The sequence below is a fragment of the Pseudorca crassidens genome, chromosome 4, assembly GCF_039906515.1.
Source record: "Pseudorca crassidens isolate mPseCra1 chromosome 4, mPseCra1.hap1, whole genome shotgun sequence".
Lineage (NCBI taxonomy): Eukaryota > Metazoa > Chordata > Mammalia > Artiodactyla > Delphinidae > Pseudorca > Pseudorca crassidens.
This window is the reverse complement of record NC_090299.1, coordinates 94672160-94744248: the sequence shown is the minus strand read 5'-3', so window position 1 is coordinate 94744248 and position 72089 is coordinate 94672160.

Sequence of the window (72089 nt, the reverse complement as noted above, 5' to 3'; positions counted from 1 at the left end):
CACTTAGAATCATCGTACCTGAATCCACTCATTATGCTGCTACGGGCCTGATGACATAGATTTCATTGCTGAGTGATATTGCATTGTACGTAAGTACCACAACTTCTTTATCAATTTTTCACTTTCTGTGATTTTGAACTTATACTGTAAACGAGGTTCTTGTAAACAGAGCCTTCCCAAACGTTGGGGTGGCTGTGTCTTTTTGATTTTAATTTCCCTAAGCTATAGGACCATAAGTGGAAGTGCCCTAGGCTCTGTTGCTTTGTTTTTTAGATGTTTCAGGAAACACCATACACTTCTCCAGAGTGGCTGTTGGCAATTTACATCCCGCCCATCAGCATAACAAGGCTCCCAGTTCTCCATGGCCTGTCCTGCCTTTCTGGATTTTACACTTTTTTCAGATGGCCCTTTTGACCAGGGGACAGTGAGACTTCATTGTAGTGCAGATTTCCTTTGCAAGCTTGCTTGGTTGGCCAAAAAGGGCGTATGCGTTTTTTCCTGAATATATTCAGGAAAAAACGCATACGCCCTTTTTGGCCAAGTGCATCATTGTGGACGTTCTGCCTCTTTTCCTATGCTTTACATGCAATTCCAGTCTACCTCCTGAAATCGGTTTCCTGCAATTCTGCCCCGCATTCAAGTCCTCTTGGCAGCCTTACTTCAATATATTTTTGGACGATAGCTGTCATTTATAACTCTGCAGGTTTGTGAATGACAGTGCCCCTGAGCTCCTTTCTTCAACTCGCTTTCTTGTGAGCTGGCCGCAACACCGCAGCATTGCTTCAGGCCCTAGTTTGGTTCCGGCATGGCACGCTGAGCCTTCGTTTAATTCCTCTTCCTGGTGGGAAATGAGAGTTAAATTTGCCCGTCCAGACACCTCCAGCTAGTCTCTCATTGGTTCTCCCTATTCCTGTTCATTTTCCGCAGAAATTGCAAACTGGGCCAAACAGGAGGTTAAAGGCACTGACTCTCCAAGTGGGGAGAGTGTTAGTAAAGCGTCTGGAATGTTGCACCCGAGTACCAGGGGATGAAAACTGACACAATTGAACACGTTTCCCGATCACATGGTGGATCATACTCTGGGTTCCACATGCATGTTTCATCTGAAGGAAGAATCCCTTAAACCTGGAGAGTTGAGACCCATGGAATGGGTACCATGCAATATGACTTCAAAGGGTCTGCATTTGCTCACCGAACCTCACCAATCCTATCACTGCTGCGTTTATGCCGCTGTACACACGCTTGATTCTCTTTTGGAGACATAGAAATCCATAGGTTTTAAGATTCTTACTAGTCAGGTATATTCTTAGGCGTTTAATATGGGGTGTAGAGTCCACTTCGTTGAGCAAGGAGTAGCTCTTGTCTATTAAATATTTGGCTTATGGAACGGTATCTGTGCTAATTTCAATCTCTGGTTTTATGCAGCACCCCAACTCACCTTTCCCCTTAAGCAAGCATAAGTCGGTTTTCTACATTTGAGACCCTGTTCTGTTTTGTAATTCAGTTCCTGTGTAGCCAAGTTTACATTCCTTGTAGTAGTGATATCTTATGATGTTTCTTTTTCTGTGTGACTTATTTCACTTAGAATCATCGTACCTGAATCCACTCATTATGCTGCTACGGGCCTGATGACATAGATTTCATTGCTGAGTGATATTGCATTGTACGTAAGTACCACAACTTCTTTATCAATTTTTCACTTTCTGTGATTTTGAACTTATACTGTAAACGAGGTTCTTGTAAACAGAGCCTTCCCAAACGTTGGGGTGGCTGTGTCTTTTTGATTTTAATTTCCCTAAGCTATAGGACCATAAGTGGAAGTGCCCTAGGCTCTGTTGCTTTGTTTTGTAGATGTTTCAGGAAACACCATACACTTCTCCAGAGTGGCTGTTGGCAATTTACATCCCGCCCATCAGCATAACAAGGCTCCCAGTTCTCCATGGCCTGTCCTGCCTTTGTGGATTTTACACTTTTTTCAGATGGCCCTTTTGACCGGGGGGCAGTGAGACTTCATTGTAGTGCAGATTTCCTTTGCAAGCTTGCTTGGTTGGCCAAAAAGGGCGTATGCGTTTTTTCCTGAATATATTCAGGAAAAAACGCATACGCCCTTTTTGGCCAAGTGCATCATTGTGGACGTTCTGCCTCTTTTCCTATGCTTTACATGCTATTCCAGTCTACCTCCTGAAATCGGTTTCCTGCAATTCTGCCCCGCTTTCAAGTCCTCTTGGCAGCCTTACTTCAATATATTTTTGGACGATAGCTGTCATTTATAACTCTGCAGGTTTGTGAATGACAGTGCCCCTGAGCTCCTTTCTTCAACTCGCTTTCTTGTGAGCTGGCCGCAACACCGCAGGATTGCTTCAGGCCCTAGTGTGGTTCCGGCATGGCACGCTGAGCCTTTGTTTAATTCCTCTTCCTGGTGGGAAATGAGAGTTAAATTTGCCCGTCCAGACACCTCCAGCTAGTCTTTCATTGGTTCTCCCTATTCCTGTTCATTTTCCACAGAAATTGCAAACTGGGCCAAATAGGAGGTTAAAGGCACTGACTCTCCAAGTGGGGAGAGTGTTAGTAAAGCGTCTGGAATGTTGCACCCGAGTACCAGGGGACGAAAACTGAGACATATTTGAACACGTTTCCCGATCACATGGTGGATCATACTCTGGGTTCCACATGAATGTTTTAGCTGAAGTAAGAATCCCTTAAACCTGGAGAGTTGAGACCCCTGCAATGGGTACCATGCAATATGACTTCAAAGGGTCTGCATTTGCTCACCGAACCTAACCAATCCTATCATTGCTGCATTTATGCCACTGTACACACGCTTGATTCTCTTTATGAGACATATAAATCCATAGGTTTTAAGATTCTTACTAGTCAGGTATATTCTTAGGCGTTTAATATGGGGTGTTGAGTCCACTTCGTTGAGCAAGGAGTAGCTCTTGTCTATTACATGTTTGGCTTATGGAACGGTATCTGTGCTAATTTCAATCTCTGGTTTTATGCAGCACCCCAACTCACCTTTCCCCTTAAGCAAGCATAAGTCGGTTTTCTACATTTGAGACCCTGTTCTGTTTTGTAATTCAGTTCCTGTGTAGCCAAGTTTACATTCCATGTGGTAGAGATATCTTATGATGTTTCTTTTTCTGTGTGACTTATTTCACTTAGAATCATCGTACCTGAATCCACTCATTATGCTGCTATGGGCCTGATGACATAGATTTCATTGCTGAGTGATATTGCATTGTACGTATGTACCACAACTTCTTTATCCATTTTTCACTTTCTGTGATTTTGAACTTGTACTGTAAATGAGGTTCTTGTAAACAGAGCCTTCCCAAACTTTGGGGTGGCTGTGTCTTTTTGATTTTAATTTCCCTAAGCTATAGGACCATAAGTGGAAGAGCCCTAGGCTCTGTTGCTTTGTTTTTTAGATGTTTCAGGAAACACCATACACTTCTCCAGAGTGGCTGTTGGCAATTTACATCCCGCCCATCAGCATAACAAGGCTCCCAGTGCTCCATGGCCTGTCCTGCCTTTCTGGATTTTACACATTTTTCAGATGGCCCTTTTGACCGGGGGGCAGTGAGACTTCATTGTAGTGCAGATTTCCTTTGCAAGCTTGCTTGGTTGGCCAAAAAGGGCGTATGCGTTTTTTCCTGAATATATTCAGGAAAAAACGCATACGCCCTTTTTGGCCAAGTGCATCATTGTGGACGTTCTGCCTCTTTTCCTATGCTTTACATGCAATTCCAGTCTACCTCCTGAAATCGGTTTCCTGCAATTCTGCCCCGCTTTCAAGTCCTCTTGGCAGCCTTACTTCAATATATTTTTGGACGATAGCTGTCATTTATAACTCTGCAGGTTTGTGAATTACAGTGCCCCTGAGCTCCTTCCTTCAACTCGTTTTCTTGTGAGCTGGCCGCAACACCGCAGCATTTCTTCAGGCCCTAGTGTGGTTCCAGAATGGCACGCTGAGCCTTTGGTTAATTCCTCTTCCTGGTGGGCAATGAGAGTTAAATTTGCCCGTCCAGACACCTCCAGCTAGTCTCTCATTGGTTCTCCCTATTCCTGTTCATTTTCCGCAAAAATTGCAAACTGGGCCAAACAGGAGGTTAAAGGCACTGACTCTCCAAGTGGGGAGAGTGTTAGTAAAGCGTCTGGAATGTTGCACCCGAGTACCGGGGGACGAAAACTGAGTCACATTTGAACACGTTTCCCGATCACACGGTGGATCATACTCTGGGTTCCACATGCATGTTTTAGCTGAAGGAAGAATCCCTTAAACCTGGAGAGTTGAGACCCATGGAATGGGTACCATGCAATATGACTTCAAAGGGTCTGCATTTGCTCACCGAACCTCAACAATCCTAACACTGCTGCGTTTATGCCGCTGTACACACGCTTGATTCTCTTTCGGAGACATATAAATCCATAGGTTTTAAGATTCTTACTAGTCAGGTATATTCTTATGCGTTTAATATGGGGTGTTGAGTCCACTTCGTTGAGCAATGAGTAGCTCTTGTCTATTACATATTTGGCTTATGGAACGGTATCCGTTCTAATTTCAATCTCTGGTTTTATGCAGCACCCCAACTCACCTTTCCCCTTAAGCAAGCATAAGTTGGTTTTCTACATTTGAGACCCTGTTCTGTTTTGTAATTCAGTTCCTGTGTAGCCAAGTTTACATTCCGTGTAGTAGTGATATCTTATGATGTTTCTTTTTCTGTGTGACTTATTTCACTTAGAATCATCGTACCTGAATCCACTCATTATGCTGCTACGGGCCTGATGACATAGATTTCATTGCTGAGTGATATTGCATTGTACGTAAGTACCACAACTTCTTTACCCATTTTTCGCTTTCTGTGATATTGAACTTGTACCGTAAACGAGGTTCTTGTAAACAGAGCCGTCCCAAACTTTGGGGTGGCTGTGTCTTTTTGATTTTAATTTCCCTAAGCTATAGGACCATAAGTGGAAGTGCCCTAGGCTCTGTTGCTTTGTTTTTTAGATGTTTCAGGAAACACCATACACTTCTCCAGAGTGGCTGTTGGCAATTTACATCCCGCCCATCAGCATAACAAGGCTCCCAGTGCTCCATGGCCTGTCCTGCCTTTCTGGATTTTACACATTTTTCAGATGGCCCTTTTGACCGGGGGGCAGTGAGACTTCATTGTAGTGCAGATTTCCTTTGCAAGCTTGCTTGGTTGGCCAAAAAGGGCGTATGCGTTTTTTCCTGAATATATTCAGGAAAAAACGCATACGCCCTTTTTGGCCAAGTGCATCATTGTGGACGTTCTGCCTCTTTTCCTATGCTTTACATGCAATTCCAGTCTACCTCCTGAAATCGGTTTCCTGCAATTCTGCCCCGCTTTCAAGTCCTCTTGGCAGCCTTACTTCAATATATTTTTGGATGATAGCTGTCATTTATAACTCTGCATGTCTGTGAATGACAGTGCCCCTGAGCTCCTTTCTTCAACTCGCGTTCTTGTGAGCTGGCCGCAACACCGTAGGATTGCTTCAGGCCCTAGTGTGGTTCCGGCATGGCACGCTGAGCCTTTGGTTAATTCCTCTTCCTGGTGGGTAATGAGAGTTAAATTTGACCGTCCAGACACCTCCAGCTAGTCTCTCTTGTTTCTCCCTATTTCTGTTCATTTTCCGTAGAAATTGCAAACTGGGTCAAACAGGAGGTTAAAGGCACAGACTCTCCAAGTGGGGAGAGTGTTAGTAAAGCGTCTGGAATGTTGCATCCGAGTACCAGGGGACGAAAACTGAGACACCTTTGAACACGTTTTCCAATCACATGGTGTATCATACTCTGGGTTTCACATGCATGTTTTAGCTGAAGGAAGAATCCCTTAAACCTGGAGAGTTGAGACCCATGGAATGGGTACCATGCAATATGAGTTCAAAGGGTCTGCATTTGCTCACCGAACCTCACCAATCCTATCACTGGTGCGTTTATGCCGCTGTACACACTCTTGATTCTCTTTCGGAGACATATAAATCCATAGGTTTTAAGATTCTTACTAGTCAGGTATATTCGTAGGCGTTTAATATGGGGTGTTGAGTCCACTTCATTGAACAAGGAGTAGCTCTTGTCTATTACATATTTGGCTTATGGAACGGTATCTGTGCTTATTTCAATCTCTGGTTTTATGCAGCACCCCAACTCACATTTCCCCTTAAGCAAGCATAAGTTGGTTTTCTACATTTGAGACCCTGTTCTGTTTTGTAATTCAGTTCCTGTGTAGCCAAGTTTACATTCCGTGTAGTAGTGATATCTTATGATGTTTGTTTTTCTGTGTGACTTATTTCACTTAGAATCATCGTACCTGAATCCACTCATTATGCTGCTATGGGCCTGATGACATAGATTTCATTGCTGAGTGATATTGCATTGTACGTATGTACCACAACGTCTTTATCCATTTTTCACTTTCTGTGATTTTGAACTTGTACTGTAAACGAGGTTCTTGTAAACAGAGCCGTCCCAAACTTTGGGGTGGCTGTGTCTTTTTGATTTTAATTTCCCTAAGCTATAGGACCATAAGTGGAAGTGCCCTAGGCTCTGTTGCTTTGTTTTTTAGATGTTTCAGGAAACACCATACACTTCTCCAGAGTGGCTGTTGGCAATTTACATCCCGCCCATCAGCATAACAAGGCTCCCAGTTCTCCATGGCCTGTCCTGCCTTTCTGGATTTTACACTTTTTTCAGATGGCCCTTTTGACCAGGGGACAGTGAGACTTCATTGTAGTGCAGATTTCCTTTGCAAGCTTGCTTGGTTGGCCAAAAAGGGCGTATGCGTTTTTTCCTGAATATATTCAGGAAAAAACGCATACGCCCTTTTTGGCCAAGTGCATCATTGTGGACGTTCTGCCTCTTTTCCTATGCTTTACATGCAATTCCAGTCTACCTCCTGAAATCGGTTTCCTGCAATTCTGCCCCGCATTCAAGTCCTCTTGGCAGCCTTACTTCAATATATTTTTGGACGATAGCTGTCATTTATAACTCTGCAGGTTTGTGAATGACAGTGCCCCTGAGCTCCTTTCTTCAACTCGCTTTCTTGTGAGCTGGCCGCAACACCGCAGCATTGCTTCAGGCCCTAGTTTGGTTCCGGCATGGCACGCTGAGCCTTCGTTTAATTCCTCTTCCTGGTGGGAAATGAGAGTTAAATTTGCCCGTCCAGACACCTCCAGCTAGTCTCTCATTGGTTCTCCCTATTCCTGTTCATTTTCCGCAGAAATTGCAAACTGGGCCAAACAGGAGGTTAAAGGCACTGACTCTCCAAGTGGGGAGAGTGTTAGTAAAGCGTCTGGAATGTTGCACCCGAGTACCAGGGGATGAAAACTGACACAATTGAACACGTTTCCCGATCACATGGTGGATCATACTCTGGGTTCCACATGCATGTTTCATCTGAAGGAAGAATCCCTTAAACCTGGAGAGTTGAGACCCATGGAATGGGTACCATGCAATATGACTTCAAAGGGTCTGCATTTGCTCACCGAACCTCACCAATCCTATCACTGCTGCGTTTATGCCGCTGTACACACGCTTGATTCTCTTTTGGAGACATAGAAATCCATAGGTTTTAAGATTCTTACTAGTCAGGTATATTCTTAGGCGTTTAATATGGGGTGTAGAGTCCACTTCGTTGAGCAAGGAGTAGCTCTTGTCTATTAAATATTTGGCTTATGGAACGGTATCTGTGCTAATTTCAATCTCTGGTTTTATGCAGCACCCCAACTCACCTTTCCCCTTAAGCAAGCATAAGTCGGTTTTCTACATTTGAGACCCTGTTCTGTTTTGTAATTCAGTTCCTGTGTAGCCAAGTTTACATTCCTTGTAGTAGTGATATCTTATGATGTTTCTTTTTCTGTGTGACTTATTTCACTTAGAATCATCGTACCTGAATCCACTCATTATGCTGCTACGGGCCTGATGACATAGATTTCATTGCTGAGTGATATTGCATTGTACGTAAGTACCACAACTTCTTTATCAATTTTTCACTTTCTGTGATTTTGAACTTATACTGTAAACGAGGTTCTTGTAAACAGAGCCTTCCCAAACGTTGGGGTGGCTGTGTCTTTTTGATTTTAATTTCCCTAAGCTATAGGACCATAAGTGGAAGTGCCCTAGGCTCTGTTGCTTTGTTTTGTAGATGTTTCAGGAAACACCATACACTTCTCCAGAGTGGCTGTTGGCAATTTACATCCCGCCCATCAGCATAACAAGGCTCCCAGTTCTCCATGGCCTGTCCTGCCTTTGTGGATTTTACACTTTTTTCAGATGGCCCTTTTGACCGGGGGGCAGTGAGACTTCATTGTAGTGCAGATTTCCTTTGCAAGCTTGCTTGGTTGGCCAAAAAGGGCGTATGCGTTTTTTCCTGAATATATTCAGGAAAAAACGCATACGCCCTTTTTGGCCAAGTGCATCATTGTGGACGTTCTGCCTCTTTTCCTATGCTTTACATGCTATTCCAGTCTACCTCCTGAAATCGGTTTCCTGCAATTCTGCCCCGCTTTCAAGTCCTCTTGGCAGCCTTACTTCAATATATTTTTGGACGATAGCTGTCATTTATAACTCTGCAGGTTTGTGAATGACAGTGCCCCTGAGCTCCTTTCTTCAACTCGCTTTCTTGTGAGCTGGCCGCAACACCGCAGGATTGCTTCAGGCCCTAGTGTGGTTCCGGCATGGCACGCTGAGCCTTTGTTTAATTCCTCTTCCTGGTGGGAAATGAGAGTTAAATTTGCCCGTCCAGACACCTCCAGCTAGTCTTTCATTGGTTCTCCCTATTCCTGTTCATTTTCCACAGAAATTGCAAACTGGGCCAAATAGGAGGTTAAAGGCACTGACTCTCCAAGTGGGGAGAGTGTTAGTAAAGCGTCTGGAATGTTGCACCCGAGTACCAGGGGACGAAAACTGAGACATATTTGAACACGTTTCCCGATCACATGGTGGATCATACTCTGGGTTCCACATGAATGTTTTAGCTGAAGTAAGAATCCCTTAAACCTGGAGAGTTGAGACCCCTGCAATGGGTACCATGCAATATGACTTCAAAGGGTCTGCATTTGCTCACCGAACCTAACCAATCCTATCATTGCTGCATTTATGCCACTGTACACACGCTTGATTCTCTTTATGAGACATATAAATCCATAGGTTTTAAGATTCTTACTAGTCAGGTATATTCTTAGGCGTTTAATATGGGGTGTTGAGTCCACTTCGTTGAGCAAGGAGTAGCTCTTGTCTATTACATGTTTGGCTTATGGAACGGTATCTGTGCTAATTTCAATCTCTGGTTTTATGCAGCACCCCAACTCACCTTTCCCCTTAAGCAAGCATAAGTCGGTTTTCTACATTTGAGACCCTGTTCTGTTTTGTAATTCAGTTCCTGTGTAGCCAAGTTTACATTCCATGTGGTAGAGATATCTTATGATGTTTCTTTTTCTGTGTGACTTATTTCACTTAGAATCATCGTACCTGAATCCACTCATTATGCTGCTATGGGCCTGATGACATAGATTTCATTGCTGAGTGATATTGCATTGTACGTATGTACCACAACTTCTTTATCCATTTTTCACTTTCTGTGATTTTGAACTTGTACTGTAAATGAGGTTCTTGTAAACAGAGCCTTCCCAAACTTTGGGGTGGCTGTGTCTTTTTGATTTTAATTTCCCTAAGCTATAGGACCATAAGTGGAAGAGCCCTAGGCTCTGTTGCTTTGTTTTTTAGATGTTTCAGGAAACACCATACACTTCTCCAGAGTGGCTGTTGGCAATTTACATCCCGCCCATCAGCATAACAAGGCTCCCAGTGCTCCATGGCCTGTCCTGCCTTTCTGGATTTTACACATTTTTCAGATGGCCCTTTTGACCGGGGGGCAGTGAGACTTCATTGTAGTGCAGATTTCCTTTGCAAGCTTGCTTGGTTGGCCAAAAAGGGTGTATGCGTTTTTTCCTGAATATATTCAGGAAAAAACGCATACGCCCTTTTTGGCCAAGTGCATCATTGTGGACGTTCTGCCTCTTTTCCTATGCTTTACATGCAATTCCAGTCTACCTCCTGAAATCGGTTTCCTGCAATTCTGCCCCGCTTTCAAGTCCTCTTGGCAGCCTTACTTCAATATATTTTTGGACGATAGCTGTCATTTATAACTCTGCATGTCTGTGAATGACAGTGCCCCTGAGCTCCTTTCTTCAACTCGCGTTCTTGTGAGCTGGCCGCAACACCGTAGGATTGCTTCAGGCCCTAGTGTGGTTCCGGCATGGCACGCTGAGCCTTTGGTTAATTCCTCTTCCTGGTGGGTAATGAGAGTTAAATTTGACCGTCCAGACACCTCCAGCTAGTCTCTCTTGTTTCTCCCTATTTCTGTTCATTTTCCGTAGAAATTGCAAACTGGGTCAAACAGGAGGTTAAAGGCACAGACTCTCCAAGTGGGGAGAGTGTTAGTAAAGCGTCTGGAATGTTGCATCCGAGTACCAGGGGACGAAAACTGAGACACCTTTGAACACGTTTTCCAATCACATGGTGTATCATACTCTGGGTTTCACATGCATGTTTTAGCTGAAGGAAGAATCCCTTAAACCTGGAGAGTTGAGACCCATGGAATGGGTACCATGCAATATGAGTTCAAAGGGTCTGCATTTGCTCACCGAACCTCACCAATCCTATCACTGGTGCGTTTATGCCGCTGTACACACTCTTGATTCTCTTTCGGAGACATATAAATCCATAGGTTTTAAGATTCTTACTAGTCAGGTATATTCGTAGGCGTTTAATATGGGGTGTTGAGTCCACTTCATTGAACAAGGAGTAGCTCTTGTCTATTACATATTTGGCTTATGGAACGGTATCTGTGCTTATTTCAATCTCTGGTTTTATGCAGCACCCCAACTCACATTTCCCCTTAAGCAAGCATAAGTTGGTTTTCTACATTTGAGACCCTGTTCTGTTTTGTAATTCAGTTCCTGTGTAGCCAAGTTTACATTCCGTGTAGTAGTGATATCTTATGATGTTTGTTTTTCTGTGTGACTTATTTCACTTAGAATCATCGTACCTGAATCCACTCATTATGCTGCTATGGGCCTGATGACATAGATTTCATTGCTGAGTGATATTGCATTGTACGTATGGACCACAACGTCTTTATCCATTTTTCACTTTCTGTGATTTTGAACTTGTACTGTAAACAAGGTTCTTGTAAACAGAGCCGTCCCAAACTTTGGGGTGGCTGTGTCTTTTTGATTTTAATTTCCCTAAGCTATAGGACCATAAGTGGAAGTGCCCTAGGCTCTGTTGCTTTGTTTTTTAGATGTTTCAGGAAACACCATACACTTCTCCAGAGTGGCTGTTGGCAATTTACATCCCGCCCATCAGCTTAACAAGGCCCGCAGTTCTCCATGGCCTGTCCTGCCTTTCTGGATTTTACACTTTTTTCAGGTGGCCCTTTTGACCGGGGGACTGTGAGACTTCATTGTAGTGCAGATTTCCTTTGCAAGCTTGCTTGGTTGGCCAAAAAGGGCGTATGCGTTTTTTCCTGAATATATTCAGGAAAAAACGCATACGCCCTTTTTGGCCAAGTGCATCATTGTGGACGTTCTGCCTCTTTTCCTATGCTTTACATGCAATTCCAGTCTACCTCCTGAAATCGGTTTCCTGCAATTCTGCCCCGCATTCAAGTCCTCTTGGCAGCCTTACTTCAATATATTTTTGGACGATAGCTGTCATTTATAACTCTGCAGGTTTGTGAATGACAGTGCCCCTGAGCTCCTTTCTTCAACTCGCTTTCTTGTGAGCTGGCCGCAACACCGCAGCATTGCTTCAGGCCCTAGTTTGGTTCCGGCATGGCACGCTGAGCCTTCGTTTAATTCCTCTTCCTGGTGGGAAATGAGAGTTAAATTTGCCCGTCCAGACACCTCCAGCTAGTCTCTCATTGGTTCTCCCTATTCCTGTTCATTTTCCGCAGAAATTGCAAACTGGGCCAAACAGGAGGTTAAAGGCACTGACTCTCCAAGTGGGGAGAGTGTTAGTAAAGCGTCTGGAATGTTGCACCCGAGTACCAGGGGATGAAAACTGACACAATTGAACACGTTTCCCGATCACATGGTGGATCATACTCTGGGTTCCACATGCATGTTTCATCTGAAGGAAGAATCCCTTAAACCTGGAGAGTTGAGACCCATGGAATGGGTACCATGCAATATGACTTCAAAGGGTCTGCATTTGCTCACCGAACCTCACCAATCCTATCACTGCTGCGTTTATGCCGCTGTACACACGCTTGATTCTCTTTCTGAGACATATAAATCCATAGGTTTTAAGATTCTTACTAGTCAGGTATATTCTTAGGCGTTTAATATGGGGTGTTGAGTCCACTTCGTTGAGCAAGGAGTAGCTCTTGTCTATTACATATTTGGCTTATGGAACGGTATCTGTGCTAATTTCAATCTCTGGTTTTATGCAGCACCCCAACTCACCTTTCCCCTTAAGCAAGCATAAGTCGGTTTTCTACATTTGAGACCCTGTTCTGTTTTGTAATTCAGTTCCTGTGTAGCCAAGTTTACATTCCATGTGGTAGAGATATCTTATGATGTTTCTTTTTCTGTGTGACTTATTTCACTTAGAATCATCGTACCTGAATCCACTCATTATGCTGCTATGGGCCTGATGACATAGATTTCATTGCTGAGTGATATTGCATTGTACGTAAGTACCACAACTTCTTTATCCATTTTGCGCTTTCTGTGATATTGAACTTGTACCGTAAACGAGGTTCTTGTAAACAGAGCTGTCCCAAAGATTGGGGTGGTTGTGTCTTTTTGATTTTAATTTCCCTAAGCTATAGGACCATAAGTGGAAGTGCCCTAGGCTCTGTTGCTTTGTTTTTTAGATGTTTCAGGAAACACCATACACTTCTCCAGAGTGACTGTTGGCAATTTACATCCCGCCCATCAGCATAACAAGGCTCCCAGTTCTCCATGGCCTGTCCTGCCTTTCTGGATTTTACACTTTTTTCAGATGGCCCTTTTGACCGGGGGGCAGTGAGACTTCATTGTAGTGCAGATTTCCTTTGCAAGCTTGCTTGGTTGGCCAAAAAGGGCGTATGCGTTTATTCCTGAATATATTCAGGAATAAACGCATACGCCCTTTTTGGCCAAGTGCATCATTGTGGACGTTCTGCCTCTTTTCCTATGCTTTACATGCAATTCCAGTCTACCTCCTGAAATCGGTTTCCTGCAATTCTGCCCCGCTTTCAAGTCCTCTTGGCAGCCTTACTTCAATATATTTTTGGACGATAGCTGTCATTTATAACTCTGCAGTTTTGTGAATTACAGTGCCCCTGAGCTCCTTTCTTCAACTTGCTTTCTTGTGAGCTGGCCGCAACACCGCAGCATCGCTTCAGGCCCTAGTGTTGTTCCGGCATGGCACGCTGTGCCTTTGGTTAATTCCTCTTCCTGGTGGGAAATGAGAGTTAAATTTGCCCGTCCAGACACCTCCAGCTAGTCTCTCATTGGTTCTCCCTATTCCTGTTCATTTTCCGCAGAAATTGCAAACTGGGCCAAACAGGAGGTTAAAGTCACTGACTCTCCAAGTGGGGAGAGTGTTAGTAAAGCGTCTGGAATGTTGCACCCGAGTACCACGGGACGAAAACTGACACATTTGAACACGTTTCCCGATCACACGGTGGATCATACTCTGGGTTCCACATGCATGTTTTAGCTGAAGGAAGAATCCCTTAAACCTGGAGAGTTGAGACCCATGGAATGGGTACCATGCAATATGACTTCAAAGGGTCTGCATTTGCTCACCGAACCTCATCAATCCTATCACTGCTGCGTTTATGCCGCTATACACACGCTTGATTCTCTTTCGGAGATATATAAATCCATAGGTTTTAAGATTCTTACTAGTCAGGTATATTCTTAGGCGTTTAATATGGGGTGTTGAGTCCACTTCGTTGAGCAAGGTGTAGCTCTTTTCTATTACATATTTGGCTTATGGAACGATATCTGTGCTAATTTCAATGTCTGGTTTTATGCAGCACCCCAACTCTCCTTTCCCCTTAAGGAAGCATAAGTTGGTTTTCTACATTTGAGACCCTGTTCTGTTTTGTAATTCAGTTAGTGTGTAACAAAGTTTACATTCCGTGTAGTAGTGATATCTTATGATGTTTCTTTTTCTGTGTGACTTATTTCACTTAGAATCATCGTACCTGAATCCACTCATTATGCTGCTATGGGCCTGATGACATAGATTTCATTGCTGAGTGATATTGCATTGTAGGTAAGTACCAAAACTTCTTTATCCATTTTTCACTTTCTGTGATATTGAACTTGTACCGTAAATGAGGTTCCTGTAAACAGAACCGTCCCATACTTTGGGGTGGCTGTGTCTTTTTGATTTTAATTTCCCTAAGCTATAGGACCATAAGTGGAAGTGCCCTAGGCTCTGTTGTTTTGTTTTTTAGATGTTTCAGGAAACACCATACACTTCTCCAGAGTGGCTGTTGGCAATTTACATCCCGCCCATCAGCATAACAAGGCTCCCAGTTCTCCATGGCCTGTCCTGCTTTGCAGGATTTTATACTTTTTTCAGATGGCCCTTTTGCCCGCGGGGTAGTGAGACTTCATTGTAGTGCAGATTTCCTTTGCAAGCTTGCTTGGTTGGCCAAAAAGGGCGTATGCGTTTTTTCCTGAATATATTCAGGAAAAAACACATACGCCCTTTTTGGCCAAGTGCATCATTGTGGACGTTCTGCCTCTTTTCCTATGCTTTACATGCAATTCCAGTCTACCTCCTGAAATCGGTTTCCTGCAATTCTGCCCCGCTTTCAAGTCCTCTTGGCAGCCTTACTTCAATATATTTTTGGACGATAGCTGTCATTTATAACTCTGCAGGTTTGTGAATTACAGTGCCCCTTAGCTCCTTTCTTCAACTCGTTTTCTTGTGAGCTGGCCGCTACACCGCAGCATTGCTTCAGGCCCTAGTGTGGTTCCAGAATGGCACGCTGAGCCTTTGGTTAATTCCTCTTCCTGGTGGGCAATGAGAGTTAAATTTGCCCGTCCAGACACCTCCAGCTAGTCTCTCTTGGTTCTCCCTATTTCTGTTTATTTTCCGCAGAAATTGCAAACTGGGCCAAACAGGAGGTTAAAGGCACTGACTCTCCAAGTGGGGAGAGTGTTAGTAAAGCGTCTGGAATGTTGCACCCGAGTACCGGGAGATGAAAACTGACACAATTAAACACGTTTCCCGATCACACGGTGGATCATACTCTGGGTTCCACATGCATGTTTTAGCTGAAGGAAGAATCCCTTAAACCTGGAGAGTTGAGACCCATTGAATGGGTACCATGCAATATGACTTCAAAGGGTCTGCATTTGCTCACCGAACCTCACCAATCCTATAACTGCTGCGTTTTTGACACTGTACACACGCTTGATTCTCTTTCGGAGACATATAAATCCATAGGTTTTAAGATTCTTTCTAGTCAGGTATATTCTTACGAGTTTAATATGGGGTGTAGAGTCCACTTCGTTGAGCAAGGAGTAGCTCTTGTCTATTAAATATTTGGCTTATGGAACGGTATCTGTTCTAATTTCAATCTCTGGTTTTATGCAGCACCCCAACTCACCTTTCGCCTTAAGCAAGCATAAGTTGGTTTTCTACATTTGAGACCCTGTTCTGTTTTGTAATTCAGTTCCTGTGTAGCCAAGTTTACATTCCTTGTATTAGTGATATCTTATGATGTTTGTTTTTCTGTGTGACTTATTTCACTTAGAATCATCGTACCTGAATCCACTCATTATGCTGCTACGGGCCTGATGACATAGATTTCATTGCTGAGTGATATTGCATTGTACGTAAGTACCACAACTTCTTTATCCATTTTTCGCTTTCTGTGATATTGAACTTGGACCATAAATGAGGTTCTTGTAAACAGAGCTGTCCCTAACTTTGGGGTGGCTGAGTCTTTTTGATTTTAATTTCCCTAAGCTATAGGACCATAAGTGGAAGTGCCCTAGGCTCTGTTGCTTTGTTTTTTAGATGTTTCAGGAAACACCATACACTTCTCCAGAGTGGCTGTTGGCAATTTACATCCCGCCCATCAGCATAACAAGGCTCCCAGTTCTCCATGGCCTGTCCTGCCTTTCTGGATTTTACACTTTTTTCAGATGGCCCTTTCGACCGGGGGGCAGTGAGACTTCATTGTAGTGCAGATTTCCTTTGCAAGCTTGCTTGGTTGGCAAAAAAGTGCGTATGCGTTTTTTCCTGAATATATTAAGGAAAAAACGCATACGCCCTTTTTGGCCAAGTGCATCATTGTGGACGTTCTGCCTCTTTTCCTATGCTTTACATGCAATTCCAGTCTACCTCCTGAAATCGGTTTCCTGCAATTCTGCCCCGCTTTCAAGTCCTCTTGGCAGCCTTACTTCAATATATTTTTGGACGATAGCTATCATTTATAACTCTGCAGGTATGTGAATGACAGTGCCCCTGAGCTCCTTTCTTCAACTCGCTTTCTTGTGAGCTGGCCGCAACACCGCAGGATTGCTTCAGGCCCTAGTGTGGTTCCGGCATGGCACGCTGAGCCTTTGTTTAATTCCTCTTCCTGGTGGGAAATGAGAGTTAAATTTGCCCGTCCAGACACCTGCATCTATTCTCTCATTGGTTCTCCCTATTCCTGTTCATTTTCCGCAGAAATTGCAAACTGGGCGAAACAGGAGGTTAAAGGCACTGACTCTCCAAGTGGGGAGAGTGTTAGTAAAGCGTCTGGAATGTTGCACCCGAGTACCAGGGGATGAAAATTGAGACACATTTGAACACGTTTCCCGATCACATGGTGGATCATACTCTGGGTTCCACATGCATGTTTTAGCTGAAGGAAGAATCCCTTAAACCTGGAGAGTTGAGACCCCTGCAATGGGTACCATGCAATATGACTTCAAAGGGTCTGCATTTGCTCACCGAACCTCACCAATCCTATCACTGCTGCATTTATGCCACTGTACACACGCTTGATTCTCTTTCTGAGACATATAAATCCATAGGTTTTAAGATTCTTACTAGTCAGGTATATTCTTAGGCGTTTAATATGGGGTGTAGAGTCCACTTCGTTGAGCAAGGAGTAGCTCTTGTCTATTACATATTTGGCTTATGGAACGGTATCTGTGCTAATTTCAATCTCTGGTTTTATGCAGCACCCCAACTCACCTTTCCCCTTAAGCAAGCATAAGTCGGTTTTCTACATTTGAGACACTGTTCTGTTTTGTAATTCAGTTCCTGTGTAGCCAAGTTTACATTCCATGTGGTAGAGATATCTTATGATGTTTCTTTTTCTGTGTGACTTATTTCACTTAGAATCATCGTACCTGAATCCACTCATTATGCTGCTATGGGCCTGATGACATAGATTTCATTGCTGAGTGATATTGCATTGTACGTAAGTACCACAACTTCTTTATCCATTTTTCACTTTCTGTGATTTTGAACTTATACTGTAAATGAGGTTCTTGTAAACAGAGCCTTCCCAAACTTTGGGGTGGCTGTGTCTTTTTGATTTTAATTTCCCTAAGCTATAGGACCATAAGTGGAAGTGCCCTAGGCTCTGTTGCTTTGTTTTGTAGATGTTTCAGGAAACACCATACACTTCTCCAGAGTGGCTGTTGGCAATTTACATCCCACCCATCAGCATAACAAGGCTCCCAGTTCTCCATGGCCTGTCCTGCCTTTCTGGATTTTACACTTTTTTCAGATGGCCCTTTTGACCGGGGGCAGTGAGACTTCATTGTAGTGCAGATTTCCTTTGCAAGCTTGCTTGGTTGGCCAAAAAGGGCGTATGCGTTTTTTCCTGAATATATTCAGGAAAAAACGCATACGCCCTTTTTGGCCAAGTGCATCATTGTGGACGTTCTGCCTCTTTTCCTATGCTTTACATGCAATTCCAGTCTACCTCCTGAAATCGGTTTCCTGCAATTCTGCCCCGCTTTCAAGTCCTCTTGGCAGCCTTACTTCAATATATTTTTGGACGATAGCTGTCATTTATAACTCTGCAGGTATGTGAATGACAGTGCCCCTGAGCTCCTTTCTTCAACTCGCTTTCTTGTGAGCTGGCCGCAACACCGCAGGATTGCTTCAGGCCCTAGTGTGGTTCCGGCATGGCACACTGAGCCTTTGTTTAATTCCTCTTCCTGGTGGAAAATGAGAGTTAAATTTTCCGGTCCAGACACCTCCAGCTAGTCTCTCATTGGTTCTCCCTATTCCTGTTCATTTTCCGCAGAAATTGCAAACTGGCAAAACAGGAGGTTAAAGGCACTGACTCTCCAAGTGGGGAGAGTGTTAGTAAAGCGTCTGGAATGTTGCACCCGAGTACCAGGGGACGAAAACTGAGACACATTTGAACACGTTTCCCGATCACATGGTGGATCATACTCTGGATTCCACATGCATGTTTTAGCTGAAGGAAGAATCCCTTAAACCTGGAGAGTTGAGACCCCTGCAATGGGTACCATGCAATATGACTTCAAAGGGTCTGCATTTGCTCACCGAACCTCACCAATCCTATCACTGCTGCATTTATGCCACTGTACACACGCTTGATTCTCTTTCTGAGACATATAAATCCATAGGTTTTAAGATTCTTACTAGTCAGGTATATTCTTAGGCGTTTAATATGGGGTGTAGAGTCCACTTCGTTGAACAAGGAGTAGCTCTTGTCTATTACATATTTGGCTTATGGAACCGTATCTGTGCTAATTTCAATCTTTGGTTTTATGCAGCACCCCAACTCACCTTTACTCTTAAGCAAGCATAACTCGGTTTTCTACATTTGAGACCCTGTTCTGTTTTGTAGTTCAGTTCCTGTGTAGCCAAGTTTAAATTCCATGTGGTAGAGATATCTTATGATGTTTCTTTCTCTGTGTGAGTTATTTCACTTAGAATCATCGTACCTCAATCCACTCATTATGCTGCTACGGGCCTGATGACATAGATTTCATTGCTGAGTGATATTGCATTGTACGTAAGTACCACAACTTCTTTATCCATTTTGCGCTTTCTGTGATATTGAACTTGTACCGTAAACGAGGTTCTTGTAAACAGAGCTGTCCCAAAGATTGGGGTGGTTGTGTCTTTTTGATTTTAATTTCCCTAAGCTATAGGACCATAAGTGGAAGTGCCCTAGGCTCTGTTGCTTTGTTTTTTAGATGTTTCAGGAAACACCATACACTTATCCAGAGTGGCTGTTGGCAATTTACATCCCGCCCATCAGCATAACAAGGCTCCCAGTTCTCCATGGCCTGTCCTGCCTTTGTGGATTTTACACTTTTTTCAGATGGCCCTTTTGACCGGGGGGCAGTGAGACTTCATTGTAGTGCAGATTTCCTTTGCAAGCTTGCTTGGTTGGCCAAAAAGGGCGTATGCGTTTATTCCTGAATATATTCAGGAAAAAACACATACGCCCTTTTTGGCCAAGTGCATCATTGTGGACGTTCTGCCTCTTTTCCTTTGCTTTACATGCAATTCCAGTCTACCTCCTGAAATCGGTTTCCTGCAATTCTGCCCCGCTTTCAAGTACTCTTGGCAGCCTTACTTCAATATATTTTTGGACGATAGCTGTCATTTATAACTCTGCAGGTATGTGAATGACAGTGCCCCTGAGCTCCTTTCTTCAACTCGTTTTCTTGTGAGCTGGCCGCAACACCGCAGCATTGCTTCAGGCCCTAGTGTGGTTCCAGAATGGCACGCTGAGCCTTTGGTTAATTCCTCTTCCTGGTGGGCAATGAGAGTTAAATTTGCCCGTCCAGACACCTCCAGCTAGTCTCTCATTGGTTCTCCCTATTCCTGTTCATTTTCCGCAGAAATTGCAAACTGGGCCAAACAGGAGGTTAAAGGCACTGACTCTCCAAGTGGGGAGAGTGTTAGTAAAGCGTCTGGAATGTTGCACCCGAGTACCGGGGGACGAAAACTGAGTCACATTTGAACACGTTTCCCGATCACACGGTGGATCATACTCTGGGTTCCACATGCATGTTTTAGCTGAAGGAAGAATCCCTTAAACCTGGAGAGTTGAGACCCCTGCAATGGGTACCATGCAATATGACTTGAAAGGGTCTGCATTTGCTCACCGAACCTCACCAATCGTAGCACTGCTGCATTTATGCCACTGTACACACGCTTGATTCTCTTTCGTAGACATATAAATCCATAGGTTTTAAGATTCTTACTAGTCAGGTATATTCTTAGGCGTTTAATATGGGGTGTAGAGTCCACATCGTTGAGCAAGGAGTAGCTCTTGTCTATTACATATTTGGCTTATGGAACGGTATCTGTGCTAATTTCAATCTTTGGTTTTATGCAGCACCCCAACTCACCTTTACTCTTAAGCAAGCATAAGTCGGTTTTCTACATTTGAGACCCTGTTCTGTTTTGTAATTCAGTTCCTGTGTAGCCAAGTTTACATTCCATGTGGTAGAGATATCTTATGATGTTTCTTTCTCTGTGTGACTTATTTCACTTACAATCATCGTACCTGAATCCACTCATTATGCTGCTACGGGCCTGATGACATAGATTTCATTGCTGAGTGATATTGCATTGTACGTAAGTAGCACAACTTCTTTATCCATTTTGCGCTTTCTGTGATATTGAACTTGTACCGTAAACGAGGTTCTTGTAAACAGAGCTGTCCCAAACATTGGGGTGGCTGTGTCTTTTTGATTTTAATTTCCCTAAGCTATAGGACCATAAGTGGAAGTGCCCTAGGCTCTGTTGCTTTGTTTTTTAGATGTTTCAGGAAACACCATACACTTCTCCAGAGTGACTGTTGGCAATTTACATCCCACCCATCAGCATAACAAGGCTCCCAGTTCTCCATGGCCTGTCCTGCCTTTCTGGATTTTACACATTTTTCAGATGGCCCTTTTGACCGGGGGGCAGTGAGACTTCATTGTAGTGCAGATTTCCTTTGCAAGCTTGCTTGGTTGGCCAAAAAGGGCGTATGCGTTTATTCCTGAATATATTCAGGAAAAAACGCATACGCCCTTTTTGGCCAAGTGCATCATTGTGGACGTTCTGCCTCTTTTCCTATGCTTTACATGCAATTCCAGTCTACCTCCTGAAATCGGTTTCCTGCAATTCTGCCCCGCTTTCAAGTCCTCTTGGCAGCCTTACTTCAATATATTTTTGGACGATAGCTGTCATTTATAACTCTGCAGGTATGTGAATGACAGTGCCCCTGAGCTCCTTTCTTCAACTCGCTTTCTTGTGAGCTGGCCGCAACACCGCTGCATTGCTTCAGGCCCTAGTGTGGTTTCGGCATGGCACACTGAGCCTTTGGTTAATTCCTCTTCCTGGTGGGAAATGAGAGTTAAATTTGCCCGTCCAGACACCTCCAGCTAGTCTCTCATTGGTTCTCCCTATTCCTGTTCATTTTCCGCAGAAATTGCAAACTGGGCCAAACAGGAGGTTAAAGGCACTGACTCTCCAAGTGGGGAGAGTGTTAGTAAAGCATCTGGAATGTTGCACCCGAGTACCAGGGGACGAAAACTGACACAATTGAACACGTTTCCCGAGCACACGGTGGATCATACTCTGGGTTACACATGCATGTTTTAGCTGAAGGAAGAATCCCTTAAACCTGGAGAGTTGAGACCCATGGAATGGGTACCATGCAATATGACTTCAAAGGGTCTGCATTTGTCCACCGAACCTCACCAATCCTATCACTGCTGCGTTTATGCCGCTGTACACACGCTTGATTCTCTTTCGGAGACATATAAATTCATAGGTTTTAAGATTCTTCCTAGTCAGGTATATTCTTAGGCGTTTATTATGGGGTGTAGAGTCCACTTCGTTGAGTAAGGAGTAGCTCTTGTCTATTACATATTTGGCTTATGGAACGGTATCTGTGCTAATTTCAATCTCTGGTTTTATGCAGCACCCCAACTCACCTTTCGCCTTAAGCAAGCATAAGTTGGTTTTCTACATTTGAGACCCTGTTCTGTTTTGTAATTCAGTTCCTGTGTAGCCAAGTTTACATTCCGTGTAGTAGTGATATCTTATGATGTTTGTTTTTCTGTGTGACTTATTTCACTTAGAATCATCGTACCTGAATCCACTCATTATGCTGCTATGGGCCTGATGACATAGATTTCATTGCTGCGTGATATTGCATTGTACGTAATTACCACAACTTCTTTATCCATTTTTCACTTTCTGTGATACTGAACTTGTACCGTAAACGAGGTTCTTGTAAACAGAGCCGTCCCAAACTTTGGGGTGGCTGTGTCTTTTTGATTTTAATTTCCCTAAGCTATAGGACCATAAGTGGAAGTGCCCTAGGCTCTGTTGCTTTGCTTTTTAGATGTTTCAGGAAACACCATACACTTCTCCAGAGTGGCTGTTCGCAATTTACATCCCGCACATCAGCATAACAAGGTTCCCAATTCTCCATGGCCTGTCCTGCCTTTCTGGATTTTACACTTTTTTCAGATGGCCCTTTTGACCGGGGGCAGTGAGACTTCATTGTAGTGCAGATTTCATTTGCAAGCTTGCTTGGTTGGCCAAAAAGTGCGTATGCGTTTTTTCCTGAATATATTCAGGAAAAAACGCATACGCCCTTTTTGGCCAAGTGCATCATTGTGGACGTTCTGCCTCATTTCCTATTCTTTACATGCAATTCCAGTCTACCTCCTGAAATCGGTTTCCTGCAATTCTGCCGCACTTTCAAGTCCTCTTGGCAGCCTTACTTCAATATATTTTTGGACGATAGCTGTCATTTATAACTCTGCAGGTATGTGAATGACAGTGCCCCTGAGCTCCTTTCTTCAACTCGTTTTCTTGTGAGCTGGCCGCAACACCGCAGCATTGCTTCAGGCCCTAGTGTGGTTCCGGCATGGCACGCTGAGCCTTTGGTTAATTCCTCTTCCTGGTGGGCAATGAGAGTTAAATTTGCCCGTCCAGACACCTCCAGCTAGTCTCTCATTGGTTCTCCCTATTCCTGTTCATTTTCCGCAGAAATTGCAAACTGGGCCAAACAGGAGGTTAAAGGCACTGACTCTCCAAGTGGGGAGAGTGTTAGTAAAGCGTCTGGAATGTTGCACCCGAGTACCGGGGGACGAAAACTGAGTCACATTTGAACACGTTTCCCGATCACATGGTGGATCATACTCTGGGTTCCACATGCATGTTTTAGCTGAAGGAAGAATCCCTTAAACCTGGAGAGTTGAGACCCATGGAATGGGTACCATGCAATATGACTTCAAAGGGTCTGCATTTGCTCACCGAACCTCACCAATCCTAACACTGCTTCGTTTATGCTGCTGTACACATGGTTGCTTCTCTTTTGGAGACATATAAATCCATAGGTTTTAAGATTCTTACTAGTCAGGTATATTCTTATGCGTTTAATATGGGGTGTTGAGTCCACTTCGTTGAGCAAGGAGTAGCTCTTGTCTATTACATATTTGGCTTATGGAACGGTATCTGTGCTAATTTCAATCTCTGGTTTTATGCAGCACCCCAACTCACCTTTCCCCTTAAGCAAGCATAAGATGGTTTTCTACATTTGAGACCCTGTTCTGTTTTGTAATTCAGTTCCTGTGTAGCCAAGTTTACATTCCGTGTAGTACTGATATCTTATGATGTTTCTTTTTCTGTGTGACTTATTTCACTTAGAATCATCGTACCTGAATCCACTCATTATGCTGCTATGGGCCTGATGACATAGATTTCATTGCTGAGTGATATTGCATTGTACGTAAGTACCACAACTTCTTGATCCATTTTTCGCTTTCTGTGATATTGAACTTGTACCGTAAACGAGGTTCTTGTAAACAGAGCTGTCCCAAAGATTGGGGTGGTTGTGTCTTTTTGATTTTAATTTCCCTAAGCTATAGGAACATAAGTGGAAGTGCCCTAGGCTCTGTTGCTTTGTTTTTTAGATGTTTCAGGAAACACCATACACTTCTCCAGAGTGGCTGTTGGCAATTTACATCCCGCCCATCAGCATAACAAGGCTCCCAGTTCTCCATGGCCTGTCCTGCCTTTCTGGATTTTACACTTTTTTCAGATGACCCTTTTGACCGGGGGGCAGTGAGACTTCATTGTAGTGCAGATTTCCTTTGCAAGCTTGCTTGGTTGGCCAAAAAGGGCGTAGGCTTTTTTTCTTGAGGAAAAATCGCATATGCCCTTTTTGGCCAAGTGCATCATTGTGGACGTTCTGCCTCTTTTCCTATGCTTTACATGCAATTCCAGTCTACCTCCTGAAATCGGTTTCCTGCAATTCTGCCCCGCTTTCAAGTCCTCTTGGCAGCCTTACTTCAATATATTTTTGGACGATAGCTGTCATTTATAACTCTGCAGTTTTGTGAATTACAGTGCCCCTGAGCTCCTTTCTTCAACTTGCTTTCTTGTGAGCTGGCCGCAACACCGCAGCATCGCTTCAGGCCCTAGTGTTGTTCCGGCATGGCACGCTGAGCCTTTGGTTAATTCCTCTTCCTGGTGGGAAATGAGAGTTAAATTTGCCCGTCCAGACACCTCCAGCTAGTCTCTCATTGGTTCTCCCTATTCCTGTTCATTTTCCGCAGAAATTGCAAACTGGGCCAAACAGGAGGTTAAAGGCACTGACTCTCCAAGTGGGGAGAGTGTTAGTAAAGCGTCTGGAATGTGGCACCCGAGTACCAGGGGACGAAAACTGACACATTTGAACACGTTTCCCGATCACACGGTGGATCATACTCTGGGTTCCACATGCATGTTTTAGCTGAAGGAAGAATCCCTTAAACCTGGAGAGTTGAGACCCCTGCAATGGGTACCATGCAATATGACTTCAAAGGGTCTGCATTTGCTCACCGAACCTCATCAATCCTATCACTGCTGCGTTTATGCCGCTATACACACGCTTGATTCTCTTTCGGAGATATATAAATCCATAGGTTTTAAGATTCTTACTAGTCAGGTATATTCTTAGGCGTTTAATATGGGGTGTTGAGTCCACTTCATTGAGCAATGAGTAGCTCTTGTCTATTACATATTTGGCTTATGGAACGGTATCCGTTCTAATTTCAATCTCTGGTTTTATGCAGCACCCCAACTCACCTTTCCCCTTAAGCAAGCATAAGTTGGTTTTCTACATTTGAGACCCTGTTCTGTTTTGTAATTCAGTTCCTGTGTAGCCAAGTTTACATTCCATGTGGTAGAGATATCTTATGATGTTTCTTTTTCTGTGTGACTTATTTCACTTAGAATCATCGTACCTGAATCCACTCATTATGCTGCTATGGGCCTGATGACATAGATTTCATTGCTGAGTGATATTGCATTGTACGTAAGTACCACAACTTCTTTATCCATTTTTCACTTTCTGTGATTTTGAACTTGTACTGTAAACGAGGTTCTTGTAAACAGAGCCTTCCCAAACTTTGGGGTGGCTGTGTCTTTTTGATTTTAATTTCCCTAAGCTATAGGACCATAAGTGGAAGAGCCCTAGGCTCTGTTGCTTTGTTTTTTAGATGTTTCAGGAAACACCATACACTTCTCCAGAGTGGCTGTTGGCAATTTACATGCCGCCCATCACCATAACAAGGCTCCCAGTTCTCCATGGCCTGTCCTGCCTTTCTGGATTTTACACTTTTTTCAGATGACCCTTTTGACCGGGGGGCAGTGAGACTTCACTGTAGTGCAGATTTCCTTTGCAAGCTTGCTTGGTTGGCCAAAAAGGGCGTATGCGTTTTTTCCTGAATATATTCAGGAAAAAATGCATACGCCCTTTTTGGCCAAGTGCATCATTGTGGACGTTCTGCCTCTTTTCCTTTGCTTTACATGCAATTCCAGTCTACCTCCTGAAATCGGTTTCCTGCAATTCTGCCCAGCGTTCAAGTCCTCTTGGCAGCCTTACTTCAATATATTTTTGGACGATAGCTGTCATTTATAACTCTGCAGGTTTGTGAATGACAGTGCCCCTGAGCTCCTTTCTTCAACTCGCTTTCTTGTGAGCTGGCCGCAACACCGCAGCATTGTTTCAGGCCCTAGTGTGGTTCCGGCATGACACGCTGAGCCTTTGTTTAATTCCTCTTCCTGGTGGGAAATGAGAGTTAAATTTGCCCGTCCAGACACCTCCAGCTAGTCTCTTATTGGTTCTCCCTATTCCTGTTCATTTTCCGCAGAAAGTGCAAACTGGGCCAAACAGGAGGTTAAAGGCACTGACTCTCCAAGTGGGGAGAGTGTTAGTAAAGCGTCTGGAATGTTGCACCCGAGTACCAGGGGACGAAAACTGAGACACATTTGAACACGTTGCCCGATCACATGGTGGATCATACTCTGGGTTCCACATGCATGTTTTAGCTGAAGGAAGAATCCCTTAAACCTGGAGAGTTGAGACCCCTGCAATGGGTACCATGCAATATGACTTCAAAGGGTCTGCATTTGCTCACCGAACCTCACCAATCCTATCACTGCTGCATTTATGCCACTGTACACACGCTTGATTCTCTTTCGGAGACATATAAATCCATAGGTTTTAAGATTCTTACTAGTCAGGTATATTCTTAGGCGTTTAATATGGGGTGTAGAGTCCACTTCGTTGAGCAAGGAGTAGCTCTTGTCTATTACATATTTGGCTTATGGAATGGTATCTGTGCTAATTTCAATGTCTGGTTTTATGCAGCACCCCAACTCACCTTTCCCCTTAAGCAAGCATAAGTCGGTTTTCTACATTTGAGACCCTGTTCTGTTTTGTAATTCAGTTCCTGTGTAGCCAAGTTTACATTCCATGTGGTAGAGATATCTTATGATGTTTCTTTTTCTGTGTGACTTATTTCACTTAGAATCATCGTACCTGAATCCACTCATTATGCTGCTATGGGCCTGATGACATAGATTTCATTGCTGAGTGATATTGCATTGTACGTAAGTACCACAACTTCTTTATCCATTTTTCACTTTCTGTGATTTTGAACTTATACTGTAAACGAGGTTCTTGTAAACAGAGCCTTCCCAAACTTTGGGGTGGCTGTGTCTTTTTGATTTTAATTTCCCTAAGCTATAGGACCATAAGTGGAAGTGCCCTAGGCTCTGTTGCTTTGTTTTGTAGATGTTTCAGGAAACACCATACACTTCTCCAGAGTGGCTGTTGGCAATTTACATCCCGCCCATCAGCATAACAAGGCTCCCAGTTCTCCATGGCCTGTCCTGCCTTTCTGGATTTTACACTTTTTTCAGATGGCCCTTTTGACCGGGGGGCAGTGAGACTTCATTGTAGTGCAGATTTCCTTTGCAAGCTTGCTTGGTTGGCCAAAAAGGGCGTATGCGTTTTTTCCTGAATATATTCAGGAAAAAACCCATACGCCCTTTTTGGCCAAGTGCATCATTGTGGACGTTCTGCCTCTTTTCCTATGCTTTACATGCAATTCCAGTCTACCTCCTGAAATCGGTTTCCTGCAATTCTGCCCCGCTTTCAAGTCCTCTTGGCAGCCTTACTTCAATATATTTTTGGACGATAGCTGTCATTTATAACTCTGCAGGTATGTGAATGATAGTGCCCCTGAGCTCCTTTCTTCAACTCGCTTTCTTGTGAGCTGGCCGCAACACCGCAGGATTGCTTCAGGCCCTAGTGTGGTTCCGGCATGGCACGCTGAGCCTTTGTTTAATTCCTCTTCCTGGTGGGAAATGAGAGTTAAATTTGCCCGTCCAGACACCTCCAGCTAGTCTCTCATTGGTTCTCCCTATTCCTGTTCATTTTCCGCAGAAATTGCAAAATGGGCCAAATAGGAGGTTAAAGGCACTGACTCTCCAAGTGGGGAGAGTGTTAGTAAAGCGTCTGGAATGTTGCACCCGAGTACCAGGGGACGAAAACTGAGACATATTTGAACACGTTTCCCGATCACATGGTGGATCATACTCTGGGTTCCACATGCATGTTTTAGCTGAAGGAAGAATCCCTTAAACCTGGAGAGTTGAGACCCCTGCAATGGGTACCATGCAATATGACTTCAAAGGGTCTGCATTTGCTCACCGAACCTCACCAATCCTATCACTGCTGCGTTTATGCCGCTGTACACACGCTTGATTCTCTTTCGGAGACATATAAATCCATAGGTTTTAAGATTCTTACTAGTCAGGTATATTCTTAGGCGTTTAATATGGGGTGTTGAGTCCACTTCGTTGAGCAAGGAGTAGCTCTTGTCTATTACATATTTGGCTTATGGAACGGTATCTGTGCTAATTTCAATCTCTGGTTTTATGCAGCACCCCAACTCACCTTTCCCCTTAAGCAAGCATAAGATGGTTTTCTACATTTGAGACCCTGTTCTGTTTTGTAATTCAGTTCCTGTGTAGCCAAGTTTACATTCCGTGTAGTACTGATAACTTATGATGTTTCTTTTTCTGTGTGACTTATTTCACTTAGAATCATCGTACCTGAATCCACTCATTATGCTGCTATGGGCCTGATGACATAGATTTCATTGCTGAGTGATATTGCATTGTACGTAAGTACCACAACTTCTTGATCCATTTTTCGCTTTCTGTGATATTGAACTTGTACCGTAAACGAGGTTCTTGTAAACAGAGCTGTCCCAAAGATTGGGGTGGTTGTGTCTTTTTGATTTTAATTTCCCTAAGCTATAGGAACATAAGTGGAAGTGCCCTAGGCTCTGTTGCTTTGTTTTTTAGATGTTTCAGGAAACACCATACACTTCTCCAGAGTGGCTGTTGGCAATTTACATCCCGCCCATCAGCATAACAAGGCTCCCAGTTCTCCATGGCCTGTCCTGCCTTTCTGGATTTTACACGTTTTTCAGATGACCCTTTTGACCGGGGGGCAGTGAGACTTCATTGTAGTGCAGATTTCCTTTGCAAGCTTGCTTGGTTGGCCAAAAAGGGCGTAGGCTTTTTTTCTTGAGGAAAAATCGCATATGCCCTTTTTGGCCAAGTGCATCATTGTGGACGTTCTGCCTCTTTTCCTATGCTTTACATGCAATTCCAGTCTACCTCCTGAAATCGGTTTCCTGCAATTCTGCCCCGCTTTCAAGTCCTCTTGGCAGCCTTACTTCAATATATTTTTGGACGATAGCTGTCATTTATAACTCTGCAGTTTTTTGAATTACAGTGCCCCTGAGCTCCTTTCTTCAACTTGCTTTCTTGTGAGCTGGCCGCAACACCGCAGCATCGCTTCAGGCCCTAGTGTTGTTCCGGCATGGCACGCTGAGCCTTTGGTTAATTCCTCTTCCTGGTGGGAAATGAGAGTTAAATTTGCCCGTCCAGACACCTCCAGCTAGTCTCTCATTGGTTCTCCCTATTCCTGTTCATTTTCCGCAGAAATTGCAAACTGGGCCAAACAGGAGGTTAAAGGCACTGACTCTCCAAGTGGGGAGAGTGTTAGTAAAGCGTCTGGAATGTGGCACCCGAGTACCAGGGGACGAAAACTGACACATTTGAACACGTTTCCCGATCACACGGTGGATCATACTCTGGGTTCCACATGCATGTTTTAGCTGAAGGAAGAATCCCTTAAACCTGGAGAGTTGAGACCCCTGCAATGGGTACCATGCAATATGACTTGAAAGGGTCTGCATTTGCTCACCGAACCTCACCAATCCTAGCACTGCTGCATTTATGCCACTGTACACACGCTTGATTCTCTTTCGTAGACATATAAATCCATAGGTTTTAAGATTCTTACTAGTCAGGTATATTCTTAGGCGTTTAATATGGGGTGTAGAGTCCACATCGTTGAGCAAGGAGTAGCTCTTGTCTATTACATATTTGGCTTATGGAACCGTATCTGTGCTAATTTCAATCTTTGGTTTTATGCAGCACCCCAACTCACCTTTACTCTTAAGCAAGCATAAGTCGGTTTTCTACATTTGAGACCCTGTTCTGTTTTGTAATTCAGTTCCTGTGTAGCCAAGTTTACATTCCATGTGGTAGAGATATCTTATGATGTTTCTTTCTCTGTGTGACTTATTTCACTTACAATCATCGTACCTGAATCCACTCATTATGCTGCTACGGGCCTGATGACATAGATTTCATTGCTGAGTGATATTGCATTGTACGTAAGTAGCACAACTTCTTTATCCATTTTGCGCTTTCTGTGATATTGAACTTGTACCGTAAACGAGGTTCTTGTAAACAGAGCTGTCCCAAACATTGGGGTGGCTGTGTCTTTTTGATTTTAATTTCCCTAAGCTATAGGACCATAAGTGGAAGTGCCCTAGGCTCTGTTGCTTTGTTTTTTAGATGTTTCAGGAAACACCATACACTTCTCCAGAGTGACTGTTGGCAATTTACATCCCACCCATCAGCATAACAAGGCTCCCAGTTCTCCATGGCCTGTCCTGCCTTTCTGGATTTTACACATTTTTCAGATGGCCCTTTTGACCGGGGGGCAGTGAGACTTCATTGTAGTGCAGATTTCCTTTGCAAGCTTGCTTGGTTGGCCAAAAAGGGCGTATGCGTTTATTCCTGAATATATTCAGGAAAAAACGCATACGCCCTTTTTGGCCAAGTGCATCATTGTGGACGTTCTGCCTCTTTTCCTATGCTTTACATGCAATTCCAGTCTACCTCCTGAAATCGGTTTCCTGCAATTCTGCCCCGCTTTCAAGTCCTCTTGGCAGCCTTACTTCAATATATTTTTGGACGATAGCTGTCATTTATAACTCTGCAGGTATGTGAATGACAGTGCCCCTGAGCTCCTTTCTTCAACTCGCTTTCTTGTGAGCTGGCCGCAACACCGCTGCATTGCTTCAGGCCCTAGTGTGGTTTCGGCATGGCACACTGAGCCTTTGGTTAATTCCTCTTCCTGGTGGGAAATGAGAGTTAAATTTGCCCGTCCAGACACCTCCAGCTAGTCTCTCATTGGTTCTCCCTATTCCTGTTCATTTTCCGCAGAAATTGCAAACTGGGCCAAACAGGAGGTTAAAGGCACTGACTCTCCAAGTGGGGAGAGTGTTAGTAAAGCATCTGGAATGTTGCACCCGAGTACCAGGGGACGAAAACTGACACAATTGAACACGTTTCCCGAGCACACGGTGGATCATACTCTGGGTTACACATGCATGTTTTAGCTGAAGGAAGAATCCCTTAAACCTGGAGAGTTGAGACCCATGGAATGGGTACCATGCAATATGACTTCAAAGGGTCTGCATTTGTCCACCGAACCTCACCAATCCTATCACTGCTGCGTTTATGCCGCTGTACACACGCTTGATTCTCTTTCGGAGACATATAAATTCATAGGTTTTAAGATTCTTCCTAGTCAGGTATATTCTTAGGCGTTTATTATGGGGTGTAGAGTCCACTTCGTTGAGTAAGGAGTAGCTCTTGTCTATTACATATTTGGCTTATGGAACGGTATCTGTGCTAATTTCAATCTCTGGTTTTATGCAGCACCCCAACTCACCTTTCGCCTTAAGCAAGCATAAGTTGGTTTTCTACATTTGAGACCCTGTTCTGTTTTGTAATTCAGTTCCTGTGTAGCCAAGTTTACATTCCGTGTAGTAGTGATATCTTATGATGTTTGTTTTTCTGTGTGACTTATTTCACTTAGAATCATCGTACCTGAATCCACTCATTATGCTGCTATGGGCCTGATGACATAGATTTCATTGCTGCGTGATATTGCATTGTACGTAATTACCACAACTTCTTTATCCATTTTTCACTTTCTGTGATACTGAACTTGTACCGTAAACGAGGTTCTTGTAAACAGAGCCGTCCCAAACTTTGGGGTGGCTGTGTCTTTTTGATTTTAATTTCCCTAAGCTATAGGACCATAAGTGGAAGTGCCCTAGGCTCTGTTGCTTTGCTTTTTAGATGTTTCAGGAAACACCATACACTTCTCCAGAGTGGCTGTTCGCAATTTACATCCCGCACATCAGCATAACAAGGTTCCCAATTCTCCATGGCCTGTCCTGCCTTTCTGGATTTTACACTTTTTTCAGATGGCCCTTTTGACCGGGGGCAGTGAGACTTCATTGTAGTGCAGATTTCATTTGCAAGCTTGCTTGGTTGGCCAAAAAGTGCGTATGCGTTTTTTCCTGAATATATTCAGGAAAAAACGCATACGCCCTTTTTGGCCAAGTGCATCATTGTGGACGTTCTGCCTCATTTCCTATTCTTTACATGCAATTCCAGTCTACCTCCTGAAATCGGTTTCCTGCAATTCTGCCGCACTTTCAAGTCCTCTTGGCAGCCTTACTTCAATATATTTTTGGACGATAGCTGTCATTTATAACTCTGCAGGTATGTGAATGACAGTGCCCCTGAGCTCCTTTCTTCAACTCGTTTTCTTGTGAGCTGGCCGCAACACCGCAGCATTGCTTCAGGCCCTAGTGTGGTTCCGGCATGGCACGCTGAGCCTTTGGTTAATTCCTCTTCCTGGTGGGCAATGAGAGTTAAATTTGCCCGTCCAGACACCTCCAGCTAGTCTCTCATTGGTTCTCCCTATTCCTGTTCATTTTCCGCAGAAATTGCAAACTGGGCCAAACAGGAGGTTAAAGGCACTGACTCTCCAAGTGGGGAGAGTGTTAGTAAAGCGTCTGGAATGTTGCACCCGAGTACCGGGGGACGAAAACTGAGTCACATTTGAACACGTTTCCCGATCACATGGTGGATCATACTCTGGGTTCCACATGCATGTTTTAGCTGAAGGAAGAATCCCTTAAACCTGGAGAGTTGAGACCCATGGAATGGGTACCATGCAATATGACTTCAAAGGGTCTGCATTTGCTCACCGAACCTCACCAATCCTAACACTGCTTCGTTTATGCTGCTGTACACATGGTTGCTTCTCTTTTGGAGACATATAAATCCATAGGTTTTAAGATTCTTACTAGTCAGGTATATTCTTATGCGTTTAATATGGGGTGTTGAGTCCACTTCGTTGAGCAAGGAGTAGCTCTTGTCTATTACATATTTGGCTTATGGAACGGTATCTGTGCTAATTTCAATCTCTGGTTTTATGCAGCACCCCAACTCACCTTTCCCCTTAAGCAAGCATAAGATGGTTTTCTACATTTGAGACCCTGTTCTGTTTTGTAATTCAGTTCCTGTGTAGCCAAGTTTACATTCCGTGTAGTACTGATATCTTATGATGTTTCTTTTTCTGTGTGACTTATTTCACTTAGAATCATCGTACCTGAATCCACTCATTATGCTGCTATGGGCCTGATGACATAGATTTCATTGCTGAGTGATATTGCATTGTACGTAAGTACCACAACTTCTTGATCCATTTTTCGCTTTCTGTGATATTGAACTTGTACCGTAAACGAGGTTCTTGTAAACAGAGCTGTCCCAAAGATTGGGGTGGTTGTGTCTTTTTGATTTTAATTTCCCTAAGCTATAGGAACATAAGTGGAAGTGCCCTAGGCTCTGTTGCTTTGTTTTTTAGATGTTTCAGGAAACACCATACACTTCTCCAGAGTGGCTGTTGGCAATTTACATCCCGCCCATCAGCATAACAAGGCTCCCAGTTCTCCATGGCCTGTCCTGCCTTTCTGGATTTTACACTTTTTTCAGATGACCCTTTTGACCGGGGGGCAGTGAGACTTCATTGTAGTGCAGATTTCCTTTGCAAGCTTGCTTGGTTGGCCAAAAAGGGCGTAGGCTTTTTTTCTTGAGGAAAAATCGCATATGCCCTTTTTGGCCAAGTGCATCATTGTGGACGTTCTGCCTCTTTTCCTATGCTTTACATGCAATTCCAGTCTACCTCCTGAAATCGGTTTCCTGCAATTCTGCCCCGCTTTCAAGTCCTCTTGGCAGCCTTACTTCAATATATTTTTGGACGATAGCTGTCATTTATAACTCTGCAGTTTTGTGAATTACAGTGCCCCTGAGCTCCTTTCTTCAACTTGCTTTCTTGTGAGCTGGCCGCAACACCGCAGCATCGCTTCAGGCCCTAGTGTTGTTCCGGCATGGCACGCTGAGCCTTTGGTTAATTCCTCTTCCTGGTGGGAAATGAGAGTTAAATTTGCCCGTCCAGACACCTCCAGCTAGTCTCTCATTGGTTCTCCCTATTCCTGTTCATTTTCCGCAGAAATTGCAAACTGGGCCAAACAGGAGGTTAAAGGCACTGACTCTCCAAGTGGGGAGAGTGTTAGTAAAGCGTCTGGAATGTGGCACCCGAGTACCAGGGGACGAAAACTGACACATTTGAACACGTTTCCCGATCACACGGTGGATCATACTCTGGGTTCCACATGCATGTTTTAGCTGAAGGAAGAATCCCTTAAACCTGGAGAGTTGAGACCCCTGCAATGGGTACCATGCAATATGACTTCAAAGGGTCTGCATTTGCTCACCGAACCTCATCAATCCTATCACTGCTGCGTTTATGCCGCTATACACACGCTTGATTCTCTTTCGGAGATATATAAATCCATAGGTTTTAAGATTCTTACTAGTCAGGTATATTCTTAGGCGTTTAATATGGGGTGTTGAGTCCACTTCATTGAGCAATGAGTAGCTCTTGTCTATTACATATTTGGCTTATGGAACGGTATCCGTTCTAATTTCAATCTCTGGTTTTATGCAGCACCCCAACTCACCTTTCCCCTTAAGCAAGCATAAGTTGGTTTTCTACATTTGAGACCCTGTTCTGTTTTGTAATTCAGTTCCTGTGTAGCCAAGTTTACATTCCATGTGGTAGAGATATCTTATGATGTTTCTTTTTCTGTGTGACTTATTTCACTTAGAATCATCGTACCTGAATCCACTCATTATGCTGCTATGGGCCTGATGACATAGATTTCATTGCTGAGTGATATTGCATTGTACGTAAGTACCACAACTTCTTTATCCATTTTTCACTTTCTGTGATTTTGAACTTGTACTGTAAACGAGGTTCTTGTAAACAGAGCCTTCCCAAACTTTGGGGTGGCTGTGTCTTTTTGATTTTAATTTCCCTAAGCTATAGGACCATAAGTGGAAGAGCCCTAGGCTCTGTTGCTTTGTTTTTTAGATGTTTCAGGAAACACCATACACTTCTCCAGAGTGGCTGTTGGCAATTTACATGCCGCCCATCACCATAACAAGGCTCCCAGTTCTCCATGGCCTGTCCTGCCTTTCTGGATTTTACACTTTTTTCAGATGACCGTTTTGACCGGGGGGCAGTGAGACTTCACTGTAGTGCAGATTTCCTTTGCAAGCTTGCTTGGTTGGCCAAAAAGGGCGTATGCGTTTTTTCCTGAATATATTCAGGAAAAAATGCATACGCCCTTTTTGGCCAAGTGCATCATTGTGGACGTTCTGCCTCTTTTCCTTTGCTTTACATGCAATTCCAGTCTACCTCCTGAAATCGGTTTCCTGCAATTCTGCCCAGCGTTCAAGTCCTCTTGGCAGCCTTACTTCAATATATTTTTGGACGATAGCTGTCATTTATAACTCTGCAGGTTTGTGAATGACAGTGCCCCTGAGCTCCTTTCTTCAACTCGCTTTCTTGTGAGCTGGCCGCAACACCGCAGCATTGTTTCAGGCCCTAGTGTGGTTCCGGCATGACACGCTGAGCCTTTGTTTAATTCCTCTTCCTGGTGGGAAATGAGAGTTAAATTTGCCCGTCCAGACACCTCCAGCTAGTCTCTTATTGGTTCTCCCTATTCCTGTTCATTTTCCGCAGAAAGTGCAAACTGGGCCAAACAGGAGGTTAAAGGCACTGACTCTCCAAGTGGGGAGAGTGTTAGTAAAGCGTCTGGAATGTTGCACCCGAGTACCAGGGGACGAAAACTGAGACACATTTGAACACGTTGCCCGATCACATGGTGGATCATACTCTGGGTTCCACATGCATGTTTTAGCTGAAGGAAGAATCCCTTAAACCTGGAGAGTTGAGACCCCTGCAATGGGTACCATGCAATATGACTTCAAAGGGTCTGCATTTGCTCACCGAACCTCACCAATCCTATCACTGCTGCATTTATGCCACTGTACACACGCTTGATTCTCTTTCGGAGACATATAAATCCATAGGTTTTAAGATTCTTACTAGTCAGGTATATTCTTAGGCGTTTAATATGGGGTGTAGAGTCCACTTCGTTGAGCAAGGAGTAGCTCTTGTCTATTACATATTTGGCTTATGGAATGGTATCTGTGCTAATTTCAATGTCTGGTTTTATGCAGCACCCCAACTCACCTTTCCCCTTAAGCAAGCATAAGTCGGTTTTCTACATTTGAGACCCTGTTCTGTTTTGTAATTCAGTTCCTGTGTAGCCAAGTTTACATTCCATGTGGTAGAGATATCTTATGATGTTTCTTTTTCTGTGTGACTTATTTCACTTAGAATCATCGTACCTGAATCCACTCATTATGCTGCTATGGGCCTGATGACATAGATTTCATTGCTGAGTGATATTGCATTGTACGTAAGTACCACAACTTCTTTATCCATTTTTCACTTTCTGTGATTTTGAACTTATACTGTAAACGAGGTTCTTGTAAACAGAGCCTTCCCAAACTTTGGGGTGGCTGTGTCTTTTTGATTTTAATTTCCCTAAGCTATAGGACCATAAGTGGAAGTGCCCTAGGCTCTGTTGCTTTGTTTTGTAGATGTTTCAGGAAACACCATACACTTCTCCAGAGTGGCTGTTGGCAATTTACATCCCACCCATCAGCATAACAAGGCTCCCAGTTCTCCATGGCCTGTCCTGCCTTTCTGGATTTTACACTTTTTTCAGATGGCCCTTTTGACCGGGGGGCAGTGAGACTTCATTGTAGTGCAGATTTCCTTTGCAAGCTTGCTTGGTTGGCCAAAAAGGGCGTATGCGTTTTTTCCTGAATATATTCAGGAAAAAACCCATACGCCCTTTTTGGCCAAGTGCATCATTGTGGACGTTCTGCCTCTTTTCCTATGCTTTACATGCAATTCCAGTCTACCTCCTGAAATCGGTTTCCTGCAATTCTGCCCCGCTTTCAAGTCCTCTTGGCAGCCTTACTTCAATATATTTTTGGACGATAGCTGTCATTTATAACTCTGCAGGTATGTGAATGATAGTGCCCCTGAGCTCCTTTCTTCAACTCGCTTTCTTGTGAGCTGGCCGCAACACCGCAGGATTGCTTCAGGCCCTAGTGTGGTTCCGGCATGGCACGCTGAGCCTTTGTTTAATTCCTCTTCCTGGTGGGAAATGAGAGTTAAATTTGCCCGTCCAGACACCTCCAGCTAGTCTCTCATTGGTTCTCCCTATTCCTGTTCATTTTCCGCAGAAATTGCAAAATGGGCCAAATAGGAGGTTAAAGGCACTGACTCTCCAAGTGGGGAGAGTGTTAGTAAAGCGTCTGGAATGTTGCACCCGAGTACCAGGGGACGAAAACTGAGACATATTTGAACACGTTTCCCGATCACATGGTGGATCATACTCTGGGTTCCACATGCATGTTTTAGCTGAAGGAAGAATCCCTTAAACCTGGAGAGTTGAGACCCCTGCAATGGGTACCATGCAATATGACTTCAAAGGGTCTGCATTTGCTCACCGAACCTCACCAATCCTATCACTGCTGCGTTTATGCCGCTGTACACACGCTTGATTCTCTTTCGGAGACATATAAATCCATAGGTTTTAAGATTCTTACTAGTCAGGTATATTCTTAGGCGTTTAATATGGGGTGTTGAGTCCACTTCGTTGAGCAAGGAGTAGCTCTTGTCTATTACATATTTGGCTTATGGAACGGTATCTGTGCTAATTTCAATGTCTGGTTTTATGCAGCACCCCAACTCACCTTTCCCCTTAAGCAAGCATAAGATGGTTTTCTACATTTGAGACCCTGTTCTGTTTTGTAATTCAGTTCCTGTGTAGCCAAGTTTACATTCCGTGTAGTACTGATATCTTATGATGTTTCTTTTTCTGTGTGACTTATTTCACTTAGAATCATCGTACCTGAATCCACTCTTTATGCTGCTATGGGCCTGATGACATAGATTTCATTGCTGAGTGATATTGCATTGTACGTAAGTACCACAACTTCTTGATCCATTTTTCGCTTTCTGTGATATTGAACTTGTACCGTAAACGAGGTTCTTGTAAACAGAGCTGTCCCAAAGATTGGGGTGGTTGTGTCTTTTTGATTTTAATTTCCCTAAGCTATAGGAACATAAGTGGAAGTGCCCTAGGCTCTGTTGCTTTGTTTTTTAGATGTTTCAGGAAACACCATACACTTCTCCAGAGTGGCTGTTGGCAATTTACATCCCGCCCATCAGCATAACAAGGCTCCCAGTTCTCCATGGCCTGTCCTGCCTTTCTGGATTTTACACTTTTTTCAGATGACCCTTTTGACCGGGGGGCAGTGAGACTTCATTGTAGTGCAGATTTCCTTTGCAAGCTTGCTTGGTTGGCCAAAAAGGGCGTAGGCTTTTTTTCTTGAGGAAAAATCGCATATGCCCTTTTTGGCCAAGTGCATCATTGTGGACGTTCTGCCTCTTTTCCTATGCTTTACATGCAATTCCAGTCTACCTCCTGAAATCGGTTTCCTGCAATTCTGCCCCGCTTTCAAGTCCTCTTGGCAGCCTTACTTCAATATATTTTTGGACGATAGCTGTCATTTATAACTCTGCAGTTTTTTGAATTACAGTGCCCCTGAGCTCCTTTCTTCAACTTGCTTTCTTGTGAGCTGGCCGCAACACCGCAGCATCGCTTCAGGCCCTAGTGTTGTTCCGGCATGGCACGCTGAGCCTTTGGTTAATTCCTCTTCCTGGTGGGAAATGAGAGTTAAATTTGCCCGTCCAGACACCTCCAGCTAGTCTCTCATTGGTTCTCCCTATTCCTGTTCATTTTCCGCAGAAATTGCAAACTGGGCCAAACAGGAGGTTAAAGGCACTGACTCTCCAAGTGGGGAGAGTGTTAGTAAAGCGTCTGGAATGTGGCACCCGAGTACCAGGGGACGAAAACTGACACATTTGAACACGTTTCCCGATCACACGGTGGATCATACTCTGGGTTCCACATGCATGTTTTAGCTGAAGGAAGAATCCCTTAAACCTGGAGAGTTGAGACCCCTGCAATGGGTACCATGCAATATGACTTCAAAGGGTCTGCATTTGCTCACCGAACCTCATCAATCCTATCACTGCTGCGTTTATGCCGCTATACACACGCTTGATTCTCTTTCGGAGATATATAAATCCATAGGTTTTAAGATTCTTACTAGTCAGGTATATTCTTAGGCGTTTAATATGGGGTGTTGAGTCCACTTCATTGAGCAATGAGTAGCTCTTGTCTATTACATATTTGGCTTATGGAACGGTATCCGTTCTAATTTCAATCTCTGGTTTTATGCAGCACCCCAACTCTCCTTTCCCCTTAAGCAAGCATAAGTTGGTTTTCTACATTTGAGACCCTGTTCTGTTTTGTAATTCAGTTCCTGTGTAGCCAAGTTTACATTCCATGTGGTAGAGATATCTTATGATGTTTCTTTTTCTGTGTGACTTATTTCACTTAGAATCATCGTACCTGAATCCACTCATTATGCTGCTATGGGCCTGATGACATAGATTTCATTGCTGAGTGATATTGCATTGTACGTAAGTACCACAACTTCTTTATCCATTTTTCACTTTCTGTGATTTTGAACTTGTACTGTAAACGAGGTTCTTGTAAACAGAGCCTTCCCAAACTTTGGGGTGGCTGTGTCTTTTTGATTTTAATTTCCCTAAGCTATAGGACCATAAGTGGAAGAGCCCTAGGCTCTGTTGCTTTGTTTTTTAGATGTTTCAGGAAACACCATACACTTCTCCAGAGTGGCTGTTGGCAATTTACATGCCGCCCATCACCATAACAAGGCTCCCAGTTCTCCATGGCCTGTCCTGCCTTTCTGGATTTTACACTTTTTTCAGATGACCCTTTTGACCGGGGGGCAGTGAGACTTCACTGTAGTGCAGATTTCCTTTGCAAGCTTGCTTGGTTGGCCAAAAAGGGCGTATGCGTTTTTTCCTGAATATATTCAGGAAAAAATGCATACGCCCTTTTTGGCCAAGTGCATCATTGTGGACGTTCTGCCTCTTTTCCTTTGCTTTACATGCAATTCCAGTCTACCTCCTGAAATCGGTTTCCTGCAATTCTGCCCAGCGTTCAAGTCCTCTTGGCAGCCTTACTTCAATATATTTTTGGACGATAGCTGTCATTTATAACTCTGCAGGTTTGTGAATGACAGTGCCCCTGAGCTCCTTTCTTCAACTCGCTTTCTTGTGAGCTGGCCGCAACACCGCAGCATTGTTTCAGGCCCTAGTGTGGTTCCGGCATGACACGCTGAGCCTTTGTTTAATTCCTCTTCCTGGTGGGAAATGAGAGTTAAATTTGCCCGTCCAGACACCTCCAGCTAGTCTCTTATTGGTTCTCCCTATTCCTGTTCATTTTCCGCAGAAAGTGCAAACTGGGCCAAACAGGAGGTTAAAGGCACTGACTCTCCAAGTGGGGAGAGTGTTAGTAAAGCGTCTGGAATGTTGCACCCGAGTACCACGGGACGAAAACTGAGACACATTTGAACACGTTGCCCGATCACATGGTGGATCATACTCTGGGTTCCACATGCATGTTTTAGCTGAAGGAAGAATCCCTTAAACCTGGAGAGTTGAGACCCCTGCAATGGGTACCATGCAATATGACTTCAAAGGGTCTGCATTTGCTCACCGAACCTCACCAATCCTATCACTGCTGCATTTATGCCACTGTACACACGCTTGATTCTCTTTCGGAGACATATAAATCCATAGGTTTTAAGATTCTTACTAGTCAGGTATATTCTTAGGCGTTTAATATGGGGTGTAGAGTCCACTTCGTTGAGCAAGGAGTAGCTCTTGTCTATTACATATTTGGCTTATGGAATGGTATCTGTGCTAATTTCAATGTCTGGTTTTATGCAGCACCCCAACTCACCTTTCCCCTTAAGCAAGCATAAGTCGGTTTTCTACATTTGAGACCCTGTTCTGTTTTGTAATTCAGTTCCTGTGTAGCCAAGTTTACATTCCATGTGGTAGAGATATCTTATGATGTTTCTTTTTCTGTGTGACTTATTTCACTTAGAATCATCGTACCTGAATCCACTCATTATGCTGCTATGGGCCTGATGACATAGATTTCATTGCTGAGTGATATTGCATTGTACGTAAGTACCACAACTTCTTTATCCATTTTTCACTTTCTGTGATTTTGAACTTATACTGTAAACGAGGTTCTTGTAAACAGAGCCTTCCCAAACTTTGGGGTGGCTGTGTCTTTTTGATTTTAATTTCCCTAAGCTATAGGACCATAAGTGGAAGTGCCCTAGGCTCTGTTGCTTTGTTTTGTAGATGTTTCAGGAAACACCATACACTTCTCCAGAGTGGCTGTTGGCAATTTACATCCCGCCCATCAGCATAACAAGGCTCCCAGTTCTCCATGGCCTGTCCTGCCTTTCTGGATTTTACACTTTTTTCAGATGGCCCTTTTGACCGGGGGGCAGTGAGACTTCATTGTAGTGCAGATTTCCTTTGCAAGCTTGCTTGGTTGGCCAAAAAGGGCGTATGCGTTTTTTCCTGAATATATTCAGGAAAAAACCCATACGCCCTTTTTGGCCAAGTGCATCATTGTGGACGTTCTGCCTCTTTTCCTATGCTTTACATGCAATTCCAGTCTACCTCCTGAAATCGGTTTCCTGCAATTCTGCCCCGCTTTCAAGTCCTCTTGGCAGCCTTACTTCAATATATTTTTGGACGATAGCTGTCATTTATAACTCTGCAGGTATGTGAATGATAGTGCCCCTGAGCTCCTTTCTTCAACTCGCTTTCTTGTGAGCTGGCCGCAACACCGCAGGATTGCTTCAGGCCCTAGTGTGGTTCCGGCATGGCACGCTGAGCCTTTGTTTAATTCCTCTTCCTGGTGGGAAATGAGAGTTAAATTTGCCCGTCCAGACACCTCCAGCTAGTCTCTCATTGGTTCTCCCTATTCCTGTTCATTTTCCGCAGAAATTGCAAACTGGGCCAAAGAGGAGGTTAAAGGCACTGACTCTCCAAGTGGGGAGAGTGTTAGTAAAGCGTCTGGAATGTTGCACCCGAGTACCAGGGGACGAAAACTGAGACATATTTGAACACGTTTCCCGATCACATGGTGGATCATACTCTGGGTTCCACATGCATGTTTTAGCTGAAGGAAGAATCCCTTAAACCTGGAGAGTTGAGACCCCTGCAATGGGTACCATGCAATATGACTTCAAAGGGTCTGCATTTGCTCACCGAACCTCACCAATCCTATCACTGCTGCGTTTATGCCGCTGTACACACGCTTGATTCTCTTTCGGAGACATATAAATCCATAGGTTTTAAGATTCTTACTAGTCAGGTATATTCTTAGGCGTTTAATATGGGGTGTTGAGTCCACTTCGTTGAGCAAGGAGTAGCTCTTGTCTATTACATATTTGGCTTATGGAACGGTATCTGTGCTAATTTCAATCTCTGGTTTTATGCAGCACCCCAACTCACCTTTCCCCTTAAGCAAGCATAAGTCGGTTTTCTACATTTGAGACCCTGTTCTGTTTTGTAATTCAGTTCCTGTGTAGCCAAGTTTACATTCCATGTGGTAGAGATATCTTATGATATTTCTTTTTCTGTGTGACTTATTTCACTTAGAATCATCGTACCTGAATCCACTCATTATGCTGCTATGGGCCTGATGACATAGATTTCATTGCTGAGTGATATTGCATTGTACGTAAGTACCACAACTTCTTTATCCATTTTTCACTTTCTGTGATTTTGAACTTGTACTGTAAACGAGGTTCTTGTAAACAGAGCCTTCCCAAACTTTGGGGTGGCTGTGTCTTTTTGATTTTAATTTCCCTAAGCTATAGGACCATAAGTGGAAGAGCCCTAGGCTCTGTTGCTTTGTTTTTTAGATGTTTCAGGAAACACCATACACTTCTCCAGAGTGGCTGTTGGCAATTTACATCCCGCCCATCAGCATAACAAGGCTCCCAGTGCTCCATGGCCTGTCCTGCCTTTCTGGATTTTACACTTTTTTCAGATGGCCCTTTTGACCGGGGGGCAGTGAGACTTCATTGTAGTGCAGATTTCCTTTGCAAGCTTGCTTGGTTGGCCAAAAAGGGCGTATGCGTTTTTTCCTGAATATATTCAGGAAAAAACCCATACGCCCTTTTTGGCCAAGTGCATCATTGTGGACGTTCTGCCTCTTTTCCTTTGCTTTACATGCAATTCCAGTCTACCTCCTGAAATCGGTTTCCTGCAATTCTGCCCAGCGTTCAAGTCCTCTTGGCAGCCTTACTTCAATATATTTTTGGACGATAGCTGTCATTTATAACTCTGCAGGTTTGTGAATGACAGTGCCCCTGAGCTCCTTTCTTCAACTCGCTTTCTTGTGAGCTGGCCGCAACACCGCAGCATTGCTTCAGGCCCTAGTGTGGTTCCGGCATGACATGCTGAGCCTTTGGTTAATTCCTCTTCCTGGTGGGAAATGAGAGTTAAATTTGCCCGTCCAGACACCTCCAGCTAGTCTCTCATTTGTTCTCCCTATTCCTGTTCATTTTCCGCAGAAATTGCAAACTGGGCCAAACAAGAAGTTAAAGGCACTGACTCTCCAAGTGGGGAGAGTGTTAGTAAAGCGTCTGGAATGTTGCACCCGAGTACCGGGGGATGAAAACTGACACAATTAAACACGTTTCCCGATCACACGGTGGATCATACTCTGGGTTCCACATGCATGTTTTAGCTGAAGGAAGAATCCCTTAAACCTGGAGAGTTGAGACCCCTGCAATGGGTACCATGCAATATGACTTCAAAGGGTCTGCATTTGCTCACCGAACCTCACCAATCCTATCATTGCTGCATTTATGCCACTGTACACACGCTTGATTCTCTTTCGGAGACATATAAATCCATAGGTTTTAAGATTCTTACTAGTCAGGTATATTCTTAGGCGTTTAATATGGGGTGTAGAGTCCACTTCGTTGAGCAAGGAGTAGCTCTTGTCTATTACATATTTGGCTTATGGAACGGTATCTGTGCTAATTTCAATCTCTGGTTTTATGCAGCACCCCAACTCACCTTTCCCCTTAAGCAAGCATAAGTCGGTTTTCTACATTTGAGACCCTGTTCTGTTTTGTAATTCAGTTCCTGTGTAGCCAAGTTTACATTCCATGTGGTAGAGATATCTTATGATGTTTCTTTTTCTGTGTGACTTATTTCACTTAGAATCATCGTACCTGAATCCACTCATTATGCTGCTATGGGCCTGATGACATAGATTTCATTGCTGAGTGATATTGCATTGTACGTAAGTACCACAACTTCTTTATCCATTTTTCACTTTCTGTGATTTTGAACTTGTACTGTAAACGAGGTTCTTGTAAACAGAGCCTTCCCAAACTTTGGGGTGGCTGTGTCTTTTTGATTTTAATTTCCCTAAGCTATAGGACCATAAGTGGAAGAGCCCTAGGCTCTGTTGCTTTGTTTTTTAGATGTTTCAGGAAACACCATACACTTCTCCAGAGTGGCTGTTGGCAATTTACATGCCGCCCATCACCATAACAAGGCTCCCAGTTCTCCATGGCCTGTCCTGCCTTTCTGGATTTTACACTTTTTTCAGATGACCCTTTTGACCGTGGGGCAGTGAGACTTCACTGTAGTGCAGATTTCCTTTGCAAGCTTGCTTGGTTGGCCAAAAAGGGCGTATGCGTTTTTTCCTGAATATATTCAGGAAAAAATGCATACGCCCTTTTTGGCCAAGTGCATCATTGTGGACGTTCTGCCTCTTTTCCTTTGCTTTACATGCAATTCCAGTCTACCTCCTGAAATCGGTTTCCTGCAATTCTGCCCAGCGTTCAAGTCCTCTTGGCAGCCTTACTTCAATATATTTTTGGACGATAGCTGTCATTTATAACTCTGCAGGTTTGTGAATGACAGTGCCCCTGAGCTCCTTTCTTCAACTCGCTTTCTTGTGAGCTGGCCGCAACACCGCAGCATTGCTTCAGGCCCTAGTGTGGTTCCGGCATGACATGCTGAGCCTTTGGTTAATTCCTCTTCCTGGTGGGAAATGAGAGTTAAATTTGCCCGTCCAGACACCTCCAGCTAGTCTCTCATTGGTTCTCCCTATTCCTGTTCATTTTCCGCAGAAATTGCAAACTGGGCCAAACAAGAGGTTAAAGGCACTGACTCTCCAAGTGGGGAGAGTGTTAGTAAAGCGTCTGGAATGTTGCACCCAAGTACCAGGGGATGAAAACTGACACAATTAAACACGTTTCCCGATCACACGGTGGATCATACTCTGGGTTCCACATGCATGTTTTAGCTGAAGGAAGAATCCCTTAAACCTGGAGAGTTGAGACCCATGGAATGGGTACCATGCAATATGACTTGAAAGGGTCTGCATTTGCTCACCGAACCTCACCAATCCTATCACTGCTGCGTTTATGACACTGTACACACGCTTGATTCTCTTTCGGAGACATATAAATCCATAGGTTTTAAGATTCTTTCTAGTCAGGTATATTCTTACGCGTTTAATATGGGGTGTAGAGTCCACTTCGTTGAGCAAGGAGTAGCTCTTGTCTATTAAATATTTGGCTTATGGAACGGTATCTGTTCTAATTTCAATCTCTGGTTTTATGCAGCACCCCAACTCACCTTTCCCCTTAAGCAAGCATAAGTCGGTTTTCTACATTTGAGACCCTGTTCTGTTTTGTAATTCAGTTCCTGTGTAGCCAAGTTTACATTCCATGTGGTAGAGATATCTTATGATGTTTCTTTTTCTGTGTGACTTATTTCACTTAGAATCATCGTACCTGAATCCACTCATTATGCTGCTATGGGCCTGATGACATAGATTTCATTGCTGAGTGATATTGCATTGTACGTAAGTACCACAACTTCTTTATCCATTTTTCACTTTCTGTGATTTTGAACTTATACTGTAAACGAGGTTCTTGTAAACAGAGCCTTCCCAAACTTTGGGGTGGCTGTGTCTTTTTGATTTTAATTTCCCTAAGCTATAGGACCATAAGTGGAAGTGCCCTAGGCTCTGTTGCTTTGTTTTGTAGATGTTTCAGGAAACACCATACACTTCTCCAGAGTGGCTGTTGGCAATTTACATCCCGCCCATCAGCATAACAAGGCTCCCAGTTCTCCATGGCCTGTCCTGCCTTTCTGGATTTTACACTTTTTTCAGATGGCCCTTTTGACCGGGGGGCAGTGAGACTTCATTGTAGTGCAGATTTCCTTTGCAAGCTTGCTTGGTTGGCCAAAAAGGGCGTATGCGTTTTTTCCTGAATATATTCAGGAAAAAACGCATACGCCCTTTTTGGCCAAGTGCATCATTGTGGACGTTCTGCCTCTTTTCCTATGCTTTACATGCAATTCCAGTCTACCTCCTGAAATCGGTTTCCTGCAATTCTGCCCCGCTTTCAAGTCCTCTTGGCAGCCTTACTTCAATATATTTTTGGACGATAGCTGTCATTTATAACTCTGCAGGTATGTGAATGATAGTGCCCCTGAGCTCCTTTCTTCAACTCGCTTTCTTGTGAGCTGGCCGCAACACCGCAGGATTGCTTCAGGCCCTAGTGTGGTTCCGGCATGGCACGCTGAGCCTTTGTTTAATTCCTCTTCCTGGTGGGAAATGAGAGTTAAATTTGCCCGACCAGACACCTCCAGCTAGTCTCTCATTGGTTCTCCCTATTCCGGTTCATTTTCCGCAGAAATTGCAAAATGGGCCAAATAGGAGGTTAAAGGCACTGACTCTCCAAGTGGGGAGAGTGTTAGTAAAGTGTCTGGAATGTTGCACCCGAGTACCAGGGACGAAAACTGAGACATATTTGAACACGTTTCCCGATCACATGGTGGATCATACTCTGGGTTCCACATGCATGTTTTAGCTGAAGGAAGAATCCCTTAAACCTGGAGAGTTGAGACCCCTGCAATGGGTACCATGCAATATGACTTCAAAGGGTCTGCATTTGCTCACCGAACCTCACCAATCCTATCACTGCTGCGTTTATGCCGCTGTACACACGCTTGATTCTCTTTCAGAGACATATAAATCCATAGGTTTTAAGATTCTTACTAGTCAGGTATATTCTTAGGCGTTTAATATGGGGTGTTGAGTCCACTTCGTTGAGCAAGGAGTAGCTCTTGTCTATTACATATTTGGCTTATGGAACGGTATCTGTGCTAATTTCAATCTCTGGTTTTATGCAGCACCCCAACTCACCTTTCCCCTTAAGCAAGCATAAGTCGGTTTTCTACATTTGAGACCCTGTTCTGTTTTGTAATTCAGTTCCTGTGTAGCCAAGTTTACATTCCATGTGGTAGAGATATCTTATGATATTTCTTTTTCTGTGTGACTTATTTCACTTAGAATCATCGTACCTGAATCCACTCATTATGCTGCTATGGGCCTGATGACATAGATTTCATTGCTGAGTGATATTGCATTGTACGTAAGTACCACAACTTCTTTATCCATTTTTCACTTTCTGTGATTTTGAACTTGTACTGTAAACGAGGTTCTTGTAAACAGAGCCTTCCCAAACTTTGGGGTGGCTGTGTCTTTTTGATTTTAATTTCCCTAAGCTATAGGACCATAAGTGGAAGAGCCCTAGGCTCTGTTGCTTTGTTTTTTAGATGTTTCAGGAAACACCATACACTTTTCCAGAGTGGCTGTTGGCAATTTACATCCCGCCCATCAGCATAACAAGGCTCCCAGTGCTCCATGGCCTGTCCTGCCTTTCTGGATTTTACACTTTTTTCAGATGGCCCTTTTGACCGGGGGGCAGTGAGACTTCATTGTAGTGCAGATTTCCTTTGCAAGCTTGCTTGGTTGGCCAAAAAGGGCGTATGCGTTTTTTCCTGAATATATTCAGGAAAAAACGCATACGCCCTTTTTGGCCAAGTGCATCATTGTGGACGTTCTGCCTCTTTTCCTTTGCTTTACATGCAATTCCAGTCTACCTCCTGAAATCGGTTTCCTGCAATTCTGCCCAGCGTTCAATTCCTCTTGGCAGCCTTACTTCAATATATTTTTGATCGATAGCTGTCATTTATAACTCTGCAGGTTTGTGAATGACAGTGCCCCTGAGCTCCTTTCTTCAACTCGCTTTCTTGTGAGCTGGCCGCAACACCGCAGCATTGCTTCAGGCCCTAGTGTGGTTCCGGCATGACATGCTGAGCCTTTGGTTAATTCCTCTTCCTGGTGGGAAATGAGAGTTAAATTTGCCCGTCCAGACACCTCCAGCTAGTCTCTCATTTGTTCTCCCTATTCCTGTTCATTTTCCGCAGAAATTGCAAACTGGGCCAAACAAGAGGTTAAAGGCACTGACTCTCCAAGTGGGGAGAGTGTTAGTAAAGCGTCTGGAATGTTGCACCCGAGTACCGGGGGATGAAAACTGACACAATTAAACACGTTTCCCGATCACACGGTGGATCATACTCTGGGTTCCACATGCATGTTTTAGCTGAAGGAAGAATCCCTTAAACCTGGAGAGTTGAGACCCATGGAATGGGTACCATGCAATATGACTTCAAAGGTTCTGCATTTGCTCACCGAACCTCACCAATCCTATCACTGCTGCGTTTATGACACTGTACACACGCTTGATTCTCTTTCGGAGACATATAAATCCATAGGTTTTAAGATTCTTTCTAGTCAGGTATATTCTTACGCGTTTAATACGGGGTGTAGAGTCCACTTCGTTGAGCAAGGAGTAGCTCTTGTCTATTAAATATTTGGCTTATGGAACGGTATCTGTTCTAATTTCAATCTCTCGTTTTATGCAGCACCCCAACTCACCTTTCGCCTTAAGCAAGCATAAGTTGGTTTTCTACATTTGAGACCCTGTTCTGTTTTGTAATTCAGTTCCTGAGTTGCCAAGTTTACATTCCTTGTACTAGTGATATCTTATGATGTTTCTTTTTCTGTGTGACTTATTTCACTTAGAATCATCGTACCTGAATCCACTCATTATGCTGCTACGGGCCTGATGACATAGATTTCATTGCTGAGTGATATTGCATTGTACGTAAGTACCACAACTTCTTTATCCATTTTTCGCTTTCTGTGATATTGAACTTGGACCATAAATGAGGTTCTTGTAAACAGAGCTGTCCTTAACTTTGGGGTGGCTGAGTCTTTTTGACTTTAATTTCCCTAAGCTATAGGACCATAAGTGGAAGTGCCCTAGGCTCTGTTGCTTTGTTTTTTAGATGTTTCAGGAAACACCATACACTTCTCCAGAGTGTGTGTTGGCAATTTACATCCCGCCCATCAGCATAACAAGGCTCCCAGTTCTCCATGGCCTGTCCTGCCTTTCTGGATTTTACACTTTTTTCAGATGGCCCTTTTGACCGGGGAGCAGTGAGACTTCATTGTAGTGCAGATTTCCTTTGCAAGCTTGCTTGGTTGGCCAAAAAGGGCGTATGCGTTTTTTCCCGAATATATTCAGGAAAAAACGCATACGCCCTTTTTGGCCAAGTGCATCATTGTGGACGTTCTGCCTCTTTTCCTATGCTTTACATGCAATTCCAGTCTACCTCCTGAAATCGGTTTCCTGCAATTCTGCCCCGCTTTCAAGTCCTCTTGGCAGCCTTACTTCAATATATTTTTGGACGATAGCTATCATTTATAACTCTGCAGGTATGTGAATGACAGTGTCCCTTAGCTCCTTTCTTCAACTCGCTTTCTTGTGAGCTGGCCGCAACACCGCAGGATTGCTTCAGGCCCTAGTGTGGTTCCGGCATGGCACACTGAGCCTTTGTTTAATTCCTCTTCCTGGTGGGAAATGAGAGTTAAATTTGCCCATCCAGACACCTCCAGCTAGTCTCTCATTGGTTCTCTCTATTCCTGTTCATTTTCCTCAGAAATTGCAAACTGGGCCAAACAGGAGGTTAAAGGCACTGACTCTCCAAGTGGGGAGAGTGTTAGTAAAGCGTCTGGAATGTTGCACCCGAGTACCAGGGGACGAAAACTGAGACACATTTGAACACGTTTCCCGATCACATGGTGGATCATACTCTGGGTTCCACATGCATGTTTTAGCTGAAGGAAGAATCCCTTAAACCTGGAGAGTTGAGACCCCTGCAATGGGTACCATGCAATATGACTTCAAAGGGTCTGCATTTGCTCACCGAACCTCACCAATCCTATCACTGCTGCGTTTATGCCACTGTACACACGCTTGATTCTCTTGCAGAGACATACAAATCCATAGATTTTAAGATTCTTACTAGTCAGGTATATTCTTAGGCGTTTAATATGGGGTGTAGAGTCCACTTCGTTGAGCAAGGAGTAGCTCTTGTCTATTACATATTTGGCTTATGGAACGGTATCTGTGCTAATTTCAATCTCTGGTTTTATGCAGCACCCCAACTCACCTTTCCCCTTAAGCAAGCATAAGTCGGTTTTCTACATTTGAGACCCTGTTCTGTTTTGTAATTCAGTTCCTGTGTAGCCAAGTTTACATTCCATGTGGTAGAGATATCTTATGATGTTTCTTTTTCTGTGTGACTTATTTCACTTAGAATCATCGTACCTGAATCCACTCATTATGCTGCTATGGGCCTGATGACATAGATTTCATTGCTGAGTGATATTGCATTGTACGTAAGTACCACAACTTCTTTATCCATTTTTCACTTTCTGTGATTTTGAACTTGTACTGTAAACGAGGTTCTTTTAAACAGAGCCTTCCCAAACTTTGGGGTGGCTGTGTCTTTTTGATTTTAATTTCCCTAAGCTATAGGACCATAAGTGGAAGTGCCCTAGGCTCTGTTGCTTTGTTTTTTAGATGTTTCAGGAAACACCATACACTTCTCCAGAGTGGCTGTTGGCAATTTACATCCCGCCCATCAGCATAACAAGGCTCCCAGTTCTCCATGGCCTGTCCTGCCTTTCTGGATTTTACACTTTTTTCAGATGGCCCTTTTGACCGGGGGGCAGTGAGACTTCATTGTAGTGCAGATTTCCTTTGCAAGCTTGCTTGGTTGGCCAAAAAGGGTGTATGCGTTTTTTCCTGAATATATTCAGGAAAAAACGCATACGCCCTTTTTGGCCAAGTGCATCATTGTGGACGTTCTGCCTCTTTTCCTTTGCTTTACATGCAATTCCAGTCTACCTCCTGAAATCGGTTTCCTGCAATTCTGCCCAGCGTTCAAGTCCTCTTGGCAGCCTTACTTCAATATATTTTTGGACGATAGCTGTCATTTATAACTCTGCAGGTTTGTGAATGACAGTGCCCCTGAGCTCCTTTCTTCAACTCGCTTTCTTGTGAGCTGGCCGCAACACCGCAGCATTGCTTTAGGCCCTAGTGTGGTTCTGGCATGACATGCTGAGCCTTTGGTTAATTCCTCTTCCTGGTGGGAAATGAGAGTTAACTTTGCCCGTCCAGACACCTCCAGCTAGTCTCTCATTGGTTCTCCCTATTCCTGTTCATTTTCCGCAGAAATTGCAAACTGGGCCAAACAAGAGGTTAAAGGCACTGACTCTCCAAGTGGGGAGAGTGTTAGTAAAGCGTCTGGAATGTTGCACCCGAGTACCGGGGGATGAAAACTGACACAATTAAACACGTTTCCCGATCACACGGTGGATCATACTCTGGGTTCCACATGCATGTTTTAGCTGAAGGAAGAATCCCTTAAACCTGGAGAGTTGAGACCCATGGAATGGGTACCATGCAATATGACTTCAAAGGGTCTGCATTTGCTCACCGAACCTCACCAATCCTATCACTGCTGCGTTTATGACACTGTACACACGCTTGATTCTCTTTCGGAGACATATAAATCCATAGGTTTTAAGATTCGTTCTAGTCAGGTATATTCTTACGCGTTTAATATGGTGTGTAGAGTCCACTTCGTTGAGCAAGGAGTAGCTCTTGTCTATTAAATATTTGGCTTATGGAACGGTATCTGTTCTAATTTCAATCTCTGGTTTTATGCAGCACCCCAACTCACCTTTCGCCTTAAGCAAGCATAAGTTGGTTTTCTACATTTGAGACCCTGTTCTGTTTTGTAATTCAGTTCCTGTGTAGCCAAGTTTACATTCCTTGTACTAGTGATATCTTATGATGTTTGTTTTTCTGTGTGACTTATTTCACTTAGAATCATCGTACCTGAATCCACTCATTATGCTGCTACGGGCCTGATGACATAGATTTCATTGCTGAGTGATATTGCATTGTACGTAAGTACCACAACTTCTTTATCCATTTTTCGCTTTCTGTGATATTGAACTTGGACCATAAATGAGGTTCTTGTAAACAGAGCTGTCCCTAACTTTGGGGTGGCTGAGTCTTTTTGATTTTAATTTCCCTAAGCTATAGGACCATAAGTGGAAGAGCCCTAGGCTCTGTTGCTTTGTTTTTTAGATGTTTCAGGAAACACCATACACTTCTCCAGAGTGGCTGTTGGCAATTTACATCCCGCCCATCAGCATAACAAGGCTCCCAGTTCTCCATGGCCTGTCCTGCCTTTCTGGATTTTACACTTTTTTCAGATGGCCCTTTTGACCGGGGAGCAGTGAGACTTCATTGTAGTGCAGATTTCCTTTGCAAGCTTGCTTGGTTGGCCAAAAAGGGCGTATGCGTTTTTTCCTGAATATATTCAGGAAAAAACGCATACGCCCTTTTTGGCCAAGTGCATCATTGTGGACGTTCTGCCTCTTTTCCTATGCTTTACATGCAATTCCAGTCTACCTCCTGAAATCGGTTTCCTGCAATTCTGCCCCGCTTTCAAGTCCTCTTGGCAGCCTTACTTCAATATATTTTTGGACGATAGCTATCATTTATAACTCTGCAGGTATGTGAATGACAGTGCCCCTGAGCTCCTTTCTTCAACTCGCTTTCTTGTGAGCTGGCCGCAACACCGCAGCATTGCTTCAGGCCCTAGTGTGGTTCCGGCATGGCACGCTGAGCCTTTGTTTAATTCCTCTTCCTGGTGGGAAATGAGAGTTAAATTTGCCCGTCCAGACACCTCCAGCTAGTCTCTCATTGGTTCTCCCTATTCCTGTTCATTTTCCGCAGAAAGTGCAAACTGGGCCAAACAGGAGGTTAAAGGCACTGACTCTCCAAGTGGGGAGAGTGTTAGTAAAGCGTCTGGAATGTTGCACCCGAGTACCAGGGGACGAAAACTGAGACACATTTGAACACGTTGCCCGATCACATGGTGGATCATACTCTGGGTTCCACATGCATGTTTTAGCTGAAGGAAGAATCCCTTAAACCTGGAGAGTTGAGACCCCTGCAATGGGTACCATGCAATATGACTTCAAAGGGTCTGCATTTGCTCACCGAACCTCACCAATCCTATCACTGCTGCATTTATGCCACTGTACACACGCTTGATTCTCTTTCTGAGACATATAAATCCATAGGTTTTAAGATTCTTACTAGTCAGGTATATTCTTAGGCGTTTAATATGGGGTGTAGAGTCCACTTCGTTGAGCAAGGAGTAGCTCTTGTCTATTACATATTTGGCTTATGGAACGGTATCTGTGCTAATTTCAATCTCTGGTTTTATGCAGCACCCCAACTCACCTTTCCCCTTAAGCAAGCATAAGTCGGTTTTCTACATTTGAGACCCTGTTCTGTTTTGTAATTCAGTTCCTGTGTAGCCAAGTTTACATTCCGTGTAGTAGTGATATCTTATGATGTTTGTTTTTCTGTGTGACTTATTTCACTTAGAATCATCGTACCTGAATCCACTCATTATGCTGCTACGGGCCTGATGACATAGATTTCATTGCTGAGTGATATTGCATTGTACGTAAGTACCACAACTTCTTTATCCATTTTGCGCTTTCTGTGATATTGAACTTGTACCGTAAAGGAGGTTCTTGTAAACAGAGCTGTCCCAAAGATTGGGGTGGTTGTGTCTTTTTGATTTTAATTTCCCTAAGCTATAGGACCATAAGTGGAAGTGCCCTAGGCTCTGTTGCTTTGCTTTTTAGATGTTTCAGGAAACACCATACACTTCTCCAGAGTGGCTGTTCGCAATTTACATCCCGCACATCAGCATAACAAGGTTCCCAATTCTCCATGGCCTGTCCTGCCTTTCTGGATTTTACACTTTTTTCAGATGGCCCTTTTGACCGGGAGCAGTGAGACTTCATTGTAGTGCAGATTTCCTTTGCAAGCTTGCTTGGTTGGCCAAAAAGGGCGTATGCGTTTTTTCCTGAATATATTCAGGAAAAAACGCATACGCCCTTTTTGGCCAAGTGCATCATTGTGGACGTTCTGCCTCTTTTCCTATGCTTTACATGCAATTCCAGTCTACCTCCTGAAATCGGTTTCCTGCAATTCTGCCCCGCTTTCAAGTCCTCTTGGCAGCCTTACTTCAATATATTTTTGGACGATAGCTGTCATTTATAACTCTGCAGGTATGTGAATGACAGTGCCCCTGAGCTCCTTTCTTCAACTCGTTTTCTTGTGAGCTGGCCGCAACACCGCAGCATTGCTTCAGGCCCTAGTGTGGTTCCGGCATGGCACGCTGAGCCTTTGGTTAATTCCTCTTCCTGGTGGGAAATGAGAGTTAAATTTGCCCGTCCAGACACCTCCAGCTAGTCTCTCATTGGTTCTCCCTATTCCTGTTCATTTTCCGCAGAAATTGCAAACTGGGCCAAACAGGAGGTTAAAGGCACTGACTCTCCAAGTGGGGAGAGTGTTAGTAAAGCGTCTGGAATGTTGCACCCGAGTACCGGGGGACGAAAACTGAGTCACATTTGAACACGTTTCCCGATCACACGGTGGATCATACTCTGGGTTCCACATGCATGTTTTAGCTGAAGGAAGAATCCCTTAAACCTGGAGAGTTGAGACCCATGGAATGGGTACCATGCAATATGACTTGAAAGGGTCTGCATTTGCTCACCGATCCTCACCAATCCTATCACTGCTGCATTTATGCCGCTGTAAACACGCTTGATTCTCTTGCAGAGACATATAAATTCATAGGTTTTAAGATTCTTACTAGTCAGTTATATTCTTAGGCGTTTAATATGTGGTGTTGAGTCCACTTCGTTGAGCAAGGAGAAGCTCTTGTCTATTACATATTTGGCTTATGGAACGGTATCTGTGCTAATTTCAATCTCTGGTTTTATGCAGCACCCCAACTCACCTTTCCCCTTAAGGAAGCATAAGTTGGTTTTCTACATTTGAGACCCTGTTCTGTTTTGTAATTCAGTTCCTGTGTAGCCAAGTTTACATTCCGTGTAGTAGTGATATCTTATGATGTTTCTTTTTCTGTGTGACTTATTTCACTTAGAATCATCGTACCTGAATCCACTCATTATGTTGCTACGGGCCTGATGACATAGATTTCATTGCTGAGTGATATTGCATTGTACGTAAGTACCACAACTTCTTTATCCATTTTTCGCTTTCTGTGATATTGAACTTGTACCGTAAATGAGGTTCTTGTAAACTGAGCCGTCCCAAACTTTGGGGTGGCTGTCTCTTTTTGATTTTAATTTCCCTAAGCTATAGGACCATAAGTGGAAGTGCCCTAGGCTCTGTTGCTTTGTTTTTTAGATGTTTCGGGAAACACCATACACTTCTCTATTGTCGCTGTTGGCAATTTACATCCCGCCCATCAGCATAACAAGGCTCTCACGTCTCCGTGGCCTGTCCTGCCTTTCTGGATTTTACACTTTTATCAGATGGCCCTTTTGACTGGGGGCCAGTGAGACTTCATTGTAGTGCAGATTTCGTTTGCAAGCTTGCTTGGTTGGCCAAAAAGGGCGTATGCGTTTTTTCCTGAATATATTCAGGAAAAAACGCATACGCCCTTTTTGGCCAAGTGCATCATTGTGGACGTTCTGCCTCTTTTCCTATGCTTTACATGCAATTCCAGTCTACCTCCTGAAATCGGTTTCCTGCAATTCTGCCCCGCTTTCAAGTCCTCTTGGCAGCCTTACTTCAATATATTTTTGGACGATAGCTGTCATTTATAACTCTGCAGGTTTGTGAATGACAGTGCCCCTGAGCTCCTTTCTTCAACTCGCTTTCTTGTGAGCTGGCCGCAACACCGCAGGATTGCTTCAGGCCCTAGTGTGGTTCCGGCATGGCACGCTGAGCCTTTGTTTAATTCCTCTTCCTGGTGGGAAATGAGAGTTAAATTTGCCCATCCAGACACCTCCAGCTAGTCTCTCATTGGTTCTCTCTATTCCTGTTCATTTTCCGCAGAAATTGCAAACTGGGCCAAACAGGAGGTTAAAGGCACTGACTCTCCAAGTGGGGAGAGTGTTAGTAAAGCGTCTGGAATGTTGCACCCGAGTACCAGGGGACGAAAACTGAGACACATTTGAACTCGTTTCCCGATCACATGGTGTATCATACTCTGGGTTCCACATGCATGTTTTAGCTGAAGGAAGAATCCCTTAAACCTGGAGAGTTGAGACCCCTGCAATGGGTACCATGCAATATGACTTCAAAGGGTCTGCATTTGCTCACCGAACCTCACCAATCCTATCACTGCTGCATTTATGCCACTGTACACACGCTTGATTCTCTTTCTGAGACATATAAATCCATAGGTTTTAAGATTCTTACTAGTCAGGTATATTCTTAGGCGTTTAATATGGGGTGTAGAGTCCACTTCGTTGAGCAAGGAGTAGCTCTTGTCTATTACATATTTGGCTTATGGAACGGTATCTGTTCTAATTTCAATCTCTGGTTTTATGCAGCACCCCAACTCACCTTTCCCCTTAAGCAAGCATAAGTTGGTTTTCTACATTTGAGACCCTGTTCTGTTTTGTAATTCAGTTCCTGTGTAGCCAAGTTTACATTCCATGTGGTAGAGATATCTTATGATGTTTCTTTTTCTGTGTGACTTTTTTCACTTAGAATCATCGTACCTGAATCCACTCATTATGCTGCTATGGGCCTGATGACATAGATTTCATTGCTGAGTGATATTGCATTGTACGTAAGTACCACAACTTCTTTATCCATTTTTCACTTTCTGTGATTTTGAACTTATACTGTAAAGGAGGTTCTTGTAAACAGAGCCTTCCCAAACTTTGGGGTGGCTGTGTCTTTTTGATTTTAATTTCCCTAAGCTATAGGACCATAAGTGGAAGAGCCCTAGGCTCTGTTGCTTTGTTTTGTAGATGTTTCAGGAAACACCATACACTTCTCCAGAGTGGCTGTTGGCAATTTACATCCCGCCCATCAGCATAACAAGGCTCCCAGTTCTCCATGGCCTGTCCTGCCTTTCTGGATTTTACACTTTTTTCAGATGGCCCTTTTGACCGGGGGGCAGTGAGACTTCATTGTAGTGCAGATTTCCTTTGCAAGCTTGCTTGGTTGGCCAAAAAGGGCGTATGCGTTTTTTCCTGAATATATTCAGGAAAAAACGCATACGCCCTTTTTGGCCAAGTGCATCATTGTGGACGTTCTGCCTCTTTTCCTATGCTTTACATGCAATTCCAGTCTACCTCCTGAAATCGTTTTACTGCAATTCTGCCCCGCTTTCAAGTCCTCTTGGCAGCCTTACTTCAATATATTTTTGGACGATAGCTGTCATTTATAACTCTCCAGGTTTGTGAATGACAGTGCCCCTGAGCTCCTTTCTTCAACTCGTTTTCTTGTGAGCTGGCCGCAGCACCGCAGCATTGCTTCAGGCCCTAGTGTGGTTCCGGCATGGCATGCTGAGCCTTTGGTTAATTCCTCTTCCTGGTGGGCAATGAGAGTTAAATTTGCCCGTCCAGACACCTCCAGCTAGTCTCTCATTGGTTCTCCCTATTCCTGTTCATTTTCCGCAGAAATTGCAAACTGGGCCAAACAGGAGGTTAAAGGCACTGACTCTCCAAGTGGGGAGAGTGTTAGTAAAGCGTCTGGAATGTTGTACCCGTGTACCAGGGGACGAAAACTGACACATTTGTACACGTTTTCCGATCACACGGTGGATCATACTCTGGGTTCCACATGCATGTTTTAGCTGAAGGAAGAATCCCTTAAACCTGGAGAGTTGAGACCCATGGAATGGGTACCATGCAATATGACTTCAAAGGGTCTGCATTTGCTCACCGAACCTCACCAATCCTATCACTGCTGCGTTTATGCCGCTCTACACATGCTTGATTCTCTTTCGGAGACATAGAAATCCATAGGTTTTAAGATTCTTACTAGTCAGGTATATTCTTAGGCGTTTAATATGGGGTGTAGAGTCCACTTCGTTGAGCAAGGAGTAGCTCTTGTCTATTACATATTTGGCTTATGGAACGGTATCTGTGCTAATTTCAATCTTTGGTTTTATGCAGCACCCCAACTCACCTTTCCCCTTAAGCAAAGATAAGTTGATTTTCTACATTAGAGATCCTGTTCTGTTTTGTAATTCAGTTCCTGTGCAGCCAAGTTTACATTCCGTGTCGTAGTGATATCTTATGATCTTTCTTTTTCTGTGTGACTTATTTTACTTAGAATCATCGTACCTGAATCCACTCATTATGCTGCTACGGGCCTGATGACATAGATTTCATTGTTGAGTGATATTGAATTGTACGTAAGTACCACAACTTCTTTATCCATTTTTAGCTTTCTGCGATATTGAAGTTGTACCGTAAACGAGGTTCTTGTAAACAGAGCCGTCCCAAACTTTGGGGTGGCTGTGTCTTTTTGATTTTAATTTCCCTAAGCTAAAGGACCATAAGTGGAAGTGCCTTAGGCTCTGTTGCTTTGTTTTTTAGATGTATCTGGAAACACCAAACACTTCTCCAGAGTGCCTGTTGGCAATTTACAATCCGCCCATCAGCATAACAATGTTCCTAGTTCTCCATGGCCTGTCCTGCCTTTCTGGATTTTACACTTTTTTCAGATGGCCCTTTTGACCGGGGGGGCAGTGAGACTTCATTGTAGTGCAGATTTCCTTTGCAAACTTGCTTGGTTGGCCAAAAAGGGCGTATGCGTTTTTTCCTGAATATATTCAGGAAAAAACGCATACGCCCTTTTTGGCCAAGTGCATCATTGTGGACGTTCTGCCTCTTTTCCTATGCTTTAAAGGCAATTGCTATCTACCTCCTGAAATCGGTTTCCTGCAATTCTGCCCCGCATTCAAGTCCTCTTGGCGGCCTTACTTCAATACATTTTTGGAAGATAGCTGTCATTTATAACTCTGCAGGTTTGTGAATGACAGTGCCCCTGAGCTCCTTTCTTCAACTCGCTTTCTTGTGAGCTGGCCGCAACACCGCAGGATTTCTTCAGGCCCTAGTGTGGTTCCGGCACGGCACGCTGAGCCGTTGGTTAATTCCTCTTCCTGGTGGGAAATGAGAGTTAAATTTGCCCGTTCAGACACCTCCAGCTTGTCTCTCATTGGTTCTCCCTCTTCCTGTTCATTTTCGCCAGAAATTGCAAACTGGGCCAAACAGGAGGTTAAAGGCACTGACTCTCCAAGTGGGGAGAGTGTTAGTAAAGCGTCTGGAATGTTGCACCCGAGTACCGGTGGATGAAAACTGAGTCACATTTGAACATGTTTCCCAATCACACGGTGGATCATACTCTGGGTTCCACATGCATGTTTTAGCTGAAGGAAGAATCCCTTAAACCTGGAGAGTTGAGACCCCTGGAATGGGTACCATGCAATATGACTTCAAAGGGTCTGCATTTGCTCACCGATTCTCACCAATCCTATCATTGCTGCGTTTATGCCACTGTACACACACTAGATTCTCTTTCGGAGACATATAAATCCATAGGTTTTAGGATTCTTACTAGTCAGGTATATTCTTAGGCGTTTAATACGGGGTGTAGAGTCCACTTCGTTGAGCAAGCAGTAGCTCTTGTCTATTACATATTTGGCTTATGGAACGGTATATGTGCTAATTTCAATCTCTGGTTTTATGCAGCACCCCAACTCACCTTTCCCCTTAAGCAAGCATAAGTTGGTTTTCTACATTTGAGACCCTGTTCTGTTTTGTAATTCAGTTCCTGTGTAGCCAAGTTTACATTCCGTTTGGTAGAGATATCTTATGATGTTTCTTTTTCTGTGTGACTTATTTCACTTAGAATCATCGTACCTGAATCCACTCATTATGCTGCTACGGGCCTGATGACATAGATTTCATTGCTGAGTGATATTGCATTGTACGTAAGTACCACAACTTCTTTATCCATTTTTCGCTTTCTGTGATATTGAACTTGTACCGTAAACGAGGTTCCTGTAAACAGAGCTGTCCCAAACTTTGGGGTGGCTGTGTCTTTTTGATTTTAATTTCCCTAAGCTATAGGAGCATAAGTGGAAGTGCCCTAGGCTCTGTTGTTTTGTTTTTTAGATGTTTCAGGAAACACCATACACTTCTCCAGAGTGGCTGTTGGCAATTTACATCCCACCCATCAGCATAACAAGGCTCCCATTTCTCCATGGCCTCTCCTGCCTTTCTGGATTTTACACTTTTTTCAGATGGCCCTTTTGACCGGGGGGCAGTGAGACTTCATTGTAGTGCAGATTTCCTTTGCAAGCTTGCTTGGTTGGCCAAAAAGTGCGTATGGGTTTTTTCCTGAGGAAAAAACGCATATGCCCTTTTTGGCCAAGTGCATCATTGTGGACGTTCTGCCTCTTTTCCTATGCTTTACATGCAATTCCAGTCTACCTCCTGCAATCGGTTTCCTGCAATTCTGCCCCGTTTTCAAGTCCTCTTGGCAGCCTTACTTCAATATATTTTTGGACGATAGCTGTCATCTATAACTCTGCAGGTATGTGAATTACAGTGCCCCTGAGCTCCTTTCTTCAACTCGTTTTCTTGTGAGCTGGCCGCAACACCGCAGCTTTGTTTCAGGCCCTAGTGTGGTTCCGCAATGGCATGCTGAACCTTTGGTTAATTCCTCTTCCTGGTGGGAAATGAGAGTTAAATTTGCCCGTCCAGACACCTCCAGCTAGTCTCTCATTGGTTCTCCCTATTCCTGTTCATTTTTCGCAGAAATTGCAAACTGGGCCAAACAGGAGGTTAAAGGCACTGACTCTCCAAGTGGGGAGAGTGTTAGTAAAGCGTCTGGAATGTTGCACCCGAGTACCAGGGGACAAAAAGTGACACATTTGAACACGTTTCCCGATCACACGGTGGATCATACTCTGGGTTCCACATGCATGTTTTAGCTGAAGGAAGAATCCCTTAAACCTGCAGAGTTGAGACCCATGGAATGGGTACCATACAATGTCACTTCATAGGGTCTGCATGTGTTCACCGAACCTCACCAAACCTATCACTGCTGCATTTATGCCGCTGTACACACGCTAGATTCTCTTTCGGAGACATATAAATCGATAGGTTTTAAGATTCTTACTAGTCAGGTATATTCTTAGGCGTTTAATATGGGGTGTAGAGTCCAGTTCGTTGAGCAAGGAGTAGCTCTTGTCTATTACATATTTGGCTTATGGAACGATATCTGTGCTAATTTCAATCTCTGGTTTTATGCAGCACCCCAACTCACCTTTCCCCTTAAGCAAGCATAAGTTGGTTTTCTACATTTGAGACCCTCTTCTGTTTTGTAATTCAGTTCCTTTGTAGCCAAGTTTACAAGCCGTGTATTAGTGATATCTTATGATGTTTCTTTTTCTGTGTGACTTATCTCACTTAGAATCATCGTACCTGAATCCACTCATTATGCTGCTACGGGCCTGATGACATAGATTTCATTGCTGAGTGACATTGCATTGTACGTAAGTACCACAACTTCTTTATCCATTTTTCGCTTTCTGTGATATTGAACATGTACCGTAACGAGGTTCTTGTAAACAGAGCCATCCCAAACTTTGGGGTGGCTGTGTCTTTTTGATTTTAATTTCCCTAAGCTATAGGACCATATGTGGAAGTGCCCTAGGCTCTGTTGCTTTGTTTTTTAGATGTTTCAGGAAACACCATACACTTCTCCAGAGTGGCTGTTGGCAATTTACATCCCGCCCATCAGCATAACAAGGCTCCAAGTTCTCCATGGCCTGTCCTGCCTTTCTGGATTTTACACTTTTCTCAGATGGCCCTTTTGACCGGGGGGCAGTGAGACTTCATTGTAGTGCAGATTTCCTTTGCAAGCTTGCTTGGTTGGCCAAAAAGGGCGTATGCGTTTTTTCCTGAGGAAAAAACGCATATGCCCTTTTTGGCCAAGTGCATCATTGTGGACGTTCTGCCTCTTTTCCTATGCTTTACATGCAATTCCAGTCTACCTCCTGAAATTGGTTTCCTGCAATTCTGCCCCGATTTCAACTCCACTTGGCAGCCTTACTTCAATATATTTTTGGACGATAACTGTCATTTATAACTCTGCAGGTTTGTGAATGACAGTGCCCCTGAGCTCCTTTCTTCAACTCGCTTTCTTGTGAGCTGGCCGCAACACCGCAGGATTGCTTCAGGCCCTAGTGTGGTTCCGGCATGACATGCTGAGCCTTTGGTTAATTCCTCTTCCTGGTGGGAAATGAGAGTTAAATTTGCCCGTCCAGACACCTCCAGGTAGTCTCTCATTGGTTCTCCCTATTCCTGTTCATTTTCCGCAGAAATTGCAAACTGGGCCAAACAGGAGGTTAAAGGCACTGACTCTCCAAGTGGGGAGAGTGTTAGTAAAGCGTCTGGAATGTTGCACCCGAGTACCGGGGGACGAAACCTGAGACACTTTAAACACGTTTCCCGATCACACGGTGGATCATACTCTGGGTTCCACATGCATGTTTTAGCTGAAGGAAGAATCCCTTAAACCTGGAGAGTTGAGACCCATGGAATGGGTACCATGCAATATGACTTCAAGGGGTCTGCATTTGCTCACCGATCCTCACCAATCCTATCACTGCTGCGTTTATGCCGCTGTACACATGCTTGATTCTCTTTCGGAGACATATAAATCCATAGGTTTTAAGATTCTTACTAGTCAGTTATATTCTTAGGCGTTTAATATGGGGTGTTGAGTCCACTTCGTTGAGCAAGGAGTAGCTCTTGTCTATTACATATTTGGCTTATGGAACGGTATCTGTGCTAATTTCAATCTCTGGTTTTATGCAGCACCCCAACTCACATTTCCCCTTAAGCAAGCATAAGTTGGTTTTCTACATTTGAGACCCTGTTCTGTTTTATAATCCAGTTCCTGTGTAGCCAAGATTACATTCCGTGTAGTAGTGATATCTTATGATGTTTCTTTTTCTCTGTGACTTATTTCACTTAGAATCATCGTACCTAAATCCACTCGTTATGCTTCTCCGGGCCTGACGACATAGATTTCATTGCTGAGTGATATTGCATTGTACGTAAGTACCACAACGTCTTTATCCATTTTTCGCTTTCTGTGATATTGAACTTGTACCGTAAACGAGGTTCCTGTAAACAGAACCATCCCAAACTTTGGGGTGGCTGTGTCTTTTTGAATTTAATTTCCCTAAGCTATAGGACCATAAGTGGAATTGCCCTAGGCTCTTTTGCTTTGTTTTTTAGATGTTTCAGGAAACACCATACACTTCTCCAGAGTGGCTGTTGGCAATATACATCCCGCCCATGAGCATAACAAGGCTCCCAGTTCTCCATGGCCTGTCCTGTCTTTCTGGATTTTACACTTTTTTCAGATGTCCCTTTTGACCGGGGGGCAGTGAGACTTCATTGTAGTGAAGATTTCCTTTGCAAGCTTGCTTGGTTGGCCAAAAAGGGCGTATGCGTTTTTTCCTGAATATATTCAGGAAAAAACGCATACGCCCTTTTTGGCCAAGTGCATCATTGTGGACGTTCTGCCTCTTTTCCTGTGGTTTACATGCAAATCCAGTCTACCTCCTGAAATCGGTTTCCTGCAATTCTGCCCCGCTTTCAAGTCCTCTTGGCAGCCTTACTTCAATATATTTTTGTACGATAGCTGTCAATTTTAACTCTGCAGGTTTGTGAATATCAGTGCCCCGAGCTCCTTTCTTCAACTCGCTTTCTTGTGAGCTGGCCGCAACACCGCAGGATTGCTTCAGGTCCCAGTGTGGTTCCGGCATGGCACGCTGAGCCTTTGGTTAATTCCTCTTCCTGGTGGGAAATGAGAGTTAACTTTGCCCGTCCAGACACCTCCAGCTAGTCTCTCATTGGTCATCCCTATTCCTGTTCATTTTCCGCAGAAATTGCAAACTGGGCCAAACAGGAGGTTAAAGGCACTGACTCTCCTAGTGGGGAGAGTGTTAGTAAAGCGTCTGGAATGTTGCACCCGAGTACCAGGGGACGAAAACTGAGACACATTTGAACACGTTTCCCTATCACATGGTGGATCATACTCTGGGTTCCACATGCATGTTTTAGCTGAAGGAAGAATCCCTTAAACCTGGAGAGTTGAGACCCCTGCAATGGGTACCATGCAATATGACTTCAAAGGGTCTGCATTTGCTCACCGATCCTCACCAATCCTATCACTGCTGCGTTTATGCCGCTGTACACACCCTTGATTCTCTTTCGGAGACATATAAATCCATAGGTTTTAAGATTCTTACTAGTCAGTTATATCCTTAGGCGTTTAATATGGGGTGTTGAGTCCACTTCGTTGAGCAAGGAGTAGCTCTTGTCTATTACATATTTGGCTTATGGAACGGTATCTGTGCTAATTTCAATCTCTGGTTTTATGCAGCACCCCAACTCACATTTCCCCTTAAGCAAGCATAAGTTGGTTTTCTACATTTGAGACCCTGTTCTGTTTTGTAATTCAGTTCCTGTGTAGCCAAGTTTACATTCCGTGTAGTAGTGATATCTTATGATGTTTCTTTTTCTCTGTGACTTATTTCACTTAGAATCATCGTACCTGAATCCACTCGTTATGCTTCTCCGGGCCTGACGACATAGATTTCATTGCTGAGTGATATTGCATTGTACGTAAGTACCACAACTTCTTTATCCATTTTTCGCTTTCTGTGATATTGAACTTGTACCGTAAACGAGGTTCTTGTAAACAGAACCGTCCCAAACTTTGGGGTGGCTGTGTCTTTTTGAATTTAATTTCCCTAAGCTATAGGACCGTAAGAGGAATTGCCCTAGGCTCTGTTGCTTTGTTTTCTAGATGTTTCAGGAAACACCATACACTTCTCCAGAGTGGCTGTTGGCAATATACATCCCGCCCATGAGCATAACAAGGCTCCCAGTTCTCCATGGCCTGTCCTGTCTTTCTGGATTTTACACTTTTTTCAGATGGCCCTTTTGACCGGGGGGCAGTGAGACTTCATTGTAGTGAAGATTTCCTTTGCAAGCTTGCTTGGTTGGCCAAAAAGGGCGTATGCGTTTTTTCCTGAATATATTCAGGAAAAAACGCATACGCCCTTTTTGGCCAAGTGCATCATTGTGGACGTTCTGCCTCTTTTCCTGTGGTTTACATGCAAATCCAGTCTACCTCCTGAAATCGGTTTCCTGCAATTCTGCCCCGCTTTCAAGTCCTCTTGGCAGCCTTACTTCAATATATTTTTGTACGATAGCTGTCAATTTTAACTCTGCAGTTTTGTGAATATCAGTGCCCCTGAGCTCCTTTCTTCAACTCGCTTTCTTGTGAGCTGGCCGCAACACCGCAGGATTGCTTCAGGTCCCAGTGTGGTTCCGGCATGGCACGCTGAGCCTTTGGTTAATTCCTCTTCCTGGTGGGAAATGAGAGTTAAATTTGCCCGTCCAGACACCTCCAGCTAGTCTCTCATTGGTTCTCCCTATTCCTGTTCATTTTCCGCAGAAATTGCAAACTGGGCCAAACAGGAGGTTAAAGGCACTGACTCTCCAAGTGGGGAGAGTGTTAGTAAAGCGTCTGGAATGTTGCACCCGAGTACCAGGGGACGAAAACTGAGACACATTTGAACACGTTTCCCGATCACATGGTGGATCATACTCTGGGTTCCACATGCATGTTTTAGCTGAAGGAAGAATCCCTTAAACCTGGAGAGTTGAGACCCATGGAATGGGTACCATGCAATATGACTTCAAAGGGTCTGCATTTGCTCACCGAACCTCACCAATCCTATCACTGCTGCATTTATGCCACTGTACACACGCTTGATTCTCTTTCTGAGACATATAAATCCATAGGTTTTAAGATTCTTACTAGTCAGGTATATTCTTAGGCGTTTAATATGGGGTGTAGAGTCCACTTCGTTGAGCAAGGAGTAGCTCTTGTCTATTACATATTTGGCTTATGGAACGGTATCTGTGCTAATTTCAATCTCTGGTTTTATGCAGCACCCCAACTCACCTTTCCCCTTAAGCAAGCATAAGTCGGTTTTCTACATTTGAGACCCTGTTCTGTTTTGTAATTCAGTTCCTGTGTAGCCAAGTTTACATTCCATGTGGTAGAGATATCTTATGATGTTTCTTTTTCTGTGTGACTTATTTCACTTAGAATCATCGTAACTGAATCCACTCATTATGCTGCTATGGGCCTGATGACATAGATTTCATTGCTGAGTGATATTGCATTGTACGTAAGTACCACAACTTCTTTATCCATTTTTCACTTTCTGTGATTTTGAACTTATACTGTAAACGAGGTTCTTGTAAACAGAGCCTTCCCAAACTTTGGGGTGGCTGTGTCTTTTTGATTTTAATTTCCCTAAGCTATAGGACCATAAGTGGAAGTGCCCTAGGCTCTGTTGCTTTGTTTTTTAGATGTTTCAGGAAACACCATACACTTCTCCAGAGTGGCTGTTGGCAATTTACATCCCGCCCATCAGCATAACAAGGCTCCCAGTGTTCCATGGCCTGTCCTGCCTTTCTGGATTTTACATATTTTTCAGATGGCCCTTTTGACTGGGGGGCAGTGAGACTTCATTGTAGTGCAGATTTCCTTTGCAAGCTTGCTTGGTTGGCCAAAAAGTGTGTATGCGTTTTTTCCTGAATATATTCAGGAAAAAACGCATACGCCCTTTTTGGCCAAGTGCATCATTGTGGACGTTCTGCCTCTTTTCCTTTGCTTTACATGCTATTCCAGTCTACCTCCTGAAATCGGTTTCCTGCAATTCTGCCCCGCTTTCAAGTCCTCTTGGCAGCCTTACTTCAATATATTTTTGGACGATAGCTGTCATTTATAACTCTGCAGTTTTGTGAATTACAGTGCCCCTGAGCTCCTTTCTTCAACTTGCTTTCTTGTGAGCTGACCGCAACACCGCAGCATCGCTTCAGGCCCTAGTGTTGTTCCGTCCTGGCACGCTGAGCCTTTGGTTAATTCCTCTTCCTGGTGGGAAATGAGAGTTAAATTTGCCCGTCCAGACACCTCCAGCTAGTCTCTCATTGGTTCTCCCTATTCCTGTTCATTTTCCGCAGAAATTGCAAACTGGGCCAAACAGGAGGTTAAAGGCACTGACTCTCCAAGTGGGGAGAGTGTTAGTAAAGCGTCTGGAATGTTGCACCCGAGTACCAGGGGACGAAAACTGACACATTTGAACACGTTTCCTGATCACACGGTGGATCATACTCTGGGTTCCACATGCATGTTTTAGCTGAAGGAAGAATCCCTTAAACCTGGAGAGTTGAGACCCATGGAATGGGTACCATGCAATATGACTTCAAAGGGTCTGCATTTGCTCACCGAACCTCATCAATCCTATCACTGCTGCGTTTATGCCGCTATACACACGCTTGATTCTCTTTCGGAGATATATAAATCCATAGGTTTTAAGATTCTTATTAGTCAGGTATATTTTTAGGCGTTTAATATGGGGTGTAGAGTCCACTTCGTTGAGCAGAGTGTAGCTCTTTTTTATTACATATTTGGCTTATGGAACGATATCTGTGCTAATTTCAATGTCTGGTTTTATGCAGCACCCCAACTCACCTTTCCCCTTAAGGAAGCATAAGTTGGTTTTCTACATTTGAGACCCTGTTCTGTTTTGTAATTCAGTTCCTGTGTAGCCAAGTTTACATTCTGTGTAGTAGTGATATCTTATGATGTTTCTTTTTCTGTGTGACTTATTTCACTTAGAATCATCGTACCTGAATCCACTCATTATGCTGCTATGGGCCTGATGACATAGATTTCATTGCTGAGTGATATTGCATTGTAGGTAAGTACCACAACTTCTTTATCCATTTTTCACTTTCTGTGATATTGAACTTGTACCGTAAACGAGGTTCCTGTAAACAGAACCGTCCCAAACTTTGGGGTGGCTGTGTCTTTTTGATTTTAATTTCCCTAAGCTATAGGACCATAAGTGGAAGTGCCCTAGGCTCTATTGTTTTGTTTTTTAGATGTTTCAGGAAACACCATACACTTCTCCAGAGTGGCTGTTGGCAATTTACATCCCGCCCATCAGCATAACAAGGCTCCCAGTTCTCCATGGCCTGTCCAGCCTTTCTGGATTTTATACTTTTTTCAGATGGCCCTTTTGCCCGCGGGATAGTGAGACTTCATTGTAGTGCCGATTCCCTTTGCAAGCTTGCTTGGTTGGCCAAAAAGGGCGTATGCGTTTTTTCCTGAATATATTCAGGAAAAAACGCATACGCCCTTTTTGGCCAAGTGCATCATTGTGGACGTTCTGCCTCTTTTCCTATGCTTTACATGCAATTCCAGTCTACCTCCTGAAATCGGTTTCCTGCAATTCTGCCCCGCTTTCAAGTCCTCTTGGCAGCCTTACTTCAATATATTTTTGGACGATAGCTGTCATTTATAACTCTGCAGGTTTGTGAATGACAGTGCCCCTGAGCTCCTTTCTTCAACTCGTTTTCTTGTGAGCTGGCCGCAACACCGCAGCATTGCTTCAGGCCCTAGTGTGGTTCCAGAATGGCACGCTGAGCCTTTGGTTAATTCCTCTTCCTGGTGGGCAATGAGAGTTAAATTTGCCCGTCCAGACACCTCCAGCTAGTCTCTCATTGGTTCTCCCTATTCCTGTTCATTTTCCGCAGAAATTGCAAACTGGGCCAAACAGGAGGTTAAAGGCACTGACTCTCCAAGTGGGGAGAGTGTTAGTAAAGCGTCTGGAATGTTGCACCCGAGTACCGGGGGACGAAAAGTGAGTCACATTTGAACACGTTTCCCGATCACACGGTGGATCATACTCTGGGTTCCACATGCATGTTTTAGCTGAAGGAAGAATCCCTTAAACCTGGAGAGTTGAGACCCATGGAATGGGTAACATGCAATATGACTTCAAAGGGTCTGCATTTGCTCACCGAACCTCAACAATCCTAACACTGCTGCGTTTATGCCGCTGTACACACGCTTGATTCTCTTTCGGAGACATATAAATCCATAGGTTTTAAGATTCTTACTAGTCAGTTATATTCTTATGCGTTTAATATGGGGTGTTGAGTCCACTTCGTTGAGCAATGAGTAGCTCTTGTCTATTACATATTTGGCTTATGGAACGGTATCTGTGCTAATTTCAATCTCTGGTTTTATGCAGCACCCCAACTCACCTTTCCCCTTAAGCAAGCATAAGTCGGTTTTCTACATTTGAGACCCTGTTCTGTTTTGTAATTCAGTTCCTGTGTAGCCAAGTTTACATTCCGTGTAGTAGTGATATCTTATGATGTTTCTTTTTCTGTGTGACTTATTTCACTTAGAATCATCGTACCTGAATCCACTCATTATGCTGCTATGGGCCTGATGACATAGATTTCATTGCTGAGTGATATTGCATTGTACGTAAGTACCACAACTTCTTGATCCATTTTGCGCTTTCTGTGATATTGAACTTGTACCGTAAACGAGGTTCTTGTAAACAGAGCTGTCCCAAACATTGGGGTGGTTGTGTCTTTTTGATTTTAATTTCCCTAAGCTATAGGAACATAAGTGGAAGTGCCCTAGGCTCTGTTGCTTTGTTTTTTAGATGTTTCAGGAAACACCATACACTTCTCCAGAGTGGCTGTTGGCAATTTACATCCCGCCCATCAGCATAACAAGGCTCCCAGTTCTCCATGGCCTGTCCTGCCTTTCTGGATTTTACACTTTTTTCAGATGACCCTTTTGACCGGGGAGCAGTGAGACTTCATTGTAGTGCAGATTTCTTTGCAAGCTTGCTTGGTTGGCCAAAAAGGGCGTAGGCTTTTTTTCTTGAGGAAAAATCGCATATGCCCTTTTTGGCCAAGTGCATCATTGTGGACGTTCTGCCTCTTTTCCTATGCTTTACATGCAATTCCAGTCTACCTCCTGAAATCGGTTTCCTGCAATTCTGCCCCGCTTTCAAGTCCTCTTGGCAGCCTTACTTCAATATATTTTTGGACGATAGCTGTCATTTATAACTCTGCAGGTTTGTGAATTACAGTGCCCCTGAGCTCCTTTCTTCAACTTGCATTCTTGTGAGCTGACCGCAACACCGCAGCATCGCTTCAGACACTAGTGTTGTTCCGGCATGGCACGCTGAGCCTTTGGTTAATTCCTCTTCCTGGTGGGAAATGAGAGTTAAATTTGCCCGTCCAGACACCTCCAGCTAGTCTCTCTTGGTTCTCCCTATTCCTGTTCATTTTCCGCAGAAATTGCAAACTGGGCCAAAGAGGAGGTTAAAGGCACTGACTCTCCAAGTGGGGAGAGTGTTAGTAAAGCTTCTGGAATGTTGCACCCGAGTACCGGGGGACGAAAACTGAGACACATTTGAACACGTTTCCCGATCACACGGTGGATCATACTCTGGGTTCCACATGCATGTTTTAGCTGAAGGAAGAATCCCTTAAACCTGGAGAGTTGAGACCCATGGAATGGGTACCATGCAATATGACTTGAAAGGGTCTGCATTTGCTCACCGATCCTCACCAATCCTATCACTGCTGCATTTATGCCGCTGTAAACACGCTTGATTCTCTTGCAGAGACATATAAATCCATAGGTTTTAAGATTCTTACTAGTCAGTTATATTCTTAGGCATTTAATATGTGGTGTTGAGTCCACTTCGTTGAGCAAGGAGAAGCTCTTGTCTATTACGTATTTGGCTTATGGAACGGTATCTGTGCTAATTTCAATCTCTGGTTTTATACAGCACCCCAACTCACCTTTCCCCTTAAGGAAGCATAAGTTGGTTTTCTACATTTGAGACCCTGTTCTGTTTTGTAATTCAGTTCCTGTGTAGCCAAGTTTACATTGCATGTGGTAGAGATATCTTATGATGTTTCTTTTTCTGTGTGACTTATTTCACTTAGAATCATCGTACCTGAATCCACTCATTATGCTGCTATGGGCCTGATGACATAGATTTCATTGCTGAGTGATATTGCATTGTACGTAAGTACCACAACTTCTTTATCCATTTTTCGCTTTCTGTGATATTGAACTTGGACCATAAATGAGGTTCTTGTAAACAGAGCTGTCCCTAACTTTGGGGTGGCTGAGTCTTTTTGATTTTAATTTCCCTAAGCTATAGGACCATAAGTGGAAGTGCCCTAGGCTCTGTTGCTTTGTTTTTTAGATGTTTCAGGAAACACCATACACTTCTCCAGAGTGGCTGTTGGCAATTTACATCCCGCCCATCAGCATAACAAGGCTCCCAGTTCTCCATGGCCTGTCCTGCCTTTCTGGATTTTACACTTTTTTCAGATGGCCCTTTTGACCGGGGAGCAGTGAGACTTCATTGTAGTGCAGATTTCTTTTGCAAGCTTGCTTGGTTGGCCAAAAAGGGCGTATGCGTTTTTTCCTGAATATATTAAGGAAAAAACGCATACGCCCTTTTTGGCCAAGTGCATCATTGTGGACGTTCTGCCTCTTTTCCTATGCTTTACATGCAATTCCAGTCTACCTCCTGAAATCGGTTTCCTGCAATTCTGCCCCGCTTTCAAGTCCTCTTGGCAGCCTTACTTCAATATATTTTTGGACGATAGCTGTCATTTATAACTCTGCAGGTATGTGAATGACAGTGCCCCTGAGCTCTTTTCTTCAACTCGCTTTCTTGTGAGCTGGCCGCAACACCGCAGGATTGCTTCAGGCCCTAGTGTGGTTCCGGCATGGCACGCTGAGCCTTTGTTTAATTCCTCTTCCTGGTGGGAAATGAGAGTTAAATTTTCCGGTCCAGACACCTCCAGCTAGTCTCTCATTGGTTCACCCTATTCCTGTTCATTTTCCGCAGAAATTGCAAACTGAGCCAAATAGGAGGTTAAAGGCACTGACTCTCCAAGTGGGGAGAGTGTTAGTAAAGCGTCTGGAATGTTGCAACCGAGTACCAGGGGACGAAAACTGAGACACATTTGAACACGTTTCCCGATCACATGGTGGATCATACTCTGGGTTCCACATGCATGTT